Source organism: Salvelinus sp. IW2-2015, linkage group LG33 (assembly GCF_002910315.2).
Source record: "Salvelinus sp. IW2-2015 linkage group LG33, ASM291031v2, whole genome shotgun sequence".
NCBI lineage: Eukaryota > Metazoa > Chordata > Actinopteri > Salmoniformes > Salmonidae > Salvelinus > Salvelinus sp. IW2-2015.
The window spans coordinates 8090941-8161117 of record NC_036872.1 but is presented as its reverse complement, the minus strand read 5'-3'; the positions used below and the strand labels follow the sequence as shown (position 1 = coordinate 8161117).

General features: G+C 43.7%; 5 protein-coding genes and 1 long non-coding RNA gene across 12 annotated transcripts in view; 3 read left to right on the top strand and 3 right to left on the bottom strand.

The window, feature by feature from the left end:
* The window catches only part of prss56 (serine protease 56), a 14850-nt gene extending 12941 nt beyond the window's left edge, over nucleotides 1-1909 (top strand). Inside the window, exon 14 of the mRNA XM_023979302.2 lies at nucleotides 1-1909. This exon is cut by the window's left edge and continues 235 nt beyond it. The gene's annotated coding sequence lies outside the window, so the exon portion shown is untranslated.
* Nucleotides 1910-12153: 10244 nt separating this feature from the next.
* LOC111958122 (phospholipid scramblase family member 5) lies at nucleotides 12154-18287 on the top strand. Its single transcript, XM_023979307.1, has 8 exons — nucleotides 12154-12239; nucleotides 13377-13722; nucleotides 13877-13954; nucleotides 14158-14350; nucleotides 15427-15538; nucleotides 15730-15829; nucleotides 15970-16028; nucleotides 17968-18287. Exons 2-8 carry the CDS (start codon nucleotides 13380-13382, stop codon nucleotides 17992-17994), a joined length of 912 nt encoding a protein of 303 aa, XP_023835075.1. The 5' UTR covers nucleotides 12154-12239; nucleotides 13377-13379; the 3' UTR covers nucleotides 17995-18287.
* Nucleotides 18288-18421: 134 nt separating this feature from the next.
* eif4e2 (eukaryotic translation initiation factor 4E family member 2) lies at nucleotides 18422-29207 on the bottom strand. Of its 3 annotated transcripts, none has more exons than XM_023979310.1 (8): nucleotides 29100-29207; nucleotides 26412-26556; nucleotides 21282-21416; nucleotides 21058-21162; nucleotides 20452-20604; nucleotides 20205-20341; nucleotides 20016-20092; nucleotides 18422-19792 (listed from the first exon to the last, which is right to left on the bottom strand). In XM_023979310.1, exons 1-7 carry the CDS (start codon nucleotides 29117-29119, stop codon nucleotides 20044-20046), a joined length of 744 nt encoding a protein of 247 aa, XP_023835078.1. In that variant the 5' UTR covers nucleotides 29120-29207; the 3' UTR covers nucleotides 18422-19792; nucleotides 20016-20043. The 3 variants fall into 3 exon arrangements, with proteins under 3 accessions (XP_023835078.1, XP_023835079.1, XP_023835080.1); XM_023979311.1 differs by having other exon boundaries at nucleotides 20033-20092; XM_023979312.1 differs by having other exon boundaries at nucleotides 26442-26556.
* Nucleotides 29208-29481: 274 nt separating this feature from the next.
* capn10 (calpain 10) lies at nucleotides 29482-47825 on the bottom strand. Of its 5 annotated transcripts, none has more exons than XM_023979304.2 (14): nucleotides 47735-47825; nucleotides 41854-41964; nucleotides 39924-40045; nucleotides 37729-37860; nucleotides 35581-35777; nucleotides 35135-35367; nucleotides 34729-34870; nucleotides 33876-34042; nucleotides 33434-33696; nucleotides 33079-33281; nucleotides 32591-32846; nucleotides 32081-32280; nucleotides 31913-31958; nucleotides 29482-30638 (listed from the first exon to the last, which is right to left on the bottom strand). In XM_023979304.2, exons 2-14 carry the CDS (start codon nucleotides 41870-41872, stop codon nucleotides 30609-30611), a joined length of 2010 nt encoding a protein of 669 aa, XP_023835072.1. In that variant the 5' UTR covers nucleotides 41873-41964; nucleotides 47735-47825; the 3' UTR covers nucleotides 29482-30608. The 5 variants fall into 5 exon arrangements, 4 of the variants coding, with proteins under 4 accessions (XP_023835072.1, XP_023835071.1, XP_023835074.1 ...); XM_023979303.3 differs by having other exon boundaries at nucleotides 41854-42004; nucleotides 47735-47777; XM_023979306.2 differs by lacking the exon at nucleotides 47735-47825 and adding an exon at nucleotides 46407-47633.
* Nucleotides 47826-50085: 2260 nt separating this feature from the next.
* On the bottom strand, nucleotides 50086-51218 carry LOC111958128 (uncharacterized). The gene is made up of 3 exons (XR_002876491.2): nucleotides 51120-51218; nucleotides 50892-50969; nucleotides 50086-50774 (listed from the first exon to the last, which is right to left on the bottom strand). It is a non-coding gene; the product is annotated as an uncharacterized lncRNA (long non-coding RNA).
* An 8107-nt stretch (nucleotides 51219-59325) lies between these two features.
* ccl20a.3 (chemokine (C-C motif) ligand 20a, duplicate 3) lies at nucleotides 59326-60522 on the top strand. The gene is made up of 4 exons (XM_023979313.2): nucleotides 59326-59492; nucleotides 59638-59752; nucleotides 59932-60009; nucleotides 60118-60522. Exons 1-4 carry the CDS (start codon nucleotides 59405-59407, stop codon nucleotides 60197-60199), a joined length of 363 nt encoding a protein of 120 aa, XP_023835081.1. The 5' UTR covers nucleotides 59326-59404; the 3' UTR covers nucleotides 60200-60522.
* Nucleotides 60523-70177: the final 9655 nt, after the last annotated feature.

The following is a 70177-nucleotide window of genomic DNA, read 5'->3' as shown; positions in this document are numbered from 1 at the left end:
AGTCAGCTGGTGGTGGCAGAGACCAGAGAGGGGGAACGAACCCAGTGGGACCTTGAAACTGGCGACTGCTCATTCAGATGGGAGGCGAAAGGACAGGCACTGGGCATTCTAGGAGACCTAAACATTAGGAATGTAACAACTCACCAATACACATCAGGTCCGGTTCAAATGTTGTAAGATGCGAGTGCGTCAAGTTTATTGGTGGGCGGGAGCTCAAACTGATCCAAATGACGTATGCGTCGGTCAGAAAACCCATTTTTTAAATGTTCCAAATTGACAGTTAACTGTTTTTGACTTTATATAGTGTTATTCCGGGGGGGAAACACTGATTAATGCGTCCTCCTTCAGTTCAGTAGCCTATCAAACTTTTTTTATGACATAACTGCGTATGAGTGTGAGATAGCAACTGTGCGTACAGTGCTGGAGACGGCTGCTCCCGCCAACGCGAGGTTGATCTAGTTGTTCTAATGGGCTATTCGTACATCTGCATTCAGATGCTTGTAATGGCTTTCACAATGTCAAATCATAGGCTTTATTAGTTGAGTGACAACAAACGTAATTTGGGTCATTTCGGGTCACTGTTACCAAATGAGCTGTAGAAAGTAGTTTTTTTTTTTTTACTCGAGTTGTGTCGCCTACCGGAATGGATGCAACTCACATCCAACTGCTGATTTTGGGTTTTCAATCATTCAGATTTCATTTAATAGTTCAGGTTCACTATAAGAAATAGTTTTGGTAGTTTTGCTTCAAACAGTCGGTGTATTTGGTCATTTCAACATGAACAGGGTATGTTCATTAAGGACGGAAATACGTTTTGCCAGCTGCGCATGGTTGCGTTCATTCATTGGTCGGAATGGAGAAGCTCTCCATAAAACTCCAAATGGTCTAAACCATTCCCTTTTGAGACGGGGTAAAATACAAACCTGCATTATGTAAATTGGCTAAATGCCATGCTAATTTCTAAAGATAAATGTTGACATGGTACTAGCTCGAAACATGTTTAATCTGCAAAAAATGACAAGTTAATCAGTGGGCGATGGTGATGTCAGAGAAAAAGTGGTGGGAGAAAAAGCATACATTTCCCCACTCCTAATCTGATAGTGGGGTGGTAGATGCTCAGTCTGCTCAGGTGCCTACACACACACACACACTGAGGGCCACTCAGCTTAGAGAAGTCATCTCAGAGAGGCCCAGCTTCCCATCAGCAGCAGTTATTAATTAAAAATGGAAAATGAATGTGTTCAATGCAACAGCGAAAAAAGTGCATTGAACCGAATTGCATCAATTCGTTTCCCTAATCAAACCAAACGTATCGTTCCTGTATTGTACTGGGGCCAATGTGTCCAAATGCGTATCAAATCGTCCGCGCAAATGGGCGCAAGTGTACGCGTGTACACACGCAGTGTGTGACTCTGCTGGCAAGCGCTGAAGAACAGAGACAGGAGAGTGACATTACAATATGACATCATGTCAACCCACCTGAGAGCCTGACCTCTATATGTACACACAGCCCTGAATGTATTGGACCATCCTGCCTAGCAACCATTCATGGAGATTAGTTGTTTTTTTACATGGCTGGCTTATCGCAGTGAGACAGCCATAGAAGTAGATAGAGAACTCATTTTTGTATCTGTGCCATTAAAATGGTGGAAGCCCTCAATGGCGATGGCCATGCTAAAACGGGTTATATCCATGTGTCTATCTCTATGGACGCAACCCTTTCTAGTTTTTGAGCCTGTATAAATAAGTTATTCAAAATGTTTGTTTTTCTGCAAAAGGTTGAGCCTCTTGTGAAGCAAGCCGACTGTAGGTCCCTTCATACTGTACATTGGTATATTATTTTTCGTTGCTATATTTATTTGTATAGAGAACTGCTTTGTATTTTTCTAATAAAATATCAAGAAAATTGTTATTATTCTATCTGTAGTGCTTGGTTATATATTCTATGCCTGGTGACGTGCACAGAGAATCGTTGTCCTCATTTCAACTCGGATTCATTCATTTGTAAAAAAATATATATAAAATAAGGTCCTATTGGTCAGATAATAGGTTGAATTATATTATGTAAAGGGAACACACTCACTTATTTTGTCCATCTACACTAAAGCAGAATAAGTAATGACCCTTGACCCCAATCTTCTCTGTTGAACTCRGACTCATTAACATTAGCTTTTCTGTCAACACAGCAGCTGCTCTGATCCATGATGGGGGGTTGGGTCTTAGGGTAACAATCAACCCCACTCCTCTCCACTCTGAGTCTCCTAACTCTTCACCTCTCTCTCTCTCTCTCTCACCGTTATCCCTATTCCCAGACATAGAGCTGAGATTGTCTTTCAGGTCTGACATGATGATTTGAGGATTTTGTATACACACTATCTACAAGCAATTGTTTTGAATGACCAAAAGACGAACGATAACTTGGTTTCCAGACTAACTGTTTACAGATGAGATGTTACCCTGGTGGGAGACATTTGGGTAATGATGGTGGTTGGGGAAAGGAATGGCTCAGACTCGCTTTTGTGAGGACGTTGCCTCGAGTCAAAATGGATGTTGAGCCATTCAAGATTCAATTACTAATCATTATGAACACCAGAACTAGTTGATGGGTTGAAACAAAAGCCTGCACAGAGGGACAGCAAAAGAGGTTTGGGGCTCCTAAATCAAATCAAGTTTATTTGTCATATGCACAGGATACACAAGGTGTACACAGTACAATGAAATGCTTACTTACAGGAACACCTCTCAACTTTGCGACAGCTAAAACAGAGCTGGCAAGGAGCATAGGCAACAGCTGTATCAACATACTGTAGGCCTATAGCTCTGTACCACCACATGAAGGTATAAACGCTGGTAAGAATGTTAGCGTCTAATTTTCCTGTTGGCACGGCTGTTAATTGGAGGAAATTCAGTTGGTATTTGGGAGGAATGTCAAGGTGTGAATCAGTAGCCTATAGATTTTCTGAGAGTGTGGCAGACGCGTTATGTAATAACAATGTGTTAAACGAAGCTTCAAAAATATTGCTTTCAGACACGTTTTGCTCAGTTCAAAGTGAATGAATAGACAAATACTTAGAATGAAAAGAGCAATGTGCGCTACAGTGTGTTGCCCTCAGGGAATCTATATTTTGAAATGAATGTTTTTGTTTTTCATGGGGGGGTAGCTGTTTTTTGGGGGGGAATACAGTATACATTAATAGATCATTTTAGTTCTGTGTATATTTCTATACCATTGGGGAAAGTATCCAAAGTATTTTTGCTTTAGCTGACAAATCAAAGCCAGTGTGTTTACCTATTGGAAGTGTGAAAGGTCCAATGCAGCTATTTTTATTTCAATATCAAATCATTTCTGGGTAACAATTAAGTATCTTAATGTGATTGTTTTCAATTAAAATGCCATCTACCGAAGCGCCCGCTCCATCATCGTCAACTACTTCCTCTTCGACTGGCAGAATTTCACCATGTTCTTCCGGTGAGGGCATCATACACACTCCCAATCAGAAAACCCAAAACATCCCCCGTAGCCAAGACATACCCCCAACCTCTTCAGTGATTTGAGGCGTCGGGTTACTACCTGTAAAAGCCTCGGGGTCGATCACCACCCACTCCACAAGCTGGTTGTCCTCCTCTGTGAGAACTAGTTCTATCTCGTTAACGTTGGAGGTCTGGGAACTGAACACAGGGGAGACACAGTCATCCATAGACAGTCACAGTCATCCATTACTGTTTACAAGACAGCATGCTGAAAGGAGACATTAGCATGTTTGTTAGGAGTATTGTTCCTGGCCTGGCTGACAGGGAGAGATTGAAGAAAGACCGTGAATAAATCTGAATATTAAAGTACCTTCCTTTCTTAAACTGTTATTTTCTTGGACTGTTTAAAAAAAATTAGAATCAGGTGGATGAATGCAAAAACACAGACCTTACATATCAGTAAGCTGTCTATCATGTTGACCAACTTGGTCTTCTTCATATTTGTTGTTTAAATTACTGTGTGCTCATTGGCAGGCCAGGTAGAGGCATTATCCGTATCCTCTATATATTCCATAAAAATAAAAATAAAGTTCTCTCAACATCCATTGCTCTCTCGTTCTCTCTCTTTTTCTCTCTTTTTCTAGCCATAATTGGATATTGTTCTAAGCAGCATATCTGGAAGTCATGACACTATTCATATTAACTCTAGCTCTCTACTGTTGCCAGAGAATGGGGAGTGGAACATCAAGCACAGGCCTGCTAAGAAGCTGATCAACCAGCTCTACACTAAAATAAGTTAGAGTAGGGTTACTAGGATATTTTCCAGGGGAATATGGGGAATTGATGGGAATTTTTGGTTACACTGTACCTACCCTGCACTTACAGTTAAGGGTTGAACAAGGATGTTGACATGAAGCTAAGGTTAGGGTTAGGGTTAAGGTTAAGGTTAGATCTAGGGTTACTGCTGTCAGTACAGTACAGTGTTACAATGAGCAGTGGCGGACTGTCCGTCGGGAGCACTGGCCTGAGGGTCGTTTTTGCCTGCCATGAATAGTCAACTTGACCAGCGATAATATATCAAGCAGGAATGAGTTGACAGAGAATCCACACATCATGGGTGACTCTCTCGCTGCAGTGTCCCCGCGCGAGGGTGCGCGCGCCAAAAATGACATCAGGTCTCTCCGCGACGCACATAGCAACCGTCTACCTGCTTCTCTAGCGATAACATTTTAAACAAGTCGCACGGCAAAATGGATGGTCAGAAAAGGAAAGGTGGAGCAGAGAGAGAGAATAAAAAAGAGAAAGGCCCTTGCCACAGACACTGCTAAATGCTGCAAAATAAGCGACATATTCGCCAGTAAGGGACCAGGTCAGTCAAAAACACTAGCTAAAACACACACACGACACCCAGAATGGCTAGCTAAGTAGCCTAGCTAATAATAGTGACACAGCGGCCGGTAGGCTAAACAGTTTGCACGTCTTACGTCTTCGTGGAGGAATTATATCATAGCAATGAGTGCAACATAGCGATCATAATATGACATTGAAGGCAATATGTTTCAACTAGTAAAAAATAGTAAACCTAGACTATGGACTTCCCAGCATTCGGTCATGACTCATGCCACATAAGCTGGGGAAAGTGCACCTACACTGTACAGCGAAACAGGCTACAGTAACGTAACCATAATACATCCATGAATGTAACACAGTAGCCTGTGTGACACAGCAGAGGCAATGACAAAGATCATTAGCGCCATTAGTACCAGCCTTACAAGTTACTACAATAATATACAGCTCTGGGAAAAGTTAAGAGGCCACTCCAAATTAAGAGACCACTTAATTTTTTACAGAGCTGTATTAATGTAGCCTACTGATACACTAATGATAGTGAGTACGATAATAGTATTTTCTTTGCAAAGGTGGAGAAGGAAGCAGCAGCAGCCCTAGAAAGGTGGAGAAGGAAGCAGCAGCAGCCCTAGAAAGGTGGAGAAGGAAGCAGCAGCAGCCCTAGAAAGGTGGAGAAGGAAGCAGCAGCAGCACTAGAAAGGTGGAGAAGGAAGCAGCAGCAGCACTAGAAAGGTGGAGAAGGAAAGCAGCAGCGCACTAGAAAGGTGGAGAAGGAAGCAGCAGCAGCACTAGAAAGGTGGAGAAGGAAGCAGCAGCAGCCCTAGAACGGTGGAGAAGGAAGCAGCAGCAGCACTAGAAAGGTGGAGAAGGAAGCAGCAGCAGCACTAGAGCTTCAGGTGCTCCTGCAGATCTGGAGATGGTGGTCAGTTCAGAGTCAGACTCAGAGCAGGAACCTTCAGGTACAACTCAAGAGCACAAACCTAAACATGGAGGCCATGATTTTGGAATAAAAAGTGCTTTATTTATGAGATTATCAGTAGGACTGTAATCGGGGGGGGGGGCATACAATCGATGACTGCACAGGTAATACAAGTTTACGTTTAGGTTATTTACAATGTTAATCTCATTCTGCAGAGCAACCAGATGTGCAGAGAGAGAGAGAGAGAGGTTCAGAGCCCAGTACAGAGAAAATAGAAAGGGACAGCGAAAGCACTGAAAATCCATTTGATTATTTTGCCCGTCCTCAGTCCAAGGATTTTGACTTATTTTTTCAGTACCATCCAAAACAAACCCTTCAAAGAGTACTTCCCAATGTATTCCACTTCAAAGATGGCACAAACAGAAAATGGCTGACATACAATGAAGTAACTCACTCCTTGTTCTGCTCAGTATGTCTTGCATTCGCAAAACCTTCAGCCAGTGATAGTGCATTTGTCAAAGGAGGCCTGGAAACATGCCCATCAGAGAGTACAGGAACATGAGAGAAGTAAGACCCATAGAGAAAGTGCAGAAGCCTTTTTCCTCAGAGCCAGCAAAGCAGACATCCGTACCCTTCTGAGTGATAAGGAAATGTCAGTTCAACGAGACCAGGTCAGAAAGAGGAGGCAGGTCATGGCACGTGTGATTGATGTAGTTAAAGTTATTGGTAAATGTTTGGCTTAGCTACAGAGGACACAGACACGAAGCTGCATATAACTTGGAAAACATGGCCGTCGATCATGGCAAGTTTCTTGAGCTAATATTGTTGCTAAGCAAATATGATGTCTGCCTACAAGAGCATGTTAGTGATCGCATTGAGAAGAGCAAGAAGCAGATGGGTAGTAAAGGAAGAGGGTTCTTGGTAACTTTGATGTCCAAAACAACAGCAAATAAAGTCATTGAAGTCATCAGAATGTTGATTCAGCAGACAATTGCTGTTGAAGTGAGAAAGGCAGGGATGTTCTCAATAGGAACGGATCCAACACAGGATTTAACATCCAAAGACCAGTGTGCAGTAGTTCTGCAATATGTCACCGATGTTGTCCACGAGAGACTCATTGAGGTCATTGACTGTGAGTCATCGACTGGACAGTACTTTGTGGACCTTGTGAAACAGACCCTTGAGAAGATTGACATAGATATCAAACAGAGTGTTGGTAATGCAACAGACGGAGCAGCTAATATGCAGGGACAACACAGGGGCTTCTCTGCATTGCTTACAGGAGAGTCTCCTAACCAAGTACACATATGGTGTCACTCACATGTCCCCAACCTTGTGCTAACTGACACCACTGGGGTTGTTGTGGCAAGTGAATCCCTTTTCTCACGACTGAATGACATTGCAGTGTTCATTCGAGATTCCTACAAGCGCATGAAGCTATGGGAGGAAACCAGTGAGGACAGGAGACACAGACGGCTTGATGTAATTGGTGAAACACACCGGTGGGCCGGAGACAAGGCCTTGAGGAAAGTACTTGGAAGCTTTGCAAAGCCTGACCGTGCACTTTACACGGATGTGGTCATCACTATGGAAAGAATTGAAAAGGATGCGACCATAAAACCTGCCATCCGAAGCAAGGCCCAAGGGTACAAGGATGCTCTCCTAAAGTATGAAACCATACTTACAGCTGAGGTTTTTCTCAGGATTTTTGAGCAGATGTCCCCTCTCTCTAAATACTTGCAAACAAGTGGCATGGATATCGTAACAGCACAGCACTTGGTAGGATAAACTGAGAAAGTGTGCCCGAGACTTTGAGGGTGTGAAGAGGGCAGCAGACGACTTTGTTGAGGGGGCCAATGGCATTCTGGAGGAGCAGCAGGACTGTGATGCCGAAGCTCAGACTGCTCTCCCAGAGAAGAGAACAAAAAAAAGAAGAGAAAACCAGGTGAGTTGGCAGAAGACGAGCCCATTGCTAATGCAAACATGGATTACAAAATCAAGATCCACAATCTGGTACTGGACACTGTTGTTGAAAGTATTCACCGCCGTTATGCAGCAAATGCAGTGCTGTGTGCAGATGTCTCCTGCATGAATCCGAAGCCTTTTCCTGAGATCAGAGAAAAGGGCTTTCCAAAGACAGCCATGAAGGAGCTCAGCAAATGCTTACTGGAATTTGATGAACATTCCGCTGTTGCGGCATTGCAGGCTGAACTGATCAGCCATGCACAACAGTGGGAAAGACTGAAACAGTCAGCATTGGAGGAGTACAACCCCAGGGCCACCCCCGCCAGTGATAAATCAGGGGAAGGCTTTGAGGATCCTGATGAAAGTGTGGAGTTGGTGAGCAGAAGTTGTTCCACATGTTAAAACTGCCCCCAATATGTTGCTATCTTCTCCTGTCTCAGTACAATCTGCTCACGGGTGCGTATCACATCATTGGTTTGGGCTACAAGTTCCTCCTCACCCTATCCATCACTCAGGTGGCTTGTGAGAGGACCTTCTCCACCCTGAAATTRGTGAAGAACCGCCTAAGAACCTCCCTTACTCAAGAGAACCTTGAAGTGTTCCTTTTGATGGCAACAGAGAAGGAGATTCTTATGGGACTTGACAAAGATGACATCATTGACAAGATGGCYGAGAGCAGTGAGTTAGTGCGCCACCTACTGGTTTACTAGTGGTAATTACTTACTGGTTACTRGTAGCTATGCTACGACTCTTCCTTAACAGGCTGACAAGGGTGAAAGAAAATTTGCTGTGAGTTAAAGCTTTTGTACAGAGGCACGTTTTTTGGACTTTCGTATCATACTTGCAGTTATGTAGCCAACGTTCAATTTCATTGACTCAGTGTAWAGATGTGTTTATTTTTGTGTTGTTTGCTTTATGGACACCAGTGAGTGAACATTGTAATCTGAAAAAAATTGTGGAGGAGTGCTTTTTTGACTTTTGTATTATACTTACTTACATCGTTGTAGCTTATGTTCAAGTTCAGTGAATGTGTGAAGTTTGTTGATACTTTTGATATGCTTGATGCTTYAATATGAAGATAATCATTTGAACATTTGAGCTAACTCTGTATATCTCATTCTCTTTTTAAGAAGTGTAGGCTAATTGTTTTGTGCGTCTAGCCTTGTACATTTGCATGTGCTGTGATTGGTGTATTCCTAGTGAGTTTTTGAGGGTGCACCCATAGCCATAGCATACCTTGAAAACTCAGTGTTCAGATAGGCTACATGTTGGTCAMTCCCAAATGTTTGTATTTTGTAATGTGGATAACTTTCTCCCCAGATGAACATAGTGGCCAAATGTATKACTACTTTTGTACCCGTTACATCAACAAATAGGGTTAGCCTACAAAATGAGCGGTCTGGTGGTTTGCGTGAACAGGGTGGCTTGGGATGGAGTCAAATTCCGGGCCTGAACTATTGTTTCAGTCAGCCCCTGACAATGAGTACTTACAATACTTGTTGCACTGTACTGACAGYAATAATTACACATTAATAAGGACAGTGTAATGTAAAATGTTACCAAATTTAAAAAAAAATGTATCGGTTGATTCCTTATCACTATAGCTCTCTGTTTGACATTTGACCCTAGATATKGGTCTGGAGGGGGGTACGACCCAAGAATTGGGGGCTATCCTGGCCTAAGCTTCACCGGAGGTGGGCCAGTGTTTGGCATCCTACAAACATATCGCTGAGAGTGCCCGGCAACAAAATGACTTAGAGAGTGTGAGTCTCCCAAAGTGTTGCGCCCACCTGGGTGATGCACGGCTACTATTTTGTGCCAGAAGATGTGGTTCCTGGTTGGACGGGTGATTGACAGGGTGTGCTTCATCCCCATGGCGCTGTCGTTCCTCATGGGTACCATTGGAATCTTCCTGACGGGGCATTTAAACCGGCCGCCCTCCGTGTCTTTCCCTGGTGATACCAGGAAGTGCCTTCCTCCAATAGGGAATAACATCACCAATCCCTCTAGGAATGAAACTGGAACAAATCTACTGGGGTAACACTATATGAAAGGGCATGACATATCCKTTAACAAGGAGGCATGTCATGAATGGGGTTTAGCACAGGTTTTTGTGGCTAGAGAATGCTTTGAAAGATCTATGGTTATGTATGCACTGYGGGTCTGAGACTGAAACTAAACCATGTGGGTCTGCCACAGGTTCTGCAGTCTATGAGTTTGCTCATTCACTGAGATGAGAAGGGTTTTGGCAGTAGATATCCGTGCTGTATACAGAGGGCTTGACCATAGGTACTGATGCCTTATATGCTAGAAGCATGATATGTGTGATTCAGAGCAATGGTTGAAYGTGTTTTTTAACAGAGATATTACCACTGAGTAATATGCAAAAATTGTATCACACTGTTACAATTCCAAGATGGCGTAGCAGTCGGACATGTGTTTGTCTTGTCCCATGTAAATAGTCTGTTTCTTCTGGGGGGGTATTTTGTATATATTTTAATCTCACTTTCCATCTACGATCTAAATATACAGTACTTTCCTGCAACCCGCCTCACCCAATGTGGTACGGATCTGCTATTTTTATACTTTATTACTGGAACCTCCATCAGCAGCTAGCCTGCTAACTAGCTACTAGCTCCTAGTCATTGTTAGTCACTGCTCGAGGTCTTCACCTTTTAGCTCGCACACCAGCCAGCCTCAGCTCGGTCAATAACTGCCAGTTTCCACAGCGCAATATCAACCCAGAGCATATCGGACTGCTTTTCTCTACCACATCACCGGATTCCTGCCGCAAGCTCTGGACCATTACACTGGATCATCGCAGCTAGCTAGCTGCAACCGAGTGGCTATTGTTGGCTAACGCCTCTGRCCCGAAGCAAGCACCAGTTAGCCTTGAGCTAGCCTTGAGCTTGGCCCATCTCCCGGCTAGCCGACGAGTATACCAGCTAATTCTTGGGCTACAATACCTCTTTTGCCAATTGGCCTGGACCCTTTATTGTCGACATGGAGCCTCGTCGATCAATCACGACTCGTCTGCCGACGTAATCGTCAGGTCCCGTGTGGCTCAGTTGGTAGAGCATGGCGCTTGCAACGCCAGGGTTGTGGGTTCAATTCCCACGGGGGGACCAGGATGAATATGTATGAACTTTCCAATTTGTAAGTCGCTCTGGATAAGAGCGTCTGCTAAATGACTTAAATGTAAATGTAAATATGTGGTTTCAACAGGCTTTTCCATTGCGATGTCGCCGAAGACCCATCTGCTATCTCCGGCCCGCTAGCTTTCTGAACGCCGTGTCTCCCGCTCGCCTAGCATAGTAGCGACTACCGAATGGCTCCCTGACTCACCTATTGCTGCTCATTGGACCCTATGATCACTCAGCTACACAGCTGATGCCTGCTGGACTGTTCACTAACAAGGTACATCATTTTGTTTATATGTGGGACCTCGAACTCAGGTCCTGTGTGTACCTAACTGACCCGCTCTGCCCATTCATCGTCATTTACCCATTGTTGTCTTAGCTCTCCTGATCAACTCCTGTGATTGCTTATGCCTCTCTCTAATGTCAACTGCTACTACAGTTAGTTCTTATTGTTTATTTCAGATAAAGCACTGGTTCTATCTTGCAGTCGAGTTGTAAATGAGAACTTGTTCTCAACTGGCCTACCTGGTAAATAAAGGTGAAATAAAAAATAAAAAAAATAAAATGTACTTACTTATAGCAACCATCATTCTTCATGTTTTTTGTAAAATGGTTGACTTATGATTTTTATTTTACTTGAAATCTAGTGTGTTGAACATGCAGTGTTTTTTGTTCAAATATAACTTTGTCTTATTAAAGAATGGTATAACAACTTGTTCTTATTAAGTAATGTATAACAACTGTTCTTATTAAAGTAATGGTATAACAACTGTTCTTATTAAAGGTAATGGTAAACAACCTGTCATATTAAAGGTAATGTATAACTACTTGTTCTATTAAAGGTAATGGTATAACAACTCTTTGTGATAGGAGCCATGTTCACACTTTCAACAACATCATTTCTAGAAATCAGCCCAACTCTATGTAAGATCAATGCCGTTCATCATAACCAAATGCCAACCAATCACATTTGGGTTGTACAAATCCGGAGGCATGGAAGAGAGAGGGGGTGTCTCCCTATACGCCCTCTCTCACACAGCCATCCCCCGATTCTCTCCTACCCCCCTCACCCCCACCACCCACCCCCTCTCCCAGAAGCAGATCTCAATTACATGGGTGAGTGTGCCTTTCTGGCCCAACAAAAGAAAAATCCGGCTGGTTGGGATGGAAACTGGACGGGGGGAGACAGAGTCAGAGAGACCAGTGGTTGAGCCCCCCCCCCCCCCCCCACCCCCCATAACACTCATCCTCGCAAACACACACACATACACACACCCACACAACTTGAATGCTAGATAGAAGCCTACTTCACCCATCCCTTTTTCAAAAACCCAGATGCTTGCCTACTAGACACTAGACACTTCAATCAAGAGATACCAGGGAGTGGACCTTAGACGGTAAGAGCTTGAGAAATGGCAACATTTGTTTAAAAAACATACTCACTTACTTCCATCTATATTAATTGTAAACCACCAACACTGTACATACTTTGCTGTTATGTAACTTATCATGAAAATAATGTTGTGGAGAATTTTTGATTTATTTGACCATATGAGGAGAAAGACAGACGTGGAAAGATTGTTTCGCACGCCATTGAATAGCGTTGGAACACTTGTTGCTTCTGGAGCGGAGTACACAGAGCATTCAAATAGAGCGTGTCACCACTACTGTTAAAGGAACAACTGTGCAATATGCTACACTTTGCTGTGAGTCCATGGAGTCAGACTATGTGCAGTAGGTTTCAGACACGGGTTAGATACACGGTAAATGGCTCTTATACCTCTGTAGTTACACTAATTACTCAAGTAGCAACAGAAGCAATACCTTAATACAATGTTGTTACTCGAGTAACTACGGTGTAACTACACAGGTTTGAGAAACACGGAGTGTGAAGAGCAACTTAAAGTGTCACCAAATACGAATCAACGGTGACATATTACCATAGAGTTGAGTGTCTGAACCAGAGGTATTGTAGATTGCGACAGGTTTTCAATAGGAGATGGATGTAGTGGTTTCAGTGATGCTGTGGCGTGAATATGAAATAGCCAGGAGCTGGCCACTGTGTTGCTTCCACTCCGTCTTCAGAGAGCTGAGATTGTTCCGGTGCCAGGGATGTGTTGACTGTGGAGCAAGAGGCAGACGCATGTATAAAGACAGTTGTTTTTTTGTTAATTTTGGGGTCTAATCCTTTGGATTGTTTGAGAACCTGATGTAATTTGCAGATTATTGGGGTTAATAGTGTGATGATATTGGGATAAAGGGAGTGATAGACAATTCCATCTCAATTCCAGTCAATTCTGAAAGTAAACCAAATTCCAATTCCAATATTTCCTCATTGAAGAGCATTGATGACAATTGGAATTGGAATTTCAATTGAGAATAGACTGAATTCAAATGTAATTGACCCATAGAGAATGATAGAGGACTCTGTCCCATTTTGGCGTCTGTGTGCGCAGAGTCCTCTATTTATATCTATAAATTAMCCCCAACCTTGAACAGTAATTCCTGTCATTGCTTCCTGCATCCTGTCCCAGACTATGTCAGCAGTGACCGCCCAGCCCCTCCCCTTCGGCCGTCTGGAGAGAGAGAAGCACATCGAGAGGTTCTTCAGAGCCTTCCACAGTCGAAGGAGGCTCTCCGCCGATCCCCAGAGTTTGTCTTGCTCCATACCCCACCACGGGCCACCTGACCTGGGCTCAGAGGACCAGCAGCTGGGCCTCGGCCCTGGTCAAGGGGAGAATGGCCACGTGAGGCCCAGGGCTTCTGGAGGGCCAGAGATAGCAGGGGAGCATTGGTTGAATGGTGCGGGTGGACAGGAGGGTCTGGCTCTCCTGGACGCAGTCAGCCAACTACGTATCACAGCTAGGCCAGAGCTGCAAGGTTTGTGCAACTTCATGTGTGACATATACAGTTACATCAGAGGAAAGAATGATTTTCTGCCAACAATTTGCCTATTGATTCTATGAGACACGGTATGATGTGTGTATTAGTGATAGTCCTTCTGACCTGGTCATGTCATGCTGCTGTGTTCCAGGTCCACAATGTGTGTCCCGCAGGACCTACAGCATTGCCACCGGGGACAGCAGTGAGCAGCTCTTTGTGGCTGTAGAAGGTACAACAATAACAGTAACATGCAGCCATTACACTTATAGATCCTGAATGTGTCTGCAGACAGACAGAGCTGTGGCCATAGAATAGAATAGTATCTATAGAATAGAAATTCTAGAATAMAATTTTATTGCCCATCTGGGATGTACATTTTTCTGGTTACCATTTCATTATTGAAACTGGGCCCTCTGTGTTTCTCCTTCTCAGAGAGTTCCTGTATGTGTCTGCAGTGCTGCGGCCCGGCCCGGTCCTGCTCCCTACAAGGTTTTGACCGCCAGGCCCGCCAGGTCTTCCTGTTTGAAAGACCCCTCAGGGTGGACGCGTGCTGCCTTGGCTGCTGCTTGATGGAAATGAGGGTCTACACCCCCCAACGGCAGCTCTTAGGGAGCGTACGGCAGAGGTATGTCTATCCTGAAATCAACCTCCAACCTCTACCTCTCTCCCAGAATATTTCTCACATTTATCCCTACCCCCACTCACTCCAGAATCAAAACGCTGTGCAACGGACAACGAAAAGAGTGTTTGTTAATGTTCAGATAGTCTCTCCATTTCAGACTATTTCTTCTTTTGGGGCTTAATGAATACGACCCAGGACTGTAAATAGAATGGGTGGTGCTCCTCTCTCCTCTCTCCTCACTCCCCACTCCCACCCAGTCTCCAGGGAGGCTAAACTGGGGGGAGTTAGCACATAGCACAGCTGTCTAGATGGATGGAGCCAGGCTAACCTAGGTCGCTGGTGTCCTGGGTGGGGAGGAATGTGGCTTCATTCCTGCTAGGAAAAACAGCTTTGTGTCTGGCGGCTGCGCCTCTTGTTTTCCCTCATTACATCACCGTTTCCACACCACTCAATCAAAATGGTGGCTAATTTAGTGGAAAAAATGGTAAAGACTAGGCCTAGTTATTTTTGACCAAATGCCCAACCTCTCTCTATCGTTTCCTCTATTTCTCTCTCTCTCTCGCTCTCTCTGAAATGCCCAAACTCTCTCTTGCGTTCCCTCGCTCTCTCTGAAATGCCCAACCTCTCTCTTGCGTTCCCTCTCTCTTTCCCTCGCTCTCTCTCTGAAATGCTGACCCTCTCTCTCCCAAGTATTTCTCTAGGGTTAGAAGAGGTCTCCTTTGTGTGTTTATTTAGTAGAGCTTGCAGACAAGGCCACCAGAATCACTGTATCCAATTAACAGAGCTCAGAGCAAAGTAGAAGTTTGAATTAGATCTGTGTTGTATCTCTATTCTACAGTATGGAGGGGTCACCCCGGTAGACCTCTTATGACACCAAGTGGACAATGGTCTCAGTMGTGCAATGCAATAGAAAACTGACCAGCTGAAACCTTGATCATCCATCCGACCATGCAACCAATCAACCCACACTAGGAAATACAAAAAAACAAGATCAATCACCACCCAGGATTGGTCTCTTATCAGCGTCTGTGAGTGGGTGCAGGAGGGGTTGTGTGTTCACCAGTTGTACCTGTTAACAGATGGAGTATGTTCACCCCTCTCCTGGAAGTGTGTGATTCCGATGGAACCGCCACTGTAAGAATCCAGGGATCGTGCTGCCCCTACCGATGCCTCTCTAACCAAGAATTCCAGGTCATTATCATTTCAGGCCATTACCAGCCATTATCTGATTGACTTTGATTGGTCGGATATTTGGTTGATTATCATATTATTTAACTCATTTTTGAATAATTATTTCAGTAGATAATTTATGCCATATGCAAATATCTGTTTCACCATTTCCATTCTACTGTATGCATTTTTATCTCTTTGTCAAACATCAGGTGGTCTCAGCCATCGGTGAGAAAATTGGCTCCATATGGAAGAAATGGCCTGGGTTTAACGAAGAATGCAACATGGATCATGAATACTTTGGGTTAGAGGGTGAGCTTTCCTTCGTTTACACCCGAAGCCATATAGCTAAACCTTGGCTTAATAGCTTTACCTTAAAAACAAATAGAAGTATCTACTGTTCGAGAACACTGCAAAAACCCCTCTCCTCCTAAAACCTCTTAATCCTGCAGTTCCACAGGATATGACATCACAGACCAAACTTCTTCTGCTGGCGGCCACGTTCCTACTGGTAAGCATGAAGAAAAACTCTCCCACAAAAAACTACCCAGATAAAATACTGTGGGAATCAATGAATACAACGTGAATCTGACCTGGGGACGCAAACTCTGTACTAGAGGTCAACCGATTAATCGGAATGTCCGATTAATTAGGGCCGATTTCAAGTTTTCATAACAATCGGAAATCGGTAATGCTGGACGCCGATTTTGCCGTTGTTTTTTTTACACCTTTATTTAACTAGGCAAGTCAGTTAAGAACACATTCTATTTTCAATGACGGCCTAGGAACGGTGGGTTAACTGCCTTGTTCAGGGGCAGAACGACAGATTTTTACCTTATCAGCTCAGGGATTCAATCTTGCAACCTTACAGTTAACTAGTCCAACGCTCTAACCACCTGCCTCACGAGGAGCCCGCCTGTTACGCGAATGCAGTAAGCCAAGGTAAGTTGCTAGCTAGCATTAAACTTATCTTATAAAAAACAATCAATCAATCAATCATAATCACTAATTATAACTACACATGGTTGATGATATTACTAGTTTATCTAGCGTGTCCTGCGTTGCATATAATCGATGCAGTGCGCATTCGCGAAAAAGGACTGTCGTTGCTCCAACGTGTACCTAACCATAAACATCAATGCCTTTCTTAAAGTCAATACACAGAAGTATATATTTTTAAACCTGCATATTTAGCTAAAAGAAATCCAGGTTAGCAGGCAATATTAACCAGGTGAAATTGTGTCACTTCTCTTGCGTTCATTGCACGCAGAGTCAGGGTATATGCAACAGTTTGGGCCGCTTGGCTCATTGCGAACTAATTTGCCAGAATTTTACGTAATTATGACATAACATTGAAGGTTGTGCAATGTAACAGGAATATTTAGACTTATGGATGCCACCCGTTAGATAAAATACGGAACGGTTCCGTATTTCACTAAAAGAATAAACGTTTTGTTTTTGAGATTATAGTTTCCGGATTCGACCATATTAATGACCTAAGGCTCATATTTCTGTGTGTTATTATGTTATAATTAAGTCTATGATTTGATAGAGCAGTCTGACTGAGCGATGGTAGGCACCAGCAGGCTCGTAAGCATTCATTCAAACAGCACTTTCGTGCGTATTGCCAGCAGCTCTTCGCAATGCTTCAAGCATTGCGCTGTTTATGACTTCAAGCCTATCAACTCCCGAGATTAGGCTGGTGTAACCGATGTGAAATGGCTAGCTAGTTAGTGAGGTGTGCGCTAATAGCGTTTCAAACGTCACTCGCMCTGAGACTTGGAGTAGTTGTTCCCCTTGCTCTGCATGAGTAACACTGCTTCGAGGGTGGCTGTTGTCGATGTGTTCCTGGTTCGAGCCCAGGTAGCGGCGAGGAGAGGGATGGAAGCTATACTGTTACACTGGCAATACTAAAGTGCCTATAAGAACATCCAATAGTCAAAGGTATATGAAATACAAATCATATAGAGAGAAATAGTCCTATAATTCCTATAATAACTACAACCAAAAACTTCTTACCTGGGAATATTGAAGACTCATGTTAAAAGGAACCACCAGCTTTCATATGTTCTCATGTTCTGAGCAAGGAACTTAAACGTTAGCTTTCTTACATGGCACATATTGCACTTTTACTTTCTTCTCCAACACTTTGTTTTTGCATTATTTAAACCAAATTGAACATGTTTCATTATTTATTTAAGGCTAAATTGATTTTATTTATGTATTATATTAAGTTAAAATAAGTGTTCATTCAGTATTGTTGTAATTGTCATTATTACAAATAAATCTGAAAAAATCGGCCGATTAATCGTTATCGGCTTTTTTGGGTCCTCCAATAATGGGTATCAGTATCGGCGTTGAAAAATCATAATCGGTCGACCTCTACTCTCTGTACTCCCTACATTGACCATTCCATCTCTCTCTCTCTCATTCTCTCCCTCTCTCTTTAGAATTATATGTTCTTTGAGATGAGCTGAACTGAACTGGCACCAGACAATCAGAGATGAGAAAATGTAGGTAATCAAAAGTGGACCATGAGAACTGCAGAGGTCAAATGACCATCGGCGAGTTTCACAGCTTCGCCCGATGCCACGCCGCAGCATCATCAGAGATGATGAACACATGGACAGTTGTTTGGGGGAGGGGTGCAAATGTTAGCGACACCAAAGATGTACTAGTCTGCATGGCATGACCTCCTTTCCTTTATTTAGTTCTCATTTAGTTGTCCTAGTAGAAGAGATACATCCAATTAAACTTAATAGATACCTTGCATTGGCTTATGCTCCCATCACAACAATTTGACTGACTGACAATCAGTTCATACTATCTTTGTTTGGAAAGATACATGTTTTCCTCATCATACATATGCCACCGGTGACATCACAGAATAGAACACTGAAGCCATTGGTTAGCAGCAGATGCATAATCAACATTTATTGCTATAATCCATCAGGTGTATATCCATCAGACAGTACTTTCCTCATTTTGACAAGACACCCTTTTTCCAGCACCACCCACCCAATCCTAGGCAGTATATCATCAGAGGGGAGAAGATAGAAGGAGCCCCAAGCTCTGGCCTGGGACCAGTTTCTGTTCTGTAGCACTAAATGGTGAGGGGGTCAGATGAGCTGATTCCAGGTCAGTGTTCAGGGACTCCTTCTACCCGGGGGAAATATCACAGCAGGGCCACCATTCTAGCCTGGTCCCAGATCTGTTTGTGATTTTGACTAACTCCATGATCATTGTCAAGCCAAACTGTTTTGCATGACAATTCCAAAAGGAGTTGGCAAGAGAGCGGAAACAGACTGACACCCAGGCTACCACCATTCCACACTGGAGAGATTATGTTGTCACAGATAACATTGTTACAACATTATTACATTGTTGTTAAAGTTGTAATGTTATGTCCATCTTCACTGTGGGATCTTGAAAGGCATTTTGAATGTTTAATCTGGGTTGGGTCCGTCTCGAGGCCAGGCACAGTGATATAGGCAGCTAGGCAGTCCATTCTAAAGAGGCCGTTTCACGTTACCCGCAGTCCCCCTTTAGGATGGTCCCCATCCTTTGGGTTGAAGACTTCCTGGTCAAAGGTAAAGAATCCTGTTCTCGATTCTCGTTAAGTAAATAGATTTCTCAAAAGGACATATCTTTTTCTAGAAATATATTTTTGCACGCAATAATATTTCTAGTTTAAATGACTAGAGGCATTGTAGTTAAAATACTGCACTATAATAAAATAACTTCCACCTGCAACCCTGTTTAGTTTCAGAGTAAAAAAAAAAACAGATACATTTTCTCTGCTGTACATTTAAAACTCTACCAGAGGGAACTGTGATTGTGCTACACAATGATGAATATTCTGTATCTACCTATTTATGGGAAGGGTTTGGTTTAATATTCTGTTAGAAGAAGATTCCGTCAACAGTCATTGGCCAAAGTCTCCCTCTGTTGGCAGATCAGGGACAGTGTAGCTCGAAAAAATACACCCACTGAGGTTTCATTCATCTCTGACTGGCAGGCAGATGAAAAACCATTTTTCTTATTTGCTCCAACAAACCGACAAACCGGCTTGGTTCCGTGTTCTGTAGAGTGGATTTTCTTTTTCAGTTAAGTTCAAATGGGTTCCATGAGCCATAGAAAGGAAGGAATGCTCTTTTGCCACTGTCCCCCCCTCTCTTTCTCTATCTCTCCCTCGCTGTCGCCATGTAAAACAGTACTGATCCTTAAAAAGGTATTATTCCTCCGGATTTCATCCAAAAGACACTACACACAAATCTAGAGATATGAGAGAGAGACAAACATAAACAGAGACAGTTAGGTTATTGAAACACTCAGTTCCTATAATTGACTACTAGCGTACTAATACAGTAGTACTAATAATAGTACTGATCATGACTAGTGTCATGATTTCCATGCACAGACACACAACAGAAGTAAGAACATGAGGCAAGCCAGTGTGTGCATGTAGGAATATGAATTAAGACATAGCAGCTCCTACCCTTGGCAGAAACTCACAGCTTTGGAGACTAGCGACCACCAACAGCGTTCACCAGACCATGGAAGTCCTCCCAGGCCCTGAGAACAGACAGAACCCCCCCCCCAGGTATCACAGACTGTGTTAGCCTACTGAGCTAAAGCCTAGTAGCTCAGGCATTAGCTCTGTGTTTGTGTGTGTGTGTGTATTTACTTGATGCTGTCGGTGTGTGTCTTGTACTCCATAATGGTGTTGGGGGGTAGGTTGAGGACCCTACGTAGAGTGTCTCTGATCCGGGTAATGGTGGACTGGTCACTGGCTGTCTTGTTCCAGATGGAGATTATGTCCTCCTGGAGGAAAGACATGAGGGAAGCATAGTGTTGGCAACAATAGACACTGGAACAGTGAATGTGTGTGTGTGTGCGTGTGTTTGCACGTCCGGCTCGATGTATGTGTGTACCTGGAAGCGTACAGACACCACAGCGCCACAGATCTCCTCCCCCACCATAAACTGTTCCCCCAGCATGGCCAGAATCAGATTCTCCCAGCAACGAGACGCCAGGCCCTTCCTCAGCCGGATGATCCACTTCCCACCTAGCTTATTAGCGTCGTCCTAGAGAGACACAGAGAGAAGATAGACACGGGCATTAGGCAGGAAACAAATATGTCATGTTCATTAGGGCACACCAAAACAAAACATTCTGCAATTGAAAAGGAAAATGAGCATTCCTTATTAGTTTAGGCAGTCCCTTTCTGATCCCGTCTGTTTTCTTCTATTTGCTTCCTAATGAATACAACCCTGGTAATGGTATAACATTATAAACAGGTGAAGACAGTGATCTAAGGTCAGCTTGAGTGAGCTCATAAAGGTAAGGATAGATCAAAAGATTACAGGAAGCGAGACATCCCACTCCCCCAATTAAAAGAAAATGAACTAAGTAGACAAGACCCAGCTGCTATCGCATTGGTGTCTATGGGAGAGCCAGCCACTTAAGTAGACAGAAATGTTCAATGGTAAACGGCCTGAGTGAACTATCTCCATTTATCCACCATCTTTGCTACCCACCTCCCACATGGGTTTAATCCCTTCCTTGAAAAGGTGGAAGTCGCTGTGGCCCGTCAGGTCGCCCGGACGGATCATGTGACTGTAGAAACGCCAGAACTGCTCCACCTGGTGGACCGGAGGACAGAATTAGTCTAGAACCCTAGATCCATACTAAACTAGATCAGCTGAGTCTAGAAACTGCAAAGGTGAAAGGCAAAGAACAATGGTTCCCAATAGGGACTGACCGAGGCAAAGCTGCCGATCTGTTTGATGTTGGATTCGTAACTCTGGGTGCTGGCAGGCCGGCCGGGGGTGCGTCTGGAGTACCAGAAGGAGTAGTTATACTGGAGGGGGTGCTCCCCTACCCCTGGAACTGCAATCTGAACAACAGAGCAGAGAAGAGACAAGATACGGTCATTTAGCAGGCACTTTTATCCTAAAGTAACTTATCCTTTATTTAATTAGGCAAGTCAGTTAAGAACAAATTCTTATTTACAATGAAGGCCTACCACGACCAAACCTGGACAATTGTGCACCGCTCTATGGGACTCCCAATCACGGCCGGATGTAGTACAGCCTGGATTCGAACCAGGGACTGTAGAGACGCCTCTTGCACTGAGATGCAGAGCCTTAGACCACTGCGCCACTTATTCACACTTACAGTGCCTTCAGAAAGTATTCACCCCTTGACTTTTTCCATATTTTGTTGTGTTAGAGCCTGAATTTATTAAATATATTTATATATATCACTGACCTACAAACAATATCTCCTTATTGTCAAAGTGGAATTATCTTTTTCTAAAAGTTTGTTAATTAATAAAAAATGAAAAGCTGATATGTCTTGAGTCAATAAATATTAAACCCCTTTGTTATGGCAAGCCAAAATAAGTAAAAATGTCCTTAACAAGTCACAGAATAAGTTGCATGGATTCACTCTGTGTGCAATAATATCGTTTAACATTATTTTTTATGACTACCTCATCTCTGTACTCCACACATACAGATAATTGTCAGGTCCCTCAGTCGAGCAGTGAATTTCAAATACAGATTCAACCACAAAGACCAGGGAGGCTTTCCATTGCCTCGCAAAGAAGGGCACCTATTGGTAGATGGGGGAAAAAATGAACAGACATGGAATATCCCTTGCACATGGCGAAGTTATTAATTACACTTTGGATGGTGTATCAGTACACCCAGTCACTCCAAAGATACAGGCGTCCTTCCTAACTCAGTTGCTGGAGAGGAAGGAAACCGCTCAGGGATTTCACCATGAGGCCAATGGTGACTTTAAAACAGTTACAGAGTTTAATGGCTGTGATATGAGAAAGCTGAGACTGGATCAACAACATTGTAGTTACTCCACAATACTAACCCAATTGGCAGAGTGAAAAGAAGGAAGCCTGTACAGAATACACATATTCCAAAACATGCATCTTGTTTGCAACAAGGCACTAAAGGAATCTTGCAAAAACATGGGGCAAATCCAATACAACACATTACTGAGTACCACTCTCCATATTTTCAAGCATAGTGGTGGCTGCATCATGTTTTGGGTATGTTTGGAGTAAAAAAAGAAACGGAATGGAGCTAAGCACAGGCAAAATCCTAGAGTAAAACCTTGTTCAGTCTGCTTTCCACCAGACACAGAGAGATGAATTCATCTTTCAGCAGGAAAATAACCTAAAACACAAGGCCAAATCTTCACTGGAGTTGCTTACCAAGAAGACAGTGAATGTTTCTGAATGGCCGAGTTACAGTTTTGACTTAAATCAACTTGAAAATCTTTGGCAAGACCAGAAAATTGTTGTCTAACAATGATCAACAACCAATTTAACAGAGCTTGAAGAATTTTGAAAAGAATAAAGGGCAAATGTTGCACAATCCAGGTGTGGAATGCTCTTATAGACTTACCCAGAAAGACTCACAACTGTATTCACTGCCAAAGGTGCTTCTACAAAGTACTGACTCAAGGGTGTGAATACTTATGTAAATTKGATATTTATGTAGTTATTTTCGATTAATTTCCCAAAATTTATAAAAACATGTTTTCACTTTATCATTATGGGGTATTGTGTGCAGATGGGTGAGATAAAAAAAAATATTGAATAGATTTGGAATTCAGGCTGTAACACAACAAAATGTGGAATAAGTCAAGGGGTATGAATACTTTCTGAAGTCATGATAACTCCTTTATTCAGTACACCATATGAGGCAGGAATTGTACTCATAAAGCTTGAAGTTCAGATATCAACATTGTGCTCCAAACAGGGCCGGGTTACTGAACGGACATGTGCCCTGGGGCCCACAACCTCCAGGGTCATAAGCAATGGCAAAATGTGTTGAATTGCAGGAAATTTGCTTCAAAACTGTAACATTTTCTCTCAGCCTCATGGCAAAATTAATAAAATAGCAGGAAATTTGCTTTAACATTTTTAGAAAAATAGCATGAGATTAGCTATAAAACAGCAAATGTTTCACTCTGCCCCATGTGTAGAATTGCAGGAAATTTGTTTTAAAATGTAATATTTTCTGTCAGCCTCATGTCAAAATATGTAGAATAGCGWTATAAAACAGCACATTTTCAATGAAAACAACTTTCTGCCCCCCCCCCCAAAAAAATATATATATATGTGACTTGTTTCAGGAAACCAAAATTGTTTTTTTGGCAGACATTCCTTCTAGAACATGTGAACTTTCATGTGCCTTAATAACAAATGTGTATGCCATCTGTAAATATGAAAACAATTGTAAAATTACGAGCCTAGTTTGTTTAGCCACAGAAAGTCAGGAACCTTCCAGCTAGTCATGATTGGCTGAGATAATGGAAAGGCTGGACATGCCGAGAGATGAGTTCGGATTGGTCTGCCATGTAGCTCGTTTCTGTCTATAACATGAGCTGCTCAGCTTTTAAAAAAAMATATCATGAAGAACTACATAAGTGTTGCTAATGCTCTCCACTTTCTGGAGGATCGAGTTTTGAAATCAGTGGAATACCTGGTGGAAGCAGAGTATGATAGCTAAGGAGATGGAGAAAATTCTGGCGTTTGATTGCAAATAACTGAGGGATTAGAAAATAGAAAAGAAGAATGCTGTTGTATTGTATCTTCAAACTAAGGGCAACCATGGAATCCGTGACAGAGAGGGAGAAGCGTTCATCCATGTATAGCTAGCTACATTTTCAGATATTATACGTTTWAAAAAAAATCWGAAAGTTGTTTTCATTGAAGTTAAAGCGTACTGTTAGCTAGCTTTCTAATGTTAGCCGGCTGTCTCGCTAGCTAACGTTACGTGTATGATCTGTGTATTGATATTATTTGTATTGCAGAGCCATTTGCATTGCTAGTTATAGCCTAATGTTAGCTAGCTAGCTAACATTGAACCTAGCTAGTTGGTTAGCTTTAGCTACCAGCAGATTCATGTAGGGTAGTAACGTTATGAGTTGGGATTATGGTTCATTGTTAAGCTAGCTAGCTATCTACATGTCTAAACAAAAGACTCCACTATGCAAGTACTGTCGACTAACCCCATTCCGTACAAATTTGCGCAACCGTGGCATTCAAACGAGGCTGTAATGAAAACTATTGGGAATGTAGCGACTGTGTTGGCATCAAAATCTGCGGTGTGAACTACGTTTATATTCAAGCGTTGATTGACATGGTAATGGCCCAATAGTATTGGAGAAAAGTTGAAAAAACGGACCCCTCCAACACTACGTTAAATGGTGACGTGTCATGACGTAACGTACAGCACGCATAAACCAACTCATTCTGTGTCGTACAGCTCTCCAACAGGTGTGTAGCGCTTCTCACGCAGTTTAAAATTAAGAAAGGGACAGGGTAATGAGGGATCACTAGTCAATTGTACAACTGAATGCTTTCATTTTTTGCATCATTACCGCAAGCCATCATGACTCTCAAAAGCCGCAACAGCCGCTGTTTACTTCTGAATATAACTTTAGCGCAGCCCTAAAAACCTGATTCAAATTCGACACAAACCCTCAAATAGGTATGCAATGACACATTATATAAACTCCTTATAGTGTTTTATTTACATTTTAGAGGTGATAAGTTGGACAGATCGGGTGAAAAAAGCTGTTTCCCCACACGGCTTATCTCCCCCTTTCCCTATCACGCAGTAGGTTTCACTTGCCCACCCGTCATTTTTTGGGCCGCTAAAATAAGGTCAATTGTACATTACAMCGCTATGTACAGACGTGCATTAGCTTACAGTAACCATTTCATTGTACCGTTTACACCTACTGTATCCCGTGCATGTTACAAATAAACTTTGATTTTATTTGATATAATGTGTGTTTTCCAGAGACGGTAATGTGAAGAACAACATGACCTGCACCAAAGTCAAATTAGGATATAACTTTAGGCCAACGAGACAGTGACCATGTTATAAAATTCTCCGGTAGAATGCCATGCTTATATTTCGTCACACTCACAACCGTAAGCTATTTTCTGTCATTCGCTCGCCATTAACTTGTAAATAATGATCTTGTTGAGAGTTTATTTTCCTGTAATAACGAATACAAATGAGCTAAAGCTAAGATGTTGTCAGCTATATGATGTGGTTAATGTTAGCTAGCTAACAAGCTAGAAACTAAACATTGTTTATAAAGTTGCTTTTAGTTGCCTGGTTTGCTAGATTGACATATACTAAATTTAATTTTAAACTAATGAGTTTATTGGTGTTAAAATACACCAGTTAAGTATTTTGGACCATCATGCAGCCTGTCATTTTTTGTATTTATACTTTTTCATAACGACAAGTTTGATCTCGGACGACAATAGAACATTCATGATGTCACTGTGACAACTGTCTACAGACATGACGATAGACGTAGTATAAACCAGCCTTAAATCTTGAAATCTTTGGTTGTTTAGTACAGTACCATACTCACTCTGTATAGCACATGGCCTCACGTGATTCCTTAAAGAGATGGGTGMGGTTAAGGCTTAATAAGAGGGTGTGAATGATGCTAAATGGGTGTAGACATTAGAAGAGCTCTCCAGTAGGTGTACCAAAACATTTTCTCAAATGTACCAAGAGACATTTTCTCAAAAGTGGGGTTTAAGCTTTATCAACTTTCAAAGCAGAATTACTTTCCATTGTTCCTCGACTGTAGTATATGATATACAATTGTTTTGCTCTGAGTCTCTTCTTTTATCCAATGTTAAAAACACCATTTCAAATTTTGCTACATAAGACTGAATCGAGCCGGTCGGTCACATATATATATTTTCTTTTTGGGGTTGTGGGGTGGTGCCCCGTGGCCCCAAATGCAGTAGTCCGGCCTTGGCTCTAACAAACTGAGCCATCACATCTATAATGTATCTAATTTAGAAAGCATAACAAACAATACATACTGTAGCATTATATTTGGGCGACACACACACCTTCTTCTTGGCAGTGTTCTGATCATTGTCCTCATCATTGTCATTTTTTTCCTTCTCACAGTCTTTCTGTGAGCCTTGATCCTGGTCGTGGTCCCCACTGTCATCATCTTTCAGACTGAACACACAGAATCAAAATCAGGATTGCCTTTATTTGCCAGGTGCACTTATATATACCAGGAATTTGACCTTGTGAGATAATAAACTGAATGCAGACAAAACATATGGAGGATAAACAGTACACAGACAGAATATATAGAGGATAAACAGCATAGATAGAATATATCGAGGAGAGGAAAGGGAAAGGGGATATCTAGTCAGTGAGGAGAATAAGACCATAAGATACTGTACAGAACCTTATCAAAAATACAATGAGGCATCATGACAAGACTAATCCATCCATCCACACAAATTCTGTACTCATACACATAAGCAAAGTATGATATCGAACTGTAATTACTTACAACAATGAAGGTCCTTGTTGAGTACACACTTTGAATAGTCTTATCTAACTAGGTTATTGTAAAATATTAGTATTAGTAAAGTGTTGGTCCCATGTTTCATGAGCTGAAATAAAAGATCCCAGATATTTTCCATATGCACAAAAAGCTTATTTCTCTAAAATGTTTGTTTACAAATTTGTTTACATCCCTGTTAGTGAGCATTTCTCCTTTGCCAAGATAATCCATCCACTTAACAGGTGTGGCAGATCAAGAAGCTGATTAAACAGCATGATAATTACACAGATGCACCTTGTGCTGGGGACAATAAAAGGCCACTCTAAAATGTGCAGTTTTGTCACGCAATACAATGCCACAGATGTCTCAAGTTTTGAGGGAGCGTACAATTGGCATGCTGTCTGCAGGAATGTCCACCAGAGCTGTTGCCAGAGAATTTAAGGTAAATTACTCTACGATAAGCCACCTCCAACATCGTTGTAGAAAATGTTGCAGTACGTCAAACCAGCCTCACAACTGCAAACCACGTGTAACCACGCCAGCCCAGGACCTCCACATCCGGCTTCTTCAACTGCGAGCCACCCGGACAGCTGGTGAAACTGTGGGTTTGCACATCTGAAGAATTTCTGTCAGAAACCATCTCAGGGAAGCTCATCTGAGTGCTCATCGTCCTCACCAGGGTCTTGACCTGACTGCAGTTCGGCATCATAACCGACTTCAGTGGGCAAATGCTCACCTTTGATGGTCACTGGCATGCTGGAGAAGTGTGCTCTTCGGTGTCAACTTTACCGGGCAGATGACAGACATCATGTACTGTATGGTGTCGTGTGGGCGAGCGGTTTAATGATGTCAACGTGTGCCCCATGGTGGAGGTGTGGTTATGCTATGAATAGGCTTAAGCTACGTACAACGAACACAATTGCATTTTATCAATGGCAATTTGAATGCATAGATCCTGAGGCCCATTGTCGTGCCGTTCATCTGCCGCCATCACCTCATGTCGCAAGGATCTGTACACAATTCCTAGAAGCTGAAAATGTCCCAGTCCGTCTACGGCCTGCATACTCACCTGACATGTCACCCATTGAGCATGTTTGGGGTGCTCTGGATCAACGTGTACAACAGTGTGTTCCAGTTCAAGACAACATTCAGCAACTTCTAACAGTCATTGAAAAGGAGCGGGACAACATTCTACAGGCCACAATCAATAGCCTGATCAACTCTATGCGAAGGAGAGGTGTAGCGCTGCATGAGGCAAATGGTGTTCACACCAGATACTGACTGGTTTTCTGATCCACACCCCTACATTTTTTTAAAGGTGTCTGTGACCAACATATGCATATCTGTATTCCCCAAATCCATAGATTAGGGCCCAATTAATTTATTTAAATTGACTGATTTCCTTATATCAACTGTAACTCAGTAAAAACTTTGAAATTGTTGCATGTTGCATTTATATTTTTGTTCAGTGTATATGTACTATGTTATTACATTGTAATAATCACTATATACATGTGAATACTATGGGTCACAGTTGTCAGCTGAAAGTGATTGGCTTTTCATTGCTTGGTATTTGTGTATAGTAACAGGGTCTTGTCAACATCTCTCACTAGCAATGTGGTCGAATGTGCAGTGTTGACAGTTATAAGCATGCACTCACCAGTGCAACATTGTAGCCTCGCCAGTGGCCACTTTAGTGGTTCCAATATACACATAACACGCGGTTGCTTGTCGCTGTCAACGTTTCCATGCGGTATAGCGTATTAACATTTGCTAAATAAAAACCTTTCCCCACCTGTCTCTCCTAAAATAACTAAATGTGATCAGGGGCATGGGGGATAGTTTTAGCCGACTCTGCGCGCACCTGCCGCTGACTTTCAACCACTTGCAAGCCGAGGATTCAGCCACGGCCCGCGGGGCTCGACGCTAAAAGGGCTATCGCAAGAAGGGGCAAGCATTCCCTATTAAACGATTGATTCGTTGTCACCATGAATCTTGTTATGTGAAATGCGTAACTACGATGAGACATGACAAGCACTCGCGTGTCCCCCAGTCCCTGCAAGGCATGCAGACCAGACCGGACACACCTCTTTTTCTCCAAGCAACCCACGAGCAAGGCATAGGCCTAATTGCTCAACGAATTTGCATTCACAGCGGGGCGCCCATTGTCCACCAAATATTCAAAATAGCTTTGATTACTCACGCATCAAATTTGTTGTTCATTATTCTCTAGGTGGGGTGGGAGTCTTCAGTCCGACCACAGCTCCCTGAATTCCGCAGGAACGGCGGCGCGCACGACCGAAGCGGGGGACGCGCGCGTAGGCTACAGTATCGTGCGATGTTGACGTGCCCCAGAGCGCATATTGCTTACAGATTAATGAGTAGGTAGCCCTACAGTAGCAGAATACAGTTTGTGTGTTACAGAAAAAGTACTGTCCCTCATCTGTGGACACTAGAGTATACGGAGTAGTTATTGTGATCCTCAAGACATGTTGTGTGTAAAGCATTGTGTGGTATTTTGATATGGTCCAAAAATCATCATTAGATAACACAAAATAGTTCAATCATGATGGTCACAGCTGAAGTGTGGTTTGCAGGAAACAACTTTATTGTAGTAACATCAGCACCTGCACCTTCTGTATAATTAAACACACAAACACACAGAAAACAAAAGTACAATAACACAGTAATACTCTCAGATAATAAACCCATTGTCAGCAGTCAACAGTTGGAGTGGCAGTGGTACCCAAGTTACCCCACCAGCAACACACAAACACAAACAAACACACACACACCCTGCCTTTTCAGCCACTGCGTGCAGAGCCAAAACACTGGCGGCTTCTTCCAAAGAATCTGTTGCCTAAGTAGTGCCGCCTCGCCCCATATCGCCCCCTGTACTTCCCCCTCAGCCTCATCTGTTCATCATGCAGCCACTTCAAACAGCAGTCCGGGTCAGGTCCAGTTCTAAGGGTGTGAGATGGATAGGGACGGGGGCTGCAGCAGAGTCTCAGGTGTGGGGGTGAGGGGGCAAGGGGCTACTCTGTTTTTGGTCGGAGGGCAAGGGTTTGATGTTAAAGCTGTCCTTAGCCACATATTTATAATCACATTCACCATACCCTTAATCCTAAACTCAAACATTAAGGGGCTGACAAAATATCAATGGTTCGGGGACACTTCTACCTACTCTGGGGGCATGGATGAAGGCAAAGTTCAGTCACAGGCAGCCCTGGGGTTTGGGTCTGAGGCTGGGTGGGTGCACTGCAGTGTGGTGAGGTCCGACCCCTTGCTTCTGCCCTCTCTGCCCCAGCAAGGAGCTCCATGAGTGGGCCCTTTGTCCCAGGCCGACGGGCCAGCGAGTGAGCATAGTGAGCGGGCCTCTTCAATGGCGGCTGTTTGTTTACACCGGCCAGCCCCGTCAGCTCCCATTAGCGCCTGGCCCAACGACAACCTGTGATGTGCTAATCGCAGCCGGGAGAGAGAGAAAGGGAGAGAGAGAGAGAGAGAGAGAGAGACGGAAAGAAGAGATGCCGATCGGCTCCCTGAGCCTCGCCAGGCTGGGGATAAAGGCCCTGAGCCCAGGCCGTGCGTGCGCACACAAACACACACAGTGTTCGGCATGGGGAGGAGGGGGTAGACCCGCTCCTTTCATCTGTGGCCAAGGGCCGAAGTGATGTGAGCCCACGTCAGCAGAGCGGCAGCACAGCTCCCAGAGCTAACTACGCATCACAGATATGTGAGAGACCTGTCGCCAGAGAGAGAGAGAGAGACCTTATAAAATCCATCAATGTATCATTCTTGTGCAATTTATATCTACAGGCTACATTGAGGCTTTCCTTGAATTATTTGAGGTCATCTGGTATTAGTGTGTTATAATGAGCTTTAGAGCCGAACTGCACACTCGCAAAATAGCCGACACGCCAATCGCCAAATGCCTTTGGGAACATGCAAAAAGGAAACGTCTGAGTTCAATTCAATAAGGGAAAATCTGCAAAATGGAGAGTTGAAAATAAAGAGGAGGGTATGTTTGGGAAAGACTTGGTGATGTGGTGAAAGAGGATGATAGTGCCGGCGATGTTATGTGTGATGATTGTGAAGCGCAGTCACAAGATGGGGACTTCATATAGGCCTACGGCACGTCAAGGGAACTATAGCCTACTGTTCAGATGGGTTAAATGGAAACTGACTGGGCACTGACTGTAGGTCTATAACCTCTCACATAGCCTTCATATTAACTCCTGCAGAACTAAGAATGTCTCGCAACAAAATGTTGAATGGGGAACAGGAGTAGAGAAATAGAATGACTTTCTTTCAGCATCTTGAGAGAATGCGAAATGCGCAGTTACCACCTCTATAGATGAAATCTATCTGTATCTGCATCGTAAAATAGTATTTCAACCAGATAAAATATGCACCCAACTCAAACTAAAATCTCATCAGAAACATGTTGGGTCGTTTTCACAGATTTCTATTTCCCTACAACCGGTCAAACTGATGTCATTTGGACATTTCGCTCTGCGAAAGAAGCAGAGATGACGGAGAACTTTAGAATCTATCGATTATTCTGGTGAGCAAAGGGTTTATTTTGTCTTCTAGGGCAACATATAATTAACAGAAGAGAAGCTGCATGTATCGAATTAGAGTTGAATAACAAATAGCCTACCAAAAATGTCGTAAATTTAAAACAGAAACATTTCAAATCAGGCTAAATAAATCCTGCACCTTGTCAAAACACCGCCGTCTCTGAATGTAGCCTACAGCACATGTTCTGTATTAGCGGGTTAGGGTCGGGTGCGGGCCTCAGATGTTCACTTTATCACATATAGTCGGGCGGTTGCGGATGGGTTATTAGCAATTGCTAACACACAACTGACCCGCGCATCACTAACACACATTGATTAAATACTGCCATTCAACACAGGTGAAAAGTGTTTGTGCACTATGGTACACTAAATCGGTTTAGGAAGTGTGTTTGTTGCAAAGTATAGGTCTTGTACACACAGCCCAACACTCACTCACCTCTTGAATGGCTCTCCCCAGACGTTCCTGACTCTTCACCACTCTCCTGAAACACATGTACAACACACCATCATATTATTCCCCAAAATAAAATGAACACAATCACGAGGGCATAGGTCCTAGGAGAAGGTATTAAGGGGGTGGGGAGTGGAATAGAACCAGGTCTACCTGTGTATTTTGCGAGCCACAGTGAGGGTGAACTGGCCTGGGGAGTCAGGCTGGTAGGTGGAGGGCACTATGACATAGGCCCCTGGAGGAAGGCAGCAGGCCAGACTGACAGCCTGGGTGTAGCAGTGAGGAATGCAGCTGGCCACCGGTTCCTCCTCCCTGGGTACTGGCGACTCGGCCTGCTCCTGTCCCTCTGGAGCCTGGATACACAGAGAGGTTCACATGTAACTAGTCACAACATAATCATCTTCATATAGACAGATTTTAAAGGAGGATTAAAACAACATATCAACAGGCTAAACCATAGATTCTACATTAAGGACATCTTTTAGATAGGCTAACCACATACTGTTAATAAACCAGGGTCATATTTTATTTGGCACCAAACAGAAGAAAATGGACTAAAACAAGGAGGGACTAATTGGACTTCTTCAATAATAAACTAATTTAGTTTTTTTCATTCCAAAACGTTTTGCTAGAGTATTCCCTAATGAATACAACTCAGCTCACCTTGTACAGGTGAAAGCCGATGGCCTGGAGGTCAGTGTCAGGGCAGTTCTGGTGAAGGGTGACCCTAACATTGACCCCTGTTGACCCCGCTAAGTTGTCACCCATGGTGACCGGGAACCTGGGATTCTGCCAGTGAGACAGGAAGTTCCTGCTCCCCCCGGCCGATGACCCCGTGACCCATGCGCCCCGTAAGTAGCTTGTCTCCCACTCCCCCTCTGTTACCAATGGCAAAGAGGGCCCCGGGGTCTTCACGGCACTGCAGGAGGATGGGGGAACATAAAGATCCAGTTTCCTAGACTTGTAAGACAACATGATCTACAAAACAAATGGAATGATACATAAACCACTTTTGATGAATGAAAAGCAAAACTTCTGATACATTTTGATTAATCCTATCCGTATTTGGTCCCGCCTCCCCATTTGACCCATCTCTTTATGGTCACAGTCTTCTGCTAAATGACTCAAATGTCAATGTTAGTCCCACTGACCTGAGTGAGGTGGGGGAAGAGGAGAAGACCCTGAGCAGGAAGCTCCCCTCGCCCCCCTGGAGGAAGGTACTGGGGATGAGCAGGTGGCAGCCAGGGTCCAGGTGTGTGTGTAGCACCACCTCGCGCTCGTAGGCGTGGCAGTGTGTGGAGGCACAGGGAGGGCTGTTCAGAGTCCCAGACAGGTTCAAACACTTCTTCTCTACCTGGGGATTGACAGACAGACAGACAGACAGACAGATGTATCACACACACACACACACACACACAGATAAAGATGAAATAATTAAAAGCCACACACACACACACATTCTTATTTTAACATCTATCAGCTACAAGGCTACAGTGCAGTACCAACCTTCCACATGTGCAAAGCGATGGCCTGGTAGTGCTGGTGTCGTGTGGTGCTGCTGCCCTCTTCTGGTGACTGTGTGTAGTGATGTCCTGTGTTCCTGCTATACCTTCTGTGCTGTAGCAGAGACACCAGCACCTCTCCCCTCTCAAACACACGCAGCCAGAACTGAGGGTTGCTGCCAAAGCTACTGTTGTTACGGCAACCACCTGCTGAGTGACCTTTGACCCAGCGATCGCCAGTCTGGTGGCTGTGAGTCAGCAGCTCTCCTATTGGACAGATAGGGAATGTGAATCACACAATCACAACAACACTGGCTTTGCTTAGCTTTCCTTTTATGAAGGGATAGTTCACCCCCAAACCAAAGATCGTCAGACGTTCTCATACATTCAAAACTATTCAACTTTGTCTAATGCTTGTATAATGAGGAAGTATTGAGTGAGTATACCAGAATAGATGCTCTGCAGGTGTCCCTCCTCATTGATAGGATACCCCACTGTGACATCATCAAACTGCAACAGGAATTCAGTCTCGTCCACCCAGAACTCTGCCTCCTGGGCCCGGCCCAGCAAGTTCAGAGTACAGGCCGGGTCCAGAGAGTTCCAGCCTTCTCCACTGCCAGGCGAGAATGGCCAGTTTATTACTGAGACAGAGGTTCTTAAGAAAATAATTATAGATGGATCCAGGCTCAAAATGACACAAAAGAACACACACACACACGCGTGAGCCATGCACGGGCATGAATTTTAAGCCCTACTCATGCCCGTGGTGTTCAGGCCCTACCCAGGTCCGATTGCTTCTGCCAAATTTAAGGCCCAGCCCTGCCCAAAATAACATAATTAGTACCCAATTAGCTGTTTGTCTGTCTGTTCCTCGCTCCCTGCGCAGCATACGCTGTGTGCGTGGCTCTGCTCTGCTTGTAGTTCTGCAGTGTTGCCAACTTAGAGCCTTTGTAATTATATCTAGTGAGTTTTTTCAGACCCTTCCAGCGACTTTAAATCGGTAAAGGATTCTAGCTACACATTTCCCACTAAATTCTGCTGCAAACGAGAGTGGGAGAAGCTACCGTAACGGCGCACAGAGGCAGAGAAGCACAAGGGGAGGGGGTAAGATGGAATCTAGCAACATTTTTCACACTAAATTCTGCAAACGAGAGTGGGAGAAGCTGTCTGTGCAACAGAAGTCACAGCAATGGCGCACACACAGGCAGAGAAGCAGAAGGGGAGGGGGGAACACTACCGCTGGGACCGCAGCTGTGCGAGGCTCGGGTAGTACAGCTCTAACACACACACACACCCTACCTCTCTCTCCATGCTCCCTCCCAGCAGCGTCTGCCCCAGGGGTTTCTGATCCTGATTAGACGTACTCCTCCCCGTTCCACCGTCCTCACGTCCACCCACTCCATTACACTCAGGGCATGGAACTGCCCCAACTCACTGGCACCTAGGGTGTAAGGGGGCAGTGGGGGTAAATATAGCCCTAAACAATATTTTAGCTACTGGCCTATTAGCAGACTTGGGGGTGTGCCAGTACCTTACTTTGAAAGGTCAGTCACAAGATTTCAATGGAAGGCTTTCAGTAAGATTTTTAGAAAACTGCATTCCTTCTCCATTGGAGAACGATGGTCTGCACAGCCCCAGAGCTATTTTTGTGTTTAAAATGTGAAAACAGCAGAATATTCCCAGACCAGTCATTTTTCCTCCTCACCTCCAGGGGCACTGTGTACAGAGCAGCTGACTGAACAGCCCTCTCTGACCGCATGCAGCAGGTCCAGATCCAGCCTCCTCCTCCTGACCAAGTCACTGTCAGATGACCCCCGACCCTGGTCCTCCTCTGTCCCACAATCCCCCAGGCTCCAGCGCTCCGCCAGCCCCCCTGTCAGGTCTACCAGGGCCTCAGAGACCTGCCCTGCCCATAGGCGCTCATATGACCCCTGCAGCCTGGAGGAGGAGTAGGGACAGGAGACAACATGGGGGTATCAGAGAATATCACAAAACCTAACTACAGTATTGTATGGTGTGGAATGGAACAGTATGGAATGGTATGTGATTGGAACAGTATAGAATATTTGGAGACCCAATTTAATGACTAGATGCAGAAACGCTGCTAGTACTTTTTTTGAGGTCACTTTCAACCTTCCACCTGTCACTCACTTGGCGTAGGCCTTCTCCAGCAGAGCAACCCAAAAAGCAGTGGGGGATTGGCAGCGCGAGAAGCAGAGCTTGCCGCTGAGGCAGGGCAGCCGGTCGTCAACGGTTACCTCTGTCCAGCAGCCATGCTGCCAGAGACGGAAGAGGAAGGAGCCCCGGTACCCCCTCTCCCCCCACTGGGGCTGGGCAGGGGGTACCACCTGGGGGACAGAAAGGGTACAGGGCACTGGGTTTTTCACAGTATTTTGGTATTGATAAAAGTCACCAAGTACTTAATGGACTAGGTCAGTGACAGAAGCATAGTGTATTTGCTGTAAGACTTGAATTTGTGGTAGTAACCTACAGTTGTAGTTTTACTGTTCACAGCAAAACCAAAAAGCAAAAAAATACTTCAACGCAATAACATACGTGACTCGTATGGAAACTAGACGTATGTCGCTGCTTCACAGGAGCGCCATTTGAACGTAACCTTTTTTTTTAATCAAAATGTGTTTTTTGGCAGAAATGCCTTCTGAAACATGTGAACGTTCATGTGCCTTAATAACAAAACTTGTATGCCATCTGTAAATACAAAAAAAAAGTTAAATTACAAGCCTAGTTGGTTTAGCCATGGAAAGAGACAGGGACCTTCCCGCTAGCCATGATTGGCTGAGATAATGAGTGGGCTGGACAATCCAAGAGATGAGTTTGGATTGGTCTGCCATGTAGCACGCTTCTGCCTATAATATGAGCTGGTCAGAATGTGTAGGTAATCGTTTCTAACGCTGCTTTTTTTGGAAGACATCACATAGTAGAACTGCATCAGTGTTGCTCTCCACTTTCTGGATGACCAAGTTTTGAAATCAGTGGAATTAGAGTATGATAGCTAACAAGATGGAGAAAATACTGCCGTTTGATAGCAAATAAGCAGACAGAGTCAAAAAGAGAACACAGAAGGCTCCGGATTACATCTTCAAGCTAAGGGCAATCATGGCATCCGTGACAGAGAGGGAGAAGAGTCCATCCATGTATACGGGTATGAGAGTCTAGCTAGCTACATTTTCAGATATTACACGTTTCAAATTTGGTCAGAAAGTTATTTTCATTTCAAGTTAAAGTGTACTGTTAGCTAGCTAGCTAACGTTAGCTGGCTGGCTAGTTAGCTAACGTTACGTGTATGATCTGTGTAGTAATGTTAATCGTATCACAGAGCCATTTGCATTGCTAGATATAGCCTAATGTTAGCTAGCTAACATTGAACCTGGTTAACTACCTGCAGATTCATGCAGGGAAGTAACGTTATGACTTGGGTTTATGGTTCATTGTTTAGCTAGCTAGCTACATGTCTAAACAAAAGACTCCGCTATGCAAGTAACTATTCCAATAGAATTTGTATGATGTCACTGCAACAACCGTTGCTAGACGTAGCTGGTAAATTCGCTCTGGCTATCTACTCCGATATCAGAGCACACTCAGACGAGTGTCAGAGCGCAGAATAACTGACGAATTTAGGAACGCTCAACACCCGTTGAATATGGCCGGTGTCAGTAAACGTTGGCAAAAAAAGCATAATTAAATTGTTGCCAGCAGCACAGTTGCATTCACCAACGCTCGGGATAACATGTAAACAGCCTAACCAGCTCTGCTAGGGCGAGTAAAATGGTCAGAGTGAGCTGTTCTTTCATTTGTGTCTGGAAGTAGCTAGCAAGCTAGCCAACATTAGCCAGTTAGCTTGGGTGCTTGACTGCTGTTGTTAGGACAGAACGTTCGGATCAACCCTACTTTTCGGCCAGAGTATCCAGTGTACACTTCGAGAGCGAAACGCTCTGAATTTACGAACGGCCAATCTTACAACGCTCTGAGTTTACGAACGCCCAGAGCAAACTCTGGCACTCCAGATAAAATGTACGAACACACCCGTAGTATAAACCAGCATTTAGTGTTGAAATCTTTGGTTGTTTAGTACATAGCCTCACATGTGGGGCTAAAGCTTAAAAGGGTGTGAACGATGCTGATTGGGTGCAGACAAAGAACAGCTCTCCAGTAGGTACCAAAACATTCAAGGGCCATTTTCTCAAAAGTGTTGGTTAAAAACACCATTTCAAATTTTGCTACGTAAGACCGAATCGAGCCGGTCGGTCACATATACGTTACAAATTTGTGGAGCTTTACTTTGTTCATCAAATGCTGGTACTTCAGTAAGATTGTGCAGGCACAGAGGAACCAGCAGTCTCCCAGGAGGCCTTGCTTTGCATGGCCGTCATTGGTGTTGTCAGGGAAGAGTGCAGGAGACGGGCAGATCTCCTGGAGGGACAGAGAAAGAAATATGTCACCATTAACAGACACACAGAATCATTGTGAGAAGATTACACATGCTTGCTTCCATTATGTGATCAAGTGTTCACAAGGTGTTGAGGAAAAAAGAACATGTATTGGAAGGAACACAGAATATAAATCGCATATACAGTGCCTTCGGGAAAGTATTCAGAACCCTTTTCACTAACGAAAAAAGGTTTTTATACATTTTAGCAAATTTATTACAAATAAAAAACAGAAATACCTTATTTACACAAGTATTCAGTAGGAAAAAAGTCCGTTCTGAGTTTGAAGCCTCAGTCACTGTCAGAGCCAGAGCCGTGGTTGGAGGCCTCGTTGGCAGAGCCCCCAGGTTCTGATCCGTTGTCGGAGCGGCCCCTTTGCTATGAGACTTGAAATTGAGCTCAGGTGCATCCTGCTTCCATTGACCATCCTTGGGATGTTCCTACAACTTGATTGGAGTCCACCTGTGGTAAATTCAATTGATTGGACATGTTTTGGAAAGGCACACACCTGTCTATATAAAGGTCCCACAGTGCATGTCAGAGCAAAAACCAAGACATGAGGTCGAAGGAATTGTCCGTAGAGCTCTGAGACAGGATTCCTTTGAGGCACAGATCTGGGGAAGTGTACTAAAAAATGTCTGCAGCATTGAAGGTCCCCAAGAACACAGTGGCCTCCATCATTCTTAAATGGAAGAAGTTTGGAACCACCAAGACTCTTCCTAGAGTTGGCCGCCCAGGCAAACTGAGCAATCAGGGGAGAAGGGCCTTGGTCAGGGAGGTGACCAAGAATGTGATGGTCACTCTGACAGAGCTCTAGAGTTCCTCTGTGGAGATGGGAGAACCTTCCAGAAGGACAACCATCTCTGCAGCACTCCATCAATCAGGCGTTTATGGTAGAGTGGCCAGATGGAAGCCACTCCTCAGTAAAAGGCACATGACAGCCCGCTTGGAGTTTGCTAAAAGGCACCTAAAGACTCTCAAGATTCTCTGGTCTGATGAAACCAAAATGTAACTCTTTGGCCTGAATGCCAAGCTTCACGTCTGGAGGAAACCTGGCACCATCCCTACCGCGAAGCATGGTGGTGGCAGCATCATGCTGTGGGGATGTTTTTCAGCGGCAGGGACTGGGAGACAAGTCAGGATTCCTTGACATTTACTCCTGAGGTGCTGACCTGTTGCACCCTCGACAGCTACTGTGATTATTATTATTTGACCATGCTGGTCATTTATGAACATTTGAACATCTTGGCCATGTTCTGTTATAATCTCCACCCGGCACAGCCAGAAGAGGACTGGCCACCCCTCAAAGCCTGGTTCCTCTCTAGGTTTCTTACTAGGTTTTGGCCTTTCTAGGGAGTTTCTGTATAGCGCTTTGAGATATCAGCTGATGTAAGAAGGGCTATATAAATACATTTGATTTGATTTGATTGAGGCAAAGATGATTAGAGCAAAGTACAGAGAGATCCTTGCTCCAGAGCACTCAGGACTTCAGAATGGGGCGACAGGACAACGACCCTAAGCACACAGCCAAGACAACGCAAGAGTGGCTTTGGGACAAGTCTCTGAATGTCCTTGAGTGGCCCAGCCAGAGCCCGAACTTGAACCCGATCGAACATCTCTGGAAAGACCTGAAAATAGCTGTTCAGCAATGCTCCCCATCCAACCTGACAGAGCTTGAGAGGATCTGCAGAGAAGAATGGGAGAAACTCCCCAAATACAGGTGTGCCAAGCTTGTTGTGTCATACCCAAGAAGAGTTGATGCTGTAATCATTGCCAAAGGTGCTTAAACAACGTACTGAGCAAAGGGTCAGAATACTTATGTAAATGTGATTCCATTTTTTATTTTTATTTTTTATAAATCAGTCAATTATGGGGTATTGTGTGTATATTGACGAGGGGGAAAAAACGATTTAATCAATTTCAGAAAAAAGGCTGTAAAGTCAAGGGGTCTGAATACTTTCAGAAGGCACTCTATATTTTATTATGACATATTATTAGTGACCTAAGGCCAATTCTGATTAGATAAGTTGTAGGCCCAGGTCTCACCTGTGGCCGGAGCCATGTGATGTCATCCTGGAACCTGGCGATAGGGGTGGAGTAGTCTGAGAACAGGGAGGAGTCCTCACAGATGAAGGCAGGGTCCTCAAACAGACCCTTGTATTCTACAGCTAAAACAGTGATGGAGATGTTATCAACACTAGAAGGGATATTCAAATCTATTTTATAAAATGTAATTTCCTGCAAAATATACAGTTGAAGTCGGAAGTTTACATACACATAGGTTGAAGTCATTAAAACGGGTTTTTCAAACACTTCACAAATTTCTTGTTAACAAACTATAGTTTTGGCAAGTCGGTTAGGACATCTACTTTGTGCATGACACAAGTAATTTTTCCAACAATTGTTTACAGAGATTATTTCACTTATAATTCACTGTATCACAATTCCAGTGGGTCAGAAGTTTACATACACTAAGTTGACTGTGCATTTAAATGGCTTGGAAAATTCCAGAAAATTATGTCATGGCTTTAGAAGCTTCTGACATCATTTGAGTCAATTGGAGGTGTACCTGTGGATGTATTTCTAGGCCTACCTTCAAACTCAGTGCCTCTTTGCTTGACATCATGGGAAAATCTAAAGAAATCAGCCAAGACCTCAGAAAAAAAGTCTGGTTCATCCTTGGGAGCAATTTCCAAATGCCAGAAGGTACCATGTTCATCTGTACAAACAATAGTACGCAAGTATAAACACCATGGGACCATATAGCCTTCATACAGCTCAGGAAGGAGATGCATTCTGTCTCTGAACGTACTTTGGTGCGAAAACTGCAAATCAATCCCAGAACAACAGCAAAGGACCTTGTGAAGATGCTGGAGGAAACAGGTACAAAAGTATCTATATCCACAGTAAAACAAGTCTTATATTGACATAACCTGAAATTCCGCTCAGCAAGGAAGAAGTCACTGCTCCAAAACCACCATAAAAAAGCCAGACTACGGTTTGCAACTGCACATGGGGCAAAGCTTGTACTTTTTGGAGAAATGTCCTCTGTTCTGATTAAACAAAAATAGAACTATTTGGCCATAATGACCATCGTTATGTTTGGAGGAAAAAGGGGGAGGCTTGCAAGCCGAAGAACACCATCCCAACCGTGAAGCACGGGGGTGGAAGCATCATGTTGTGGGGGTGCTTTGCAGCAGGAGGGACTGGTGCACTTCACAAAATAGATGGCATCATGAGGCAGGAAAATTATGTACATATATTGAAGCAACATCAAGACATCAGTCAGGAAGTTAAAGCTTGGTCGCAAATGGGTCTTTCAAATGAACAATGACCCCAAGCATACTTCCAAAGTTGTGGCAAAATGGCTTAAGGACAACAAAGTCAAGGTATTGGAGTGGCCATCACAAATCCCTGACCTCAATCCTATAGAACATTTGTGGGCAGAACTGAAAAAGCGTGTGTGAGCAAGGAGGCCTACAAACCTGACTCGGTTACACCAGCTCTGTCAGGACGATTGGGCCAAAATTCACCCAACTTATTGTGGGAAGCTTGTAGAAGGCTACCCAAAACATTTGACCCAAGTTAAACAATTTGAAGGCTATGCTACCAAATACGAATTGAGTGTATGTAAACTTCTGACCCACTGGGAATTTGATGAAAGAAATAAAAGCTGAAATAAATCATTCTCCCTACTATTATTCTGACATTTCATATTCTTAAAATAAAGTGGTGATCCTAACTGACCTAAGACAGGGAATTTTTACTATGATTAAATGTCAGGAATTGTGAGTTTAAATGTATTTGGCTAAGGTGTATGTAAACTTCCGACTTCAACTGTAATTGATCCTTCAACATAGCAGTAAAGCGAAATAAATACATAGGCTAATAGCAGGAGTACACAGGTTTAGGGGCAACGTAATGTCAAGTTACCAACAGTTGTTTACTAAAAAGAGACTGTCACCCTCAAACTTACCCCGCTCATCTTCCTCCATTGCCTCCCTGTCTTGTCTGGGAATCACCCACGATGCACTACTTCTCCTCTACTCCACAACCAAGGAGCTGGGTTTTTCATGACCCCACCATTCTTGAAAATACAGCATTATGTTTTCTTCAAAATAATCAGACTGTAATGGCAAGATAAATTGGTAGCCAGCATTTGCATATCAAAACAAACAGCCCAGATAAACAGATGGGCTTTGATGCAAATATAGACTATTAGCTAGATTCACCATTGCTCAATTTAAACCATGCTCCTGTACTCTTTAATTACCATATCCTATAGTGATTCCCTTTATCATTGGTTATGGCCATAGGCTAAAGGGGTCTACACAGCATACGCAAACGGAGCCGATGAAGCGTTTTATGTATTTAATGTAACCCTTATGATGGTGAGAGGAAGCCCAGTGGCCGGTAGTGGGAGAAGATAGAGCGAGATAGATTTTGGCCGACATTCGGCAACTTTTATCATCGATTAAACATTTGAGCTCAATACAGTTTTCTGTTTCCAAAACTAGAACTGTTCCGAACAGAGTGGACTAAGTTTTGTAGACTTTACCCTTTGCCAAAGTAAAAATATAAGTAGTTGTTTAGGAGTGCAAGGGCAAATGTAGTTATTGCACACGCGCACTTCACAGACTAGGCGTTCCCTAATGGTAATATGCAAATATATACTAGAACGTGCCAATAGGCTCTCGCTAGCTCGTGCTTGGTTCTGCCCACCTCCTTGCTGGTTCTGCCCACTATGATTAATTTGCTCGCATTGGAAACGGCAGGCTATGGTCATTATTGGGTTAGTTTTAAAGGCTTTTTTAAAGGCTGTAGCGCAGTATCGCAATGTCGTTTTTTTTCGGCCATAAAAGGGGCGCGACTCCATGAAGTGCGCGCCGACATTCGATGTAACCCCGTGCCACATGCAAATTGTAACGCGCAATATCGTCCCGTCAGTAGCCGCGGGGGCAGTGTTGTGTAGGCAATGGAGCTTGCTTGGTTCCTTGATCTGATCTATAGGCTATGCATCGAAGTACTCTATTTGACATTGATAAGCAAACATAATCTCAGCGACTGTAGCCTTATTAGAATCCCCTCCAAAATGTATTTGTTTAGAAGGAATAACTAGTGATTCCAGGTTACAGCTGCGAGGCATATTTTTTTTCCTCCATGACCAAAACATGATGACATTCTATTATTTTTTAGCTGATATAGGTGTGAATACCTTCAAATAGCATATCAAACTGGGACAACATTGTAGGTTACACCAGCAAATATAAGAATATTTGCCTGGTGCAGATTCACCAAGAATTGAAAGCAAATCCAATTTTGATAAACTCCCATATCTACTAGGTGAAATACCACACAGTGTGCCATCTCAGCAGCAAGATTTGTGACCTGTTGCCACAAGAAAAGGGCAACCAGTTAAGAACAAACACCATTGTAAATACAACCCATATTTATGTTGATGTATTTTCCCTTTTGTACTTTAACTATTTACACATCGTTATAACACTGTACATAGAGATAATGACATTTGAAATGCCCCTACTCCATTTGTGAGTGTAACATTTACTGTTCATTTTTTATGTTTATTTCTCTATGGCTTATTATCTATTTCATTTGCTTTGGCAATGTAAACATATGTTTCCCATAGCAATTGAGTGGTGTGGAGGGAGAGAGCCGGAGGGGTGTGTTTGCGTTGAGCATAGTCATTGGTGTTGAGAGAGCGCAGCAGTCACCTGAGTGACAGGAGAGCAGCACAACTTGTATCCTGACCGCCCCCAGTCCTACCAATCATTAGCCTACCAGAGCCAACACAGGAAGGGAGAGATACAGGTAAATAATCATCCAAACAGATTAAGAGAGAGGGAGAGAGAGGATGAACAATGTGCTTTGTCTCTGGGTCGGCTATATAGCTAGGGCTCGAAATGAAGGGCGTCCCGTCGTCGATAAATATATATGTCTGGGACAGTTCAAGCAGACTCTGGGACAGTTCTGGGAAGATGGAGCCACTACGACACGGATAATATAGAGCTGGCTGGGTTTTCCATGCATCGGCAGGATAGAGCAGCTACATCTGGTAAAACGAGGGGCGGGAGGGGCGGGGGCGATGTCTAATATTAAAGAAGACTCAAGGTATTGCTCGCCTGAGGTAAGAGTACCTCATGATAAGCTGTAGACCACACTATCTACCAAGAGAGTTCTCATCTATATTATTCGTCGCCGTCTATTACCACCACAAACCGATGCTGGCACTAAGGCCGCACTCAACAAGCTATATAAGGCCATGAGCAAACAAGAAAATGCTCATCCAGAAATGGTTCTCCTAGTGGCCGGGGACTTTAATCCAGGCAAATTTACATCCGTTCTACCTCATTTCTACCAGCAACCATCTGCAACCAGAGAAAAAAGAAAAGACCACCTTTACAAACACACACAGAGACGCATACAAATCTCTCCTTCGCCCTCCATTTGGCAAATCTGACCATAATTCTATCATCCTGATTCCGGCTTACAAGCAGAAACTAAAGCAGGTAGTACCAGTGACTTGTTTAATATGGAAGTGGTCAGATGACGCGGATGCTACACTACAGGACTGTTTTGCTAGCATAGACTGGAATATGTTCCGGGATTCATCCAATGGCATTGAGGAGTATACCACCTCAGTCACAGGCTTCATCAATAAGTGAATCGAAGACGTCGTCCCAACAGCGACAGTACGTACATATTCCAACCAAAGCCATGGATAGGGCAACATCCGCACCGAGATAAAGGCTAGAGCTGCCATTTTCAAGGACCAGGACACTAATCCGGATGCTTATAAGAAATCCCACTGTGCTATCAGATAAACCATCAAACAGGCAAAGCGTCAATACAGGACTAAGATTGAATCCTACTACACCGGCTCCCTCAAGGGTGCGTGCTTAGTCCCCTCCTGTACTTCCCTGTTCACCCACAACTGTGTGGCCAAGCACCACTCAAACACCATCATTAAGTTTGCTGACGACGACACAACAGCGGTAGGCCTGATCAATGAAAACGATGAGACAGCCTATTGGGAGGAACTCAGAGATCTGGCAGTGTGGTGCCAGGACAACAACCTCTCCCTCCATGTGAGCAAGACAAAGAAGCTGATTGTGGACTACAGGAAAGGGAGGGCCGAACAGGCCCGCATTAACAACAACAACAGGGCTGTAGTGGAGCGGGTCGAGAGTTTCAAGTTCCTTGGTGTCCACATCCCCAACAAACTATCTTGGTCCAAACACACCAAGACAGTCGTGAAGAGGGCACGACAAAAACCTTTTCCCTCTCAGGAGACTGAAAAGATTTGGCAGGGGTCCCCAGATCCGTATTCGGTATTGTGTGTAGATTACTGAGGATTTAATATAATTTAAACCATTTTAGAATAAGGCTGTAACGAAACAAAATGTGGAAAAAATCAAGGGGTCTGAATACTTCCCGAAGGCACTGTATATGGCCAATATACCGCGGCTAGGGGCTGTATCCAGGCACTCCGTGATGCGTCGTGCATAAGAACAGCCTTAGCCGTCGTTTATTGGCCATATACCACACCCCCTCTGGCCTTATTGCTTAAATAACCTAGGCTACACTTTTACATGTAGGCTAATTATTTATGCATATGCACAATATATGTAAATATTATTGTTGGCCATTTTAGAGGCAATTTTATGTTAATTTCTGGCTCAGTTGACAGTTCCATTTATTTATTTTAGTAGTAGGCTAATCTTATTAGCCGTTTAAATCACTATGAATGAATGACCTATATGTTATAGAGTAGACCCATGTTGGCATATAACAACAAAAACACGTATTTGAATTTGGGAAGTTCATCTTCAGTTTGGGACAATTTAAATTGCACTTCAGGACAATTCTGGGACGGTGATGAAAAAAGTTAGTCTACATACATGTAGCAAGCTAGCTAGCTAACATTGGCTAGAAAGTTGAAGTCAGAGGAGAGAGAGAGTGGTGCGGAGCACAGCGGAGGTGAGGACAGAGAGGAGCCAATTAACTCAATTACTGACTACTAAATAGTCAGGGGTGGCAGGCAGCCTAGTGGTTAAAGCGTTGGACTAGTAACCGAAAGGTTGCAAGATCGAATCCCAGAGCTGACAAGGTAAAAATCTGTCGTTCTACCCCTGAACAAGGCAGTTAACCATGTTCCTAGGTCATCATTGAAAATAAGAATTTGTTTTTAACTGACTTGCGGTAAAATAAAAATGATAATAGTTTTGATTGATTAATAGTAGAATACAACTATTGATGTGATGGATCTCCTTTCGCTCTTTCCTTTCCATCTTGCCCCAGAGGGATGGATGACTGGGACATCAGGCTGCCTGCAGCCACATATTCATTTAAATGTTGTATTAAATAAAAGACAAATAGCAAAATGTTGGGGCTTTTCGGTTTTTCACTTCTATAGTTCATATTAAATAATTTGGTGTAACCAATAACAAAGGGAGATATGCAGAGAACAATTTAAAGTTAGAGCAATTTTACCAGTTGTATTTACATTACCTGTTGGAAACATGTGCCAACTCCACCTGCTGCGTAAAAAATGGGTGCTAGTTTTCAAGCATTGTGGGCGGTTTGAGTTGTCGTGTCATATCGTCATAAATTATATCTCGACCTGGCAACCCTGCTGCTACTCCAAAAATCACACGTGTACGCACGCACGTAGATCAACAGAGTGGAGTTTGTCTCAGGAGAACAGTAGTAACACAGATAGAACAAAGAGACAGATATTTCACCGGATGTATTAAATGTGAATCATTCAGTTGGCGTTTCCACTCAATACCAAATACGATGACGGGAGGAAGCCCAGTGGCCACACAGTTTTACATTACCAAAACTAGAATGTGTAACAAGCAGAGTGGACTGCGATTTGTAGACTTTACCCCTTTCCAAAGTTTCAAAAAATTGCGTTGTTTAGGAGTGCAAGCACAGACAAAGGGGGAAACCGAGACACGTCACAGGGGCTATAAAGATGAAGCATCGTTCAGAACGTTTTCTAACCACCGAATATGGTAGTGGGAGGCAGTCCAGTCGCGGGTATTGGAAGAGGATAGAACTAGGTGAAACTGGCCGACATTCTGCACATTTTCTCACCGATGAAACATCTTCTCAATATTTTTTCCCAAAACTACAAATATGTTACCAACACAGTGCACTGCGTTTTATAGACTTGGCACTTTGCCAAAGTTTAGTTATGTTTTTTATTGCGTTGTTTAGGAGTGCAAGGTCGAATTAAGTGTGTGCACACACGCATTTCACAGGTGAGGCGTTCCCTAGCGGATATATGCAAATAAATGATTGAACGCGCCAATAGGATCTCACTAGCTCACGCTTGGCTCTGCCCACCTCCTTGTTTGTTCTGCCCACTACTATGATTAATCTGCTCCCATGGGAAACGACAGGCTCTGGTCTATCTTGGGTTGGTTATAAACATCTTTGGTAGTATGCTAGCTATAAAGGTAATCCCATGCAGAAACAATAGAGAACAAACACAATGGCACGCGTATCAGACTAGTCATTAAAGAACCCTGGTTTACAGCCTCAGAGTGAGAGATCTAGCTAGCTACTTGCCAAAGTCGTGCATCGTTCTATGCACTGCAGTCAGCGTTTTTAAAATAATGTGGATGATGGCTAGCTAGCTAACGTTAGTTAGCATTAGCAAACCAGCTAGCTAGCTAACGTTAGTAAACTAGGCATGTTAGCTAACTACGTTATTACATCGTTATTAGACAATGATAAAATCTACTTGAAACGCTGAAATCACACATTGTTACCATAAGAGTGCATAAATACAATTGAGAAAACTGCAAAGAAACGTAGCAGGCAATTACCTGAATATAGTCCTGCCAAATCTCTCCCGGAAGGACAGTGACAGCAAGCTGCCCATTCATAATGCGAATCCTTCCAGTTCGCGAGTTTTTGGTATTATGGTGCCACCCCGTGGCTATACATTGCATTACACAAGGTTTATCTGGAATGGACAGGCATCGCGTCACATGACATAACAACTTTCGCTTGCTTGGATGGAAGTTTGGATATAAGAAAACAGGTTGAGGTTAGGAGGGTTACTGCTGTAGGCTACTTCGAATAATATTTAGCCAACTTTTAGCAGACGCTCTTATCCAAACCAAATTACAGGAGCAATCACGGTTAAGTGCTTAATGATCTTGAGATCAATGCCCTCTCCTGTTTCTTAATATGTGTTTGCACACGATCCGGCTACTGCCCTACACAGGATATTTCATTCTGATTTGTATTCTGAATCTGATTTGGACTTGTCCTTTTGTTTTTGTGTTTTCTTTAGACAGGTTCCTTCAGTGAAGGCCTAAGTGCCCTAGACAAGACATGCTCAACAGAGACCAACGACTGCTTGCTCACACCAAAGGAAATTACTCTAACACCCTCGACCAGAGACCAGAACAAAGAAAACATGGGTCAATCAAAGAGTACAGAATAAAAGATAAAGGAAGAAAGGCAAATGATATCAGATTAACTCAAAAATCAGATGAGCTCAAAATACTTTCCAGATGTGGGCATAACCTAAGCTCTGCTGCAATTCTCAGGTCCTAGGTCCTTGGAGAAGCTGATCCAACACTACAAACAAAGAGAGATGGAATTGAATGAAAATGCTAAAGCACGGATAAAGGACCTTACTGAAAAGCTTGTCTGCTTGATTTCCGATACCTGATGCTGCAGGCTTGGGGTCCCTGGTTATCTCTATAGTAATAGACAGATCTGTAGCTGCCATAGAGCCCCCTAAGGATAGCACAGATTATCTGCTGCGTCGTATCTTTGCAGAGGAGAAGGCCTCCGCTGTGAGAGACCAAATGGATGAGTACCTCAAGAGGCACCTCATGCACATACGCAACAAGGCAGAGCTTGAAGAGTGACATCCAGCACGTGGAGCGTAACCTGAGCTTTGCCCTGACTCAGTTGAAGAACTCCATGCTGCTGGACAGACAGATGAGCTCGTGGGCTCTGAGGATGTGGGCTCTGAGGATGTGGGTCAACGGAGCGTCCTTCCATGTCCAGATGCTGATTCACCTGGCCAGACTGGATGGGGCCAAAGACAGTGGCCCAGTACAAGGAATTAGTCAAACAGCATCCTTCACAGTGCCACAGTGGTTCCTATGAGACAGTTTCAGTAAAGTTCTGGTTTTGCTAGGGCTCTGAGATTACTAAATTACATCCAGAATATAGTGGTTTTTAGATATTACCCTATGGTGTGTGTTGAGGTTGGTTATAACCCTGTAGATCCATTTTGATCCCAAGGTGTACTGTCTATGTTCTGTATCATTGTTTGTGTGTCCAGCATAAAACAAGTAATGGTCAATTGCAACCAACAGGCAGAACTTTTAGCGCTGGATTTCTTGAAACGTTACTAATGGGAGATTACATGCACCTGCGTGTTAAAACAAACTAGCTTGCAACCAAAAACCCACAAGAATAAACCAGCAGATCAGTTGATCTCCCATTGTTACTGTGTCAAACGAGTTTGATATCAGACAGCTGTGTCTAGGTTCTCTACTCCAGGCCCCAATGAAATACGACCTATCAGGACCATTGAAAAAAGCAAGGATGGTTTTTAATTCAAACTATTTATTGTAAGAATATAGACCCCGTGAATTGTAAGAAACTATAGTACAGTAAACTTTAGTACAGTATAGTTCAGTATAGCTCCTAAATTCTTGTGTATTTTATTGTATTCCTCGTGTTACTATTTTATTTTTAAACTGCATTGTTGGGAAGGGCTCGTAAGCAAGCATTTCACAGTAAAGTCTACACCGGTTGTATTCGGCGCATGTAACAAAATAATTTGTATTTGATTTTACAGGAAAGTAGAGTATAGTTCAGTATAGTTCAGTACAGTTTAAATCAGTATAGAAAAGTAGAGTACCGTACTGTACTGAACTATACTGCACTGATCTGTACTGTACTGCACAGAACTATACTTGAGTTTACTGTCAAGTACAATACAGTGCATTATAGACATCTATGTTTGGGCCACATTAGAATATACTAATATGTCATTTGACATACCTTGATTCAATTTTAATTGAATGAAAACAGATTTAACAGTATTAACTCAATCATAATTGTCTTCATTAAGTTACCAATTTTAGATGTAGACAGTACAGGAATACATTATTTTTCCCTTTTGATAAGAAATGACCATACTGTATTAAGGTTTTATTCATGGGTTAAATGATTTGGAAATTACAAGTAAGTATACCAACATAAGCTTTACATTAACAAAATGTGTAGAGTACATTGTCACAGTAGATTCTCTCTGGTAAATGAGGAAATACCTTATTTCAATTGTATGAAATGATGTGAAATAGTTCAATTTGGACTTAGTCTGCTCAAATATCAGGTTTCATTTATACTGAACATAATACCCACCAGAGGCATAAATAGTCTTGAAAAAGGTTGGCAGCAACCAGGACTTAAAGTTAAACACCGACATCAAATGTAGGGAGCAATAATATGGTGGCCAGTAATGGCTGCAATTGAGATCAGCTGTGCGGGTGATTTTTGCGCATATTGATGTTTTAACGAGAGATTATCTTGTGTTGAGCTGGTGCTCAGTGTTGGTGTCCATTGACCTGTAGTATTCAGTGAACCACACCACGATTCAAAACATATAGCTACGTTATAACTTCTTGTACTGAACATTTACATCTTGACATTGCAGTACTTTTTCCAGCCACAACTACACATTCAATAACAAATTAAACGTAATTCAAATGTTGTTCTTAACAGTGGGCAGACAGACACCATAACTGGGAAAGAGACTTGTGTCATATCTGTCATCACCCAACAGATTGTTTGTGTGGGTGCCATCACGTTCAGGCTGCAGTCCTTTTGTTCCTTGGGAAGAAAAAAAGAGTGTTTGGTCATTTACAACATCATATACAATTCAAACATTTTTGTGTTACTGTTTAATAAAATGGGAAAAGTGTTGCTACTGTGATGGGTTTATCTTACTTTATGTGCTAAATGGCGTCCTCTACCCACTTGCTGTCGGGGTCAGCACAGACATGTCTGTCCTTCACGGTGGTGGACCTGTTATAAAAGAGAGGAGAGGTGGATTTAGAAATTGTAACGGCAGCCTTCCTCCTCTTCACGGGAAGAGAAGGTGTAGCAGGGATCGGACCAACACGCAGTGTAGCCAGTGCTCAACATGTTTAATAAAACGAAACTGTGAACACTTACAACAATGCAAAATAACAAATGTGGCAAACCGATACAGCCCTATCTGGTGCAGAGAAAACACAAAGACAGGAAACAACCACCCACAAAATCCCAACACAAAACAAGCCACCTAAATATGATTCCCAATCAGAGACAACACCAAACACCTGCCTCTGATTGAGAACCATATTAGGCCAAACATAGAAACAGACAAACTAGACACACAACATAGAATGCCCACCCAGCTCACGTCCTGACCAAACACTAAAACAAGAAAAACACACAAGAACTATGGTCAGAACGTGACAGAAATGTTACATCAGATTCAACAATCAATCCAATAATGTCACTTGAACATTCTAAAAAACTATTTTCCTGTTTCTATGTACTGAAGCTGTTTAAAGACAATATAATATACAGTAGCTATACGCTTACATCACAGCATTGATGTCGCAGATCCCAGTCTCATGTTGGATTCTGTACTCTTTCAGGTTTCGTCACAGGGATAGCCTTCTCTGTGTATTCTGTGCAGCTTCGAGTGGACCTGCACAAGACAGACAGCATCCCAGATATTTAGACGTATTGGTAGAAAAGACATCGTAAAAATAGATTGTCGTTTTCAGGGTAAAAACAAACAAACAAAGCATAGCTCAAAACAGAAGCAATGCACAACCTTTTCTCTGCTAAAATATGACTAAACCCACAATAAATGACAGTTCATGTCCTACTTACTACTTTCGCACAGAGTCATCAGTGCCACCGGCAGCACATGCAGTGTAGAGAGAGTCACCAGAAGCATTGTCATCTTGTCAGGTTCAGAGTTCTAGGCAGGCAGTAAAGTTGGATAGATACATGTAACTCTATTGTCCGAATAAGATACAAAGATAATCTGATACAATGATCTGGCATTGTAATGTAGTTTAAATACGTACATAGTTGGAAATATACTGCCTTCTCTGGACCGCAGACTCTTATAAACTTGAATTAGCTAACACCACGTGCCATTGGAACACAGGAGTGATGGTTGCTGATAATGGGCCTCTGTACGCCTATGTAGATATTCCATTAAAAATCAGCCGTTTCCAGCTACAATAGTCATTTGCAACATTAACAATGTCTACACTGTATTTCTGATCAATTTGATGTTATTTTAATGGACAAAAAATTAGCTTTTCTTTCAAAAACAAGGGACATTTATAAGTGACCCCAAACTTTTGAACGGTAGTGTAAGTAGCCTTCTGTCTTATGTAACCATACCGAACATAACATATCATACTGATTTCAGTGGCCTGGATTTACATTTACTATGTTACGTCTAGTCATTGAGACCAGGCTGAGTTTTCATATGGTAGTTGTTTAAGGTTAAGTTGTATGTAACAACAGCTTAACTGCAGTTTTCACGTTGTACCTACCATTGTAATAACCATGCAAATACATGTTTGTAGTGCTAAAGCAACACCAACATTTAAAATGTTTCAGTATTCATATGAACATGATCAAATGTCCCAATTAAAGCGTTGTGTGACATATGCATGGGTAAAAAGGTTGTGGTTGTCACAGGGACAGCTATGAGGCAACAAATGAAGAAGAACTCAAAACCACTTCATAATGACCTATTTAATTGTCACATCATCACTTCTATGTGTTCCTCTGACCTAGAAAATAACCATATTATAACCTCAAGACAACCTATATGCAACAGCCCACATCCATGCAAGTCACACACAGACATGACTATTGGATTGAACAGATAAGATATTACTTTTCTTTGTCTTTCGGTGTATTGTATTTCAGTGCTGTGTAGATTTACAGCACTACCCAAACAAAGTTACACATGAAAGTTCCCCTCATAACTCCCCCATTCTCCACAGGTTCTAGGAGGGATCCTATAGTGTGGACAATTATTGTTATTTGTATTTGTTTATTTTTGTAATTTTTTTTATCTCTTTTTCTCCCCAAATTCATGGCATCCAATTGGTAGTTACAGTCTTGTCCCATCGCTGCAACTCCCGTACGGACTCAGGAAAGGCGAAGGTCGAGAGCCGCGCGTCCTCCGAAACACAACCCAGCCAACCTCACTGCTTCTTGACACAATGCCCGCTTAACCCGGAAGCCAGCCGCACCAATGTGTCGAAGGAAACACCATGCACCTGGCGACTGTGTCAGCGTGCATTGTGCCCGGCCCAGCACAGGGGTCGCTAGTGCACGATGGGACAAGAACATCCCTGCCGGCCAAACCGTCCCGTAACCTGGACGACGCTGGGCCAATTGTGCGCCACCCCATGGGTCTCCCAGTCGCGGTCGACTGCGACAGATCCTGGACTCGAACCAGGATCTCTAGTAGCACAGCTAGCAGTGAGGAGGTAGGCGGTAGTGTGGAATTTTGACCATACATCAGAGCTCTGAGGTCATTATGTAATATTGTCTATGTAAACAGTTCAATAGTTGTCATACGTTTTGTAAGCTTATAGTTTTTGATCATCGTCAGTGCAACACTCAACCTGAATTCCTAGTTTTCTTACGGATTCTGTGGTGCCATTATGGTTTATTTGCTATCTTACAGATCACGTGAACTCAGCAAAAAAAGAAACGTCCTCTCACTGTCAACTGTGTTTATTTTCAGCAAACTTAACATGTGTAAATATTTGTATGAACATAACAAGATTCAACAACTGAGACATAAACTGAACAAGTTCCACAGACATGTGACTGACAGAAATTGAAAAATGTGTCCCTGAACAAAGCGGGGGACAAAATCAAAAGTAACAGTCAGTATCTGGTGTGGCCACCAGCTGCATTAAGTACTGCAGTGCATCTCCTCCTCATGGACTGCACCAGATTTGTCAGTTCTTACTGTGAGATGTTACCCCCCTCTTCCACCAAGGCACCTGCAAGTTCCCGGACATTTCAGGGGYGYATYGCCCTKGCCCTCACCCTCCGATCCAACAGGTCCCAGACGTGCTCAATGGGATTGAGATCCGGGCTCTTCGCTGGCCATGGCAGAACACTGACATTCCTGTCTTGCAGGAAATCACGCACAGAACGAGCAGTATGGCTGGTGGCATTGTCATGCTGGAGGYTCATGTCAGGATGAGCCTGCAGGAAGGGTACCACATGAGGGAGGAGGATGTCTTCCRTGTAACGCACAGCGTTGAGATTGCCTGCAATGACAACAAGCTCAGTCCGATGATGCTGTGACACACCGCCCCAGACCATGACGGACCCTCCACCTCCAAATCGGTCCCGCTCCAGAGTACAGGCCTCGGTGTAACGCTCATTCCTTCGACCATAATTGCGAATCTGACCATCACCCCTGGTGAGACAAAACCACGACTCATCAGTGAAGATAACTTTTTGCCAGTCCTGTCTGGTCCAGCGATGGTGGGTTTTTGCCCATAGGCGATGTTGTTGCTGGTGATGTCTGATGAGGACCTGCCTTACAACAGGCCTACAAGCCCTCAGTCCAGCATCTCTCAGCTTATTGTGGACAGTCTGAGCACTGATGGAGGGATTATGCGTTCCTGGTGTAAGTCGGCCAGTTGTTGTTGCCATCCTGTACCTGTCCCGCAGGTGTGATGTTCAAATGTGACCGATCCTGTGCAGGTGTTGTTACACGTGGTCTGCCACAGCGAGGACGATCAGCTGTCCGTTCTGTCTCCCTGTAGCGCTGCCTTAGGCATCTCACAGTAATTTACTGCCCTGGCCACATCTGCAGTCCTCATGCCTCCTTGCAGCATGCCTAAGGCACGTTCACGCAGATGAGCAGGGACTCTGGGCATCTTTCTTTTGGTGTTTTTCAGAGTCAGTTGAATGGTCTCTTTAGTGTCCTAAATTTTCATAACTGACCTTAATTGCCTACCGTCTGTAAACTGTTAGTGTCTTAACGAGGTGCATGTTCATTAATTGTTCATGGTTCATTGAACAAGCATGGGAAACAGTGTTTAAACCCTTTACAATGAAGATCTGTGGAGTTATTTGGATTTTTACGAATTATCTTTGAAGGACAGGGTCCTGAAAAAGGGACGTATCTTTTTTTGCTAAGTTTATTATCTGATCAATATCACAATCTCAAATGTGCCATTCACCAGGCCACAAAGGCCACAAACAGTGGCAATCCCTTGGTATGACTGTATAGCCTTACCCATTGGGGTAGATCAACTGAAAAATCTGATAACTGTATATACACACTTTTAGAAAAAAAGTGTGTATATATATAAAAAAAAAAGTGTGCTATCTAGAACCTTAAACAGTTCTTCGGCTGTCCCTATAGGAGAACCCTTTGAAGAAACCTTTTTGGTTCCAGATAAAACCCTTTTGCTTCCAGGTAGAATTCTTTTGGGTTCCATGTAGAACCCAAATCACTGCAAAGGTGTGAATTTGAGACCAACGTGTTGTTCTGTTTGAATATAGGCCTTGATTTGGTTATGAGGCCAAAAGTGCATTATACTGTGACACTTTTTTGTTGTTGTAAGAATTTATTTTTATTTTTATGAACAATACAAAACATACACATACAAACGACACCATCATACAAACATCAAATCTGCCCAGACCCACTAGCACACATCCCCATATCCAATGCCCGCGTCACCTTACACCACATGGCCTCAAACTGCACCATTTTGTTTTTCTCGGTAGCCCACGCACTTACATTTTTTAGTTAATAAAGCATTTTACCTTACCATTGCGTTAATGATGGAGGATTGGTTAATTTCCCGTTTTTAAGTGTACATTTATTTAAGAAAAGTATCGTCCAACCCATGGGATATCTCACTGTTCCATCATATGCCATGTCTTGAAATATACAGACAGACGGATTAAAAGTAAACTTTCTACTTGTCACGTCTGCTCCCCCTCGTCTGGTGCTCATCATTACGCACCCCTGTCACCATCGTTACGCGCATCAGCGATTCATGGAACTCACCTCGACTCTATTACTTTATTGATTGCCTCCACTATATCTGTCACTTGCCTGTCAGGCTCGCCCAGGTGGGACGCCGGGCAAAAAAAATTCAAGTTGAAATTTGGGGATTTTTTCAAGTCAAAATGTGATTTAATTTGCATGTACAGTGGGGCAAAAAAGTATTTAGTCAGCCACCAATTGTGCAAGTTCTCCCACTTAAAAAGATGAGAGAGACCTGTAATTCTTCTCATAGGTACCCTTCAACTATGACAGACAAAATGAGAAAAAAGAATCCAGAAAATCACATTGTAGGATTTTTTATGAATTTATTTGCAAATTATGGTGGAAAATAAGTATTTGGTCAATAACAAAAGTTTATCTCAATACTTTGTTATATACCCTTTGTTGGCAATGACAGAGGTCAAACATTTTCTGTAAGTCTTCACAAGGTTTTCACACACTGTTGCTGGTATTTTGGCCCATTCCTCCATGCAGATCTCCTCTAGAGCAGTGATGTTTTGGGGCTGTTGCTGGGCAACACGGACTTTCAACTCCCTCCAAAGATTTTCTATGGGGTTGAGATCTGGAGACTGGCTAGGCCACTCCAGGACCTTGAAATGCTTCTTACGAAGCCACTCCTTCGTTGCCTGGGCGGTGTGTTTGGATCATTGTTCATGCTGAAAGACCCAGCCACGTTTCATCTTCAATGCCCTTGCTGATGGTAGGCTTTGTTACTTTGGTCCCAGCTCTCTGCAGGTCATTCACTAGGTCCCCCCCGTGTGGTTCTGGGATTTTTGCTCACCGTTCTTGTGATCATTATGACCCCACGGGTGAGATCTTGCGTGGAGCCCCAGATCGAGGGAGTTATCAGTGGTCTTGTATGTCTTCCATTTCCTAATAATTGCTCCCACAGTTGATTTCTTCAAAACAAGCTGCTTACCTATTGCAGATTCAGTCTTCCCAGCCTGGTGCAGCCTGGGTGCAATTTTGTTTCTGGTGTCCTTTGACAGCTCTTTGGTCTTGGCCATAGTGGAGTTTGGAGTGTGACTGTTTGAGGTTGTGGACAGGTGTCTTTTTTACTGATAACAAGTTCAAACAGGTGCCATTAATACAGGTAACGAGTGTGAGGACAGAGGAGCCTCTTAAAGAAGAAGTTACAGGTCTGTGAGAGCCAGAAATCTTGCTTGTTTGTAGGTGACCAAATACTTATTTTCCACCATAATTTGCAAATAAATTCATTAAAAATCCTACAATTGTGATTTTCTGGATTTTTTTTTCTCATTTTGTCTGTCATAGTTGAAGTGTACCTATGATGAAAATTACAGGCCTCTCTCATCTTTTTTAAGTGGGAGAACTTGCACAATTGGTGGCTGACTAAATACTTTTTTGCCCCACTGTATTTGACAATATCTACATTGGCCAATCCAAAATTGCTTTTTAAAGCTGTCATGGAAATACATGTATTTCTATTACCAAGTCATTTACCGTTTTCTATGCCTATAGTTTTCCATGTGGTCCAATTTAACTGTTGAATTCTGAAAAACTATTCAAGGATTATTCCATAAGGTTGTGTTTTTAGGGAGTGATATTGGTTCTTTGTTAAAAAAAAAAATGTCTCCACGTATTCTGAAAATATTTTTAGCAAAGGGGCATTGAGTTTTCAGTATTGGTCAGGTATATCAGGAGATCATCTCTAAATAAGTTTAGTTTATATTTCACTTTTACCAATACTGATACTTTGGTTTGGGTGCTGTCTAATTCTTTCTGCAAGCGGTTCAATTGCCAGTGCAAACAGGAGGGGGAGAGGGGACTTCCCTGTCTTGTGCCCCTTTCTAAAGCAATTTTATCAGATAATGTATTATTTGTGTATATTTTAGCTTTAGGACATGTATTATCATATTTTTATCAAATGTATTATTTCAGCTGGAAAGTTGAAAGCTTCCAAAGTTATTTAAACTTTATTTAACTGTTCTTAAGTCAGTTAAGAACAAATTCTTATTTACAATGACGGCCTACCCCGGCCAAACCCTAACCCCGGACGACACTGGGCCAATTGTGCGCCGCCCTATGGGACTCCCAATTACAGGCAGTTGTGATACAGCCTGGAATCAAACCAGGGTCTTGAGTGATGCCTCTAGTCCTGAGATGCAGTGCCTTAGACCGCTGCGCCACTCGTAGTCTATACCAGACATGGGCAAACTACGGCCCGCGGGCCACATACGGCCCGTTAGGCCTTTTTAATCCGGCCCGCCGAACTTGTCCAAATTATATGGAAGTGCGTCTTTTAATTAAGAGCAATGCGCATTTACGCACAGCAGCGGTACAGTAGCTTTATTAACACGCCGCACATCGCTCTTAATTTAAATTTAAATTTTCAGCTGCAGGTAGGATATTTAATACAGCCTATGTCTGTGTGCTTGGCAACGATACACGTGTACTGTTTGCGCGTGAAGGCGAGGGCGTCCGTGGGCGAGTTTGTAGAGCGCGCGGTCAGGACAATCCATCCATGATTTTGCGGAGTTTAACACAAGTAGATATTATTGAGCTTGAGTATTTCGTTGTGTAATAATATGTTTGAATGTTGAAAGTGATTTCCATTTTTCAATAAATGTTGATTTCTTTAACTTTGCACCTTCGATTGAAACTTATTAAAAACAGACGCAATCTTGATAAATCACAGTGCGTATGTTATTTTAATCTATTTACATTTCCTCATCCCGGTATCTGCGAAATAGTATGTAAATGCCATATCTTGCATATTCCTTGAGACAAATTTATTAACTGATAAGGGCTATTTTTCACATTTGAAAGACAGTTAATAAATTGGGTTGTAGTGTTCTTACTGTGCTATGAGGTTTGCACACACTACATTTAATGCTTTAGTATATCCGGCCCAAACACTCCCTCCAAATGCTCCTGGCCCGGCCCCTCTGTCAAATTTTAGAACCCATTGTGGCCCGCGAGTCAAAAAGTTTGCCCACCCCTGGTCTATACTGTAAAAATGTTAAATTGACACTTGGAAATATGTTTGAGTAGCTCATAAAGGATCATAGGACAGAGTATCAACTCATTGTACTTTGTAGTACATTTTAACCATCTGAGGATAAATGTTTGAATAAACAAATAACATTTGTGTTAAAACATCCCTTGTTGTCCGTCTTTTGAGTAATGTTGTTCGCTTTCTTGCTCAATGTGGGTTAGTGATGGGGAAATTCTTTCGTGGGACGTTGCCATTAAGGGGTGGGTAAGAAAGCCTATTTCAACTTTCAAAGCAGACGTTTCCACCTGCAGAAGGAGTATATATAGAGAGTAGGACCTCACACAGCCACTGAAGCTTTCTCTTTGAAGACAAGACAGCAGCTCAACTCAGCTCATCCCTAACCACAGCATCACAGAAGAAGAAATGGCCCAGATGAGAGCCCCTGTGATTGTACTGCTGGTGCTACTGGCTTTGGGGCTCTTTGCTACGGAAACTTCTGCAGCTAAACGACGTAAATATTGTGCTGTGAAAGTTTTGTCTTAGTCTGTGTCTCTGTGTTTATTACTGAATACAGAAATAAACAACTGGACAATTAGGGTAATATTTTGTGTTTCTCAACATTCCTCGTAAATCCTTCATTTGTTCCTTTTTGACAGCACGTCGTAGGAGAGGATGCTGTGAGAGTTATACTCTTCGTAAAACACCTTTCACAGTTATCGAAGGCTATACACTACAGACCATATTAGAAACCTGCCGTATCTTTGCCATCAGGTGAGTTTCTTTGGAGTATCTGATTGCATTGTATGGCAAGTAATAAAGCCAGAAGAATGCCATTAAAGCTACTATAAATGGCCTACTATACTGTAGTTTTAGCAATCAAACAATTATACAATGCTGTAAGTGTAAAAACAGAGAGTTGAATATGAACTTATGCTTTATGTCTCTTCCAGGTTCCACACCGAAAAGGGTAAGGATGTGTGTGCAGACCCTGACAAGAACTGGGTGAAAGAGCACGTCAGCCGACTGGGGTAAGAATCATTCTCATGAACAGAGACTAAAAGTGAGACTAAAAGTGTGGTTGTAGCCGTGACAATACAAATGAATGATATCCATTTGACATTTTATATCCGTTTTAGGACCAAAGCGGCTCACATCAAGACCTCACAGGCCAAATCCAACAATGTCATCACAACTATCAGAGGGGGACTCAGGATATAAAGGAACAGTACGCAGTCAAAAACTGAACACAACACCCACTGTTAATCTTTCCTCTCAGCACCAAGAATAAAATCAATGACAAGGGTGTCACAAGGCCTGTTTCTTCTTAGTTCTATATTTTCTGGGATGATTTTATGTGAATATATTTTGTAAATATGAAGGATGTTGTTATAATACAACACATTTTTTATATACAAGAGGGTTATGCTCTCATTGTGAGACCATCAGAAAAGTCATACTTTGTATGTTTTTATTCATAAACTTTTGTTACTTCTGTTACATTTTGTCATCTGTAATAAATGTGTTATATTTTACTAAGAATACTTACCTGTGTTTTCATCTTGTGTGTGGTGAAAGGAAGAGGTACCATTAGAAAGCACAGTGACAGATAACAGATAAAGCAGATAGAGAAGATATTGTGTAGGCCTAGTTACTGTGTGAAGTGCACTACACCACGAGAGTTCGCCAGTGGATGGATCTCTTATAGTGCTTCTTATAAAGGTAATCCTTGTATGCACTGTTAAAACAGAAAGACTCAAAACACCATGATCGTGTAGTCAAACCATGAAAAGTAGTGCATCCTTAGCTGAGATCTGGTGTTTGGAGGGTGTTTGAATGTCACCCCAATGTAAGTGTTATAATACACTGAATGTATTTCAAAACAGAATGGAAGTACTCTGAAACACCAAAAGTGGTCCTTCAATCGGAATATTGGTGGGTTCTTGTTAGTACTGTGAAAACCGTTGTTGGTGTTTTAAGTGCATGTAAAAGACATCATCAAAACACAAAAAGTATGTTTTCGCAGTCTGTCATACAATCAAATGGTTTTAATTGCAAAGGGTTTATAGCGTTAATATTGATTGATGATTTTTCAGAGAATATTTTAATCAATTGTGGAGTACAACAGGTCAGCCACCAGGGGAAGACTCGTCGAGGCCTGGTGACAGACGGAGTCTACATCACGAGGCGATGGCTCCCTCTGCTGGACATGCCAGGTCTCAACGGGCTCTCCGGCCAGGACTAATTGGGGCTGGTTGTGGTTAGTGAGTAATCAAGGGGCTGATCGCTCACCAGCTGGACGAGTCCCATAAAGCTGCCGGAAGGGCAGCACACGGGAGAGGGGACTGGGGGAAGAGAGGTTGCTACTGTATAGTCGTGCTCAGTCTCAGGGATAACGGAGGGAGCTCAGTATTGTTCCCCACAGGAGACAGCAAGACCCGGAGCCCAGAAGACGGTATTCCGGAGAAGGTCTCCTGGGGGAGACCTATTATTTTCTTTTTGTTTGTTATTTAAATAAACACCCTTGAAACTGAGCTAACCCAACTCTGTCCGTGTCTGATCTGTGTAAACGTCTTGACCAAACCCCCTGGTCTGCCTCAAGTGGTGGTGAATGCGGGCATTCTGATAACGTGGTCAGATCAGGGTTGACGTTTATGCAGCATCAGCATGGACGAGTTGATAGCTCAGTTCGTCCGGGCCAACAAGCACAACAGGCGGTTCAGGAACGAACGTTGGAGGAACAGGGGCTACAAAATGTTCGCCACGTTGAGGAAATCCGGAAGCTACAAGGAGGAGCTCCTACTGAATCACATCCATACCAGTTGTTAATCAAGCTAACGGAAGACGACGACATCGAAACATACCTCTGTACGTTTGAACGGACAGCACTATGGGAAGGATGGCCAAGGCCAAAGTGGGTAAGTCTGCTGGCCCCGTTCCTCTCCGGGAATGCCCAAAATGGACCTTAACGACGAACAAGCGGCTAACTACGATGGACTCAAATGGGAGATACTCAGCCACTATGGGTACAGCCTGGCACGTCGGGCCCAACTGTTCCACAACTGGCGGTTCGTGGCTGACGCATCCCCCCGAGCCCAGATGAGCAGCCTACTGCGCGTCACCAGGGCATGGCTCCTAACCAACGTATCCACCCTCTCCATCCTAGACAAAGTGGTCCTGGATCGCTTCTACCCCACAACATGAAGAGAGCAGTGAGTCTATGCACGCCCCAGACCTTGGAGGGCCTTCTGGGAGCAGTGGAGACGCATCAGAACACTGAGGCCCTGCTGAGTGGGAGCCGGGCCGATTTGGGGACCCGTCGGAGGGGACGGAAGGACAGCCCCACCCCTCTATACCCCGAACCGACAGCCGGCAGGGCCAAAGGGCCGCAGACCGGTGGAGAGATCGTTGGGGGAGATCCGACTCGCCCCCGACGCCCCCAGGTAGATGGAGACCAAAGGAGGTGTTTTGAGTGTGGCCTGGAATTGTCCGCCTCGAGAAGAGTCGATGCTGTCAGCAAGCCCCGGAGGCGAGGTGGGCCATGCAGAGAACTACGTCACCTCCTGTTGGGCGCACCACGAACCAACGGCACCCATGGTCCCGGTGAAGGTTGACGGACACGACACGGAAGCTCTATTAGACTCCGGAAGTATGGTTACGCTCGTAACAAACTCAATGGAGTTCCAGGTCTCAGGCAGCCTCTGGAACTGCCGATCTGCGGCCAACAAGGCAGAGTTCATCTCAGCCTATGCTTCCCTCCAGTCCCTCGACTTCTTGGCACTGACGGAAACATGGATTARCACTGATAACACTGCTACTCCTACTGCTCTCTCCTCGTCTGCCCACGTGTTCTCGCACACCCCGAGAGCTTCTGGTCAGCGGGGTGGTGGCACTGGGATCCTCATCTCTCCCAAGTGGACATTCTCTCTTTCTCCCCTGACCCATCTGTCTATCGCCTCCTTTGAATTCCATGCTGTCACAGTTACCAGCCCTTTCAAGCTTAACATCCTTATCATTTATCGCCCTCCAGGTTCCCTTGGAGAGTTCATCAATGAGCTTGACGCCCTGATAAGTTCCTTTCCTGAGGATGGCTCACCTCTCACAGTTCTGGGTGACTTTAACTCCCCACGTCTACCTTTGACTCATTCCTCTCTGCCTCCTTCTTTCCACTCCTCTCCTCTTTTGACCTCACCCTCTCACCTTCCCCCCCTACTCACAAGGCAGGCAATACGCTTGACCTCATCTTTACTAGATGCTGTTCTTCCACTAATCTCATTGCAACTCCCCTCCAAGTCTCCGACCACTACCTTGTATCCTTTTCCCTCTCGCTCTCATCCAACACTTCCCACACTGCCCCTACTCGGATGGTATCGCGCCGTCCCAACCTTCGCTCTCTCTCCCCGCTACTCTCTCCTCTTCCACCTATCATCTCTTCCCTCTGCTCAAACCTTCTCCAACCTATCTCCTGATTCTGCCTCTCAACCCTCCTCTCCTCCCTTTCTGCATCCTTTGACTCTCTATGTCCCCTATCCTCCAGGCCGGCTCGGTCCTCCCCTCCTGCTCCGTGGCTCGACGACTCATTGCGAGCTCACAGAAAAAGGGCTCCGGGCAGCCGAGCGGAAATGGAGAAAACTCGCCTCCCTGCGGACCTGGCATCCTTTCACTCCCTCCTCTCTACATTCTCCTCTTCTGTCTCTGCTGCTAAAGCCAATTTCTACCACTCTAAATTCCAAGCATCTGCCTCTAACCCTAGGAAGCTCTTTGCCACCTTCTCCTCCCTCCTGAATCCTCCTCCCTCCCCTCCCCCCTCCTCCCTCTCTGCTGATGACTTCGTCAACCATTTTGAAAAGAAGGTCGACGACATCCGATCCTCGTTTGCTAAGTCAAACGACACCGCTGGTTCTGCTCACACTGCCCTACCCTGTGCTTTGACCTCTTTCTCCCCTCTCTCTCCAGATGAAATCTCGCGTCTTGTGACGGCCGGCCGCCCAACAACCTGCCCGCTTGACCCTATCCCCTCCTCTCTTCTCCAGACCATTTCCGGAGACCTTCTCCCTTACCTCACCTCGCTCATCAACTCATCCTGACCGCTGGCTACGTCCCTTCCGTCTTCAAGAGAGCGAGAGTTGCACCCCTTCTGAAAAAACCTACACTCGATCCCTCCGATGTCAACAACTACAGACCATATCCCTTCTTTCTTTTCTCTCCAAAACTCTTGAACGTGCCGTCCTTGGCCAGCTCTCCTGCTATCTCTCTCAGAATGACCTTCTTGATCCAAATCAGTCAGGTTTCAAGACTAGTCATTCAACTGAGACTGCTCTTCTCTGTGTCACGGAGGCGCTCCGCACTGCTAAAGCTAACTCTCTCTCCTCTGCTCTCATCCTTCTAGACCTATCGGCTGCCTTTGATACTGTGAACCATCAGATCCTCCTCTCCACCCTCTCCGAGCTGGGCATCTCCGGCGCGGCCCACGCTTGGATTGCGTCCTACCTGACAGGTCGCTCCTACCAGGTGGCGTGGCGAGAATCTGTCTCCGCACCACGTGCTCTCACCACTGGTGTCCCCCAGCTCTGTTCTAGGCCCTCTCCTATTCTCACTATACACCAAGTCACTTGGCTCTGTCATATCCTCATATGGTCTCTCCTATCATTGCTATGCAGACGACACACAATTAATCTTCTCCTTTCCCCCCTCTGATAACCAGGTGGTGAATCGCATCTCTGCATGTCTGGCAGACATATCAGTGTGGATGACGGATCACCACCTCAAGCTGAACCTCGGCAAGACGGAGCTGCTCTTCCTCCCGGGGAAGGACTGCCCGTTCCATGATCTCGCCATCACGGTTGACAACTCCATTGTGTCCTCCTCCCAGAGTGCTAAGAACCTTGGCGTGATCCTGGACAACACCCTGTCGTTCTCAACTAACATCAAGGCGGTGACCCGTTCCTGTAGGTTCATGCTCTACAACATTCGCAGAGTACGACCCTGCCTCACGCAGGAAGCGGCGCAGGTCCTAATCCAGGCACTTGTCATCTCCCGTCTGGATTACTGCAACTCGCTGTTGGCTGGGCTCCCTGCCTGTGCCATTAAACCCCTACAACTCATCCAGAACGCCGCAGCCCGTCTGGTGTTCAACTTTCCCAAGTTCTCTACGTCACCCCGCTCCTCCGCTCTCTCCACTGGCTTCCAGTTGAAGCTCGCATCCGTTACAAGACCATGGTGCTTGCCTACGGAGCTGGAGGGGAACGGCACCTCCGTACCTTCAGGCTCTGATCAGGCCCTACACCCAAACAAGGGCACTGCGTTCATCCACCTCTGGCCTGCTCGCCTCCCTACTCTGAGGAAGTACAGTTCCCGCTCAGCCCAGTCAAAACTGTTCGCTGCTCTGGCACCCCAATGGTGGAACAAACTCCCTCACGACGCCAGGTCAGCGGAGTCAATCACCACCTTCCGGAGACACCTGAAACCCCACCTCTTTAAGATACCTAGGATAAAGTAATCCTTCTAACCCCCCCCCCCCCTTAAAAGAGTTAGATGCACTATTGTAAAGTGGTTGTTCCACTGGATATCATAAGGTGAATGCACCAATTTGTAAGTCGCTCTGGATAAGAGCGTCTGCTAAATGACTTAAATGTAATGTAAATGTAACCACGAGCCTGCTGAATCAGGAGGCCGAATGTGGTAGGGAGATGTCCATTTCCTGTGTTCACGGTGACACAAAGCGTTATCTAACCGTACGGGCTAATATCGTGACACTACAAGGGAGCTGCAAGATGATGGTGGGTGCCGTATCGGTGATGCCGGTACACCTCCTTGTGGGACGAGATTATCCGCTGTTCGCGGCACTGTGGAGGCACGAACTGAGGAAAAAGGTACGACCCGGCCGAAGACAAGAGCGAGGACAACCCGTCGCCTGCGTGGTCCGGAAGCAAGCGGTTGACAAACCCAGATCTACGTGTCCAGAGTCGGAGTCGGAAGGGGCGCCGGAACCCGACCCCCCTGGTGAACCACTGGAGGAGAAGCCCATCCTCCCCATCCTCAATTTCGAGGGACCAGTCGAGACACCCACTGGGGGCCAACTGAGGGGACAATTCGGGACTTCCGAGTGGGAGGATACGAACTTGAAAGCTGCCGCTGCCTAAGTGTTAGTGGTGGATGGACAGCTACTTCTGGGGGTGAGTGACTGGTGATACCCCCGTTTCCAAATCAAGAATAACCTTTTGTATCAGCTGTCGCGCCAACAGGGGAATTTCAAGAGGTACTGTTGCTTCCCCAACGGTACGTGGGAACCGTTCTTCAGCTGGCCCACACCCACCTGTTGGGTGCGCACCTGGGAATAGAGAAGACCCGGAAACAGATCGCCGCCCGGTTCCACTGGCCTGGGATGAGGAGGGCCGTGGAAGACTATTGTCGCAGCTGCCCGGAGTTTCAAATCACAGCCAGAATCCAGAGCGTTGTCAGATTGTCCGTTTGTAAGTTCAGAGTGTTTTGCTCTCAGAGCATTCATAGCACACAATGGACGCTCTGGCCAAGGAGTTATGGTAACCCAAAAAGTTCAAATCGTCTTACCCGGAAAACATTACATTTATAATTTCTCACTTGCTTTTTTCAAGTGTCAAATGTCATTTTCTTTACATGTGTTTTTTTCACTTGTCCATTGTGTGTTTACATGTGATTTAAACACTAGTAATGCAAATGTTTCACTTGCTTTATTCACGTGTCAAATGTTTTATTTTTTTTATTTAAACTTTATTTAACTAGGCAAGTCACAAATTCTTATTTACAATGACAGCCTACCCCGGCCAAACCTTAACTCGGACGAAGCTGGGCCAATTGTGCGCCGCCCTATGGGACTCCCAATCACGGCCAGTTAAAAAAAATGTGCACGTGATTTTTTCACCTGTCAAGTGTGTGTTTACAGGGGATTAGAACGCTTGTTATGATCATTTTACACATGTTCATTACACCTGTCCAGTGTGCATTTACAGGTGATTAGAACGCTTATGGTCATTATATCCACCTAGCTCCCTGCACTAGGGAGATCGAGGGATGGGAACGACCCAGGGAGAAGGGGGGCCAACACCCAGAGAGTGGGCCCGACCCTCGCCAGCGGCCAGTACTCAGTACTTTGTTGAAGCAATTACAGCCTCGAGTCTACTTGGGTATGACGCTACAAGCTTGGCACACTTGTATTTCCAGATCCTCTCAAGCTCTGTCAGGTTGGATGGGGAGCGTTGCTGCACAGCTATTTTCAGGTCTCTATTTTCAAGTCCGGGCTCTGGCTGGGCCACTCAAGGACATTCAGAGACTTGTCCTGAAGCCACTCCTGCGTTGTCTTGGCTGTGTGCTTAGAGTCATTGTCTTATTGGAAGGTGAACCTTCGCCCCAGTCTGAGGTCCTGAGCGCTCTGGAGCAGGTTTTCATCAAGGATCTCTCTGTACTTTGCTCAGTTCATCTTTGCCTCGATCCTGACAAGTCTCCCAGTCCCTGCCGCTGAAAAACATCCCCACAGCATGATGCTGTCACCACCATGCTTCACCATAGGGATGGTGACAGGTTTCATCCAGACGTGACGCTTGGCATTCAGGCCAAAGAGTTCAAGCTTCGTTTCATCAGATCAGAGAATTTTGTTTCTCATGGTCTGAGAGTCTTTAGGTGCCTTTGGCCAAACTCCAAGCCGTATGTCATGTGCCTTTTACTGACAATTGGCCTCTGTCTTGCCACTCTACCATAAAGGCCTGATTGGTGGAGTGCCACAGAGATGGTTGACCTTCTGGAAGGTTCTCCCATCTCCACAGAGGAACTCTAGAGCTCTGTCAGAGTGACTATAGGGTTCTTGGTCACCTCCCTGACCAAGGCCCTTCTCCCCCGATTGCTCAGTTTGGCCGGGCGGCCAGCTCTAGGAAGAGTCTTGGTGGTCGCAAACTTCTTCCATTTAAGATTGATGGAGGCCACTGTGTTCTTTGGGACCTTCAATGTTGCAGAAATTTTTTGGTATCCTTCCCCAGATCTGTGCCTCAACACAATCCTGTCTCGGAGCTCTAAGGACAATTCCTTTGACATCATGGCTTGATTTTTGCTCTGACATGCATTGTCAACTGTGGGACCTTAGATAGACAGGTGTGTGCCTTTCCAAATCATGTCCAATCAATTGAATTTACCACAGGTGGACTCCAATCAAGTTGTAGAAACATCTCAAGGATGATCAATGGAAACAGGAGGCACATAAAGGCTTCGTCATTCATAAAGCTCATAAAGGATATTATCTCATAGAAGAAAACGTATAAGATCTCCTAAGCCCGGCTTAACCTCAGACCTTATTTTTGGCGTTTAGTCATATTTCTACCATTGTAACATTTACATTTGAGTAATTTAGCAGACACGCTGGTAATATTTAGCTAAATACATATAACTCACATCTCTGGGCCATCTTTTAGCATTTTCCTCACATTAACACACATTTTCAACTCTTGTTGGTCTTATTAAACCAATTCAATTGCTCCACATTGAGATGAATGGTGGCCAACTTGAAAATAGGCTGCTGTGACTGATTTTACACTAAATCTACGTATGATGACTCTATGAAACTTTTCCAATGGGAACTTTGGTGTAGTTATCATCTTGGCTACCATGTGATAATGAAGCACATCCCAATACTGGCCATTCTGCCTCAATATATCCCAAAATGCATAGAGGTATGACTTTTGACCTCCATTAACGTTTCAATTATTTCATACCTTCATCTGTGTTGTATTATCAAATGAATAACATATCAATTGCCTTATTTTGGTACTGGTACTCCTTGTATATATCTTGTTATTGTTTTTATTGTGTTACTATTTCCTTTTTATTTAGCAAATATTTTTCTTACTTTTTAGCTCTGCCTTGGTGGGAAATGGTATGCAAGTCTACACCTGTCGTATTCAACACATAATAATATTTTGCGACGATTGTTCCCTTAAAATACAAAATTACATTTCATACCCTCTGTCCTCTTGACCCAAATAACCAATTCCCCATTTAGATTAGTCACATGCACAGGGTCTCAGGTGTAGTTGCAGGGTACAGTGAAATACTTCAACGCCTCGCTCCAACAGAGTGAAACAATTTAAAAAAATATGATTCTAATTTTGTATCCTCCCATAAGTAGTTACCATACCAGAATATGACCCACAGACATGGACCTTCGTGAAAATCATCATAAAACTGTATCACCCCTGTCACGTCTACTCCCGCTCCCCCTCTTTGGCGCTCGTTGTCACCAGTTTATTCATTATTACACACACCTGCCACCATCGTTACATGCGCCTCATGAGACTCACCTGGACCTATCACCTAACCCTGCATTGTGTAGTCCATATTTTTCTCTAAGTGTNTGCCTTTCCAAATCATGTCCAATCAATTGAATTTACCACAGGTGGACTCCAATGATGTTGTAGAAACATCTCAAGGATGATCAATGGAAACAGGAGGCACATAAAGGCTTCGTCATTCATAAAGCTCATAAAGGATATTATCTCATAGAAGAAAACGTATAAGATCTCCTAAGCCCGGCTTAACCTCAGACCTTATTTTTGGCGTTTAGTCATATTTCTACCATTGTAACATTTACATTTGAGTAATTTAGCAGACACGCTGGTAATATTTAGCTAAATACATATAACTCACATCTCTGGGCCATCTTTTAGCATTTTCCTCACATTAACACACATTTTCAACTCTTGTTGGTCTTATTAAACCAATTCAATTGCTCCACATTGAGATGAATGGTGGCCAACTTGAAAATAGGCTGCTGTGACTGATTTTACACTAAATCTACGTATGATGACTCTATGAAACTTTTCCAATGGGAACTTTGGTGTAGTTATCATCTTGGCTACCATGTGATAATGAAGCACATCCCAATACTGGCCATTCTGCCTCAATATATCCCAAAATGCATAGAGGTATGACTTTTGACCTCCATTAACGTTTCAATTATTTCATACCTTCATCTGTGTTGTATTATCAAATGAATAACATATCAATTGCCTTATTTTGGTACTGGTACTCCTTGTATATATCTTGTTATTGTTTTTATTGTGTTACTATTTCCTTTTTATTTAGCAAATATTTTTCTTACTTTTTAGCTCTGCCTTGGTGGGAAATGGTATGCAAGTCTACACCTGTCGTATTCAACACATAATAATATTTTATTTT

What these genes read in the sequence shown, in the direction of transcription:
- LOC111958122 (XM_023979307.1), top strand. Translation starts at nt 13,380, where the DNA reads ATGTCAGCAGTGACCGCCCAGCCCCTCCCCTTCGGCCGTCTGGAGAGA. An exon ending in TGAATACTTTGGGTTAGAGG is followed by an intron (nt 15,830 to 15,969) that starts GTGAGCTTTCCT and finishes TTAATCCTGCAG; the next exon opens with TTCCACAGGATATGACATCA. An exon ending in TGGCGGCCACGTTCCTACTG is followed by an intron (nt 16,029 to 17,967) that starts GTAAGCATGAAG and finishes CTCTCTCTTTAG; the next exon opens with AATTATATGTTCTTTGAGAT.
- eif4e2 (XM_023979310.1), bottom strand. Translation starts at nt 29,119, where the DNA reads ATGAACAACAAATTTGATGC. An exon ending in ATGAACAACAAATTTGATGC is followed by an intron (nt 26,557 to 29,099) that starts GTGAGTAATCAA and finishes CTGTGTGTTCAG; the next exon opens with TCTGAAAGATGATGACAGTG. An exon ending in TGGTGTCTGTACGCTTCCAG is followed by an intron (nt 20,342 to 20,451) that starts GTACACACATAC and finishes TCTTTCCTCCAG; the next exon opens with GAGGACATAATCTCCATCTG.
- capn10 (XM_023979304.2), bottom strand. An exon ending in TCGGCTTTCACCTGTACAAG is followed by an intron (nt 32,281 to 32,590) that starts GTGAGCTGAGTT and finishes CTGTGTATCCAG; the next exon opens with GCTCCAGAGGGACAGGAGCA. An exon ending in TGGGGAGAGCCATTCAAGAG is followed by an intron (nt 30,639 to 31,912) that starts GTGAGTGAGTGT and finishes CTCTGGCGACAG; the next exon opens with GTCTCTCACATATCTGTGAT.
- ccl20a.3 (XM_023979313.2), top strand. Translation starts at nt 59,405, where the DNA reads ATGGCCCAGATGAGAGCCCCTGTGATTGTACTGCTGGTGCTACTGGCT. An exon ending in AACTTCTGCAGCTAAACGAC is followed by an intron (nt 59,493 to 59,637) that starts GTAAATATTGTG and finishes CCTTTTTGACAG; the next exon opens with CACGTCGTAGGAGAGGATGC. An exon ending in TGCCGTATCTTTGCCATCAG is followed by an intron (nt 59,753 to 59,931) that starts GTGAGTTTCTTT and finishes TGTCTCTTCCAG; the next exon opens with GTTCCACACCGAAAAGGGTA.